We start from the raw sequence: 72,089 nt of genomic DNA, 5'->3' as shown, positions 1-72,089 counted from the left end.
AGTGTATTCTGTCACCTGCTGTGCTCGGGTTGTTATACCAGTGGGATATCTGCTAGCTGTTAGGGCACACATGTCGATGGTTTGGGCTTTGTTCTTCCCCATTCAGCTGACTCTTCAGGATCTACCTTAATCTTTGTAGGAACTCAGCTGAGGCTGACTTCCTTCCAGCCTCTTCAAAGCTGCCATTTGCTTGTGTGATCCCAAGGTATTTGTAACGGCTCTGAACATCTGCTATGATTCCTTCTAGCAGTTCAGTCCCTTCAGTTACGACCATCTTGCCTGTCTTTGATACTATTTGAGTAGATTTATCTAGCCTGAACAGCATTCTGATATCTCTGCTGTGTATCATGGTGACGTGTATCACATGAATCTAAGTCTGGCTGAGTTTTGACGTACAGTTTGATGTCATCCATGTAGAGGAGGTGACTGATGATTGAGCCACTTTGGAGGCAATCTCTGTTACCACCCTTTTTTATGTTCTAAAAAGATGGGCATACAACATACATAAGCAACTGACTTTGAGTTGTTTGAGTTGGCTGTTAAGTCTTAAGGCCGGGACACACCAACCCGACGGCCGACTGTCGGCAGAAAAGCAGTTGGGCTGAGAGTCGGCTCTCGTCTCCCCGAGTTGGTCAAAAAAATACACACCAACCCAACGCCGACTAGAGTGTACGGTCTGCGTATGCGCAAGGCATAATACATCCCCATAACTGCAGGTGGCGTTAATCTCTGATGTCACACAAAAACAAAAGAAAAAAAGAACAACCAGAATGACGGAAATGACCGATCGCTCTAGTCTGGAGTCCTGACCTGAGCCCATTGTTTTCACGTCTGAAAGAAGTCAAGGATCGAAAATAAGGCTAATGGTATGGAGCCAAATCAAGGCCAAAAGTTTTGCTAATTTGGTCATTTTAAAAGTTTTAAAAGTTATTTATCAGGATAAAACTTAAAAACATATTATTATATCATTATTCAACATTTAATCATACTACTACTCCGACAGGTTGTTAAGGGAAAAATGTTAAAAAATTTGGCTCTCATATTAAAAGAGTCACAGAAATTATTTTATGTCTTTGCAATTATTTTTTGTGCGTATTTTATACATTGGTGACACAAAAGGAAGGTGAGAAAAACAAAGTACAGGGTAAACCAAAGAGAAATGTATCAAAAAAACATAATTAATGTTCATTTTTACAATTAAAGGTTTGTAACGAATAACTTTACTCTTTTGCTTTTGCTGCGGGTCGGAGGGCCTGGCTGGTCTTAGACACAAGTAGGGGGGGCTCCATGGAAAAAAGGTTGGGAACCACTGGGTTAGAGAATGGAAAGATAAAGACATGGCTCATAATTTATTTAGCAAAAACAATCAAAAGCTTGTTTTTAAGACATTCAAGGCCTGTTTAAAATAGGTATTAGATGCCATAATAGGTCCCCTTTAAAGTAAGCGTAGAAATCACGGCAATTTGTATTGATTTGCAATTCCTCTATTGTTGTAATTTATTTTCTGATTTGAGGCTGTTCGTGCAAGCCAGGTGCCAGAGATGTTATTCACCAGACTGACGATCGGCTTTTGGAAACATGGGGAGCATTGATGAACACCTTGGCACTGTCGAACCAAGCTGACATTTATTTCACCTGTCAGGGTCTGTCAGTTGGAGCAATCACGCTGTAGGTCAGTCCGATATTTTTTGATGCATGAAGCTTAAATCCTTAATAAAAAGGTGAAAAAATCTATCCACATGACGTGCCAGCTTTGACTGAAACAAAGGCTTTTGAGTCTGGATACAATGAAAAAGGGTTTAGTCAACTATAGTTATGATATATAAGAATGTAATAACGACATGACTGAGTGTAAACATGCATATTTGCTTTTTAATCATACTGAAAATTGTAAACATGTCCTATTCTTAGACAGGGATTGATTAGGGGGCACAGGGGCACGGTGGCGCAGCTGGTAGTGCAGCCGTCTCACAGCAAGAGGGTCCTGGGTTCGCGCCGGGGACGCTGTGGGTGCTGAAGTGCGTGTTAGTTCCCCCATGACTTCAGCGCCCACACCCTGGGTGGGGTTGGTGAAAGGGCCTTTCTGTGGAGTTTGCATGTTCTCCCCGTGTTCCCTTGGGTAGCTAATGTGAGCTACCCTCACAAAAACATGCAACAGTCCTGGGCTACACATGCCCCCTCTGGCCAACCGGGGCACCAGATGGGGTGGGGAGGATCAGGTAGGAGCACTGGGTGATGAAATGGGAAAAAATCAGGGATAAAAAATATTTAAAAAAAAAAGACAGGGATTGATTGCACAGCCTAATAGATAGGAGGTTATTTTTGTATGTGGTCAAATGCCTTTTCCCCCCTTTTTTTTTCCAGATGCTAGCCCTTTCATTGCTGCTTGTCATCATTGATGTACTGTATAACAGCCCATAGGGGGTGAATGGAGAAACACTGCTTTAGAGAAGATCAATTTCCAAGCAATTCTTAAAAATAGAGAGGGACTCTGCTCTAATAACATTTGATGGTTTGTTTCAATATGCTGGAACACAATGACAGTGGCCCAGATTGAGCGCCTTTTGTATGGCACAGTGATGTGCGAGTGGGTTCAGATATGACGTGCCATCGCCCAACGTTTTCAGCCAGCCTGATCGCAAATGGAAGTGCAGATTTTGAAAAACACAAAATATAACCCAACCCGCTATACAAGCCACATTCTTTTTCTTTCAAAAATGAAATAAAGGTAAGCTCTTGATTAATCATTTCCTTAAGGTTATATGAACAACAAACACAAGTCTTGATATGTTTATTTTCCATTACGCATATAGTCTATTGATGTCTGTCCGAGATTTTAAAAGGCCCTCAAGGAAAGAAAAGGTTTCTACAGATACAATAGGGCCTTTGCACTGTAAGTGCTCGGGCCCTAATTATAACTGAATTAATAATAATAAAAAATACGAACACAACCATCTAGGCTACATTAAAGCTTAGAGCATTTGATCTTAAAACAAAAGGAAAAAAATGATCTTGTTTCCCTGCGCCAGGAATAATCATGATCCGTCCGAACTTTCAAACATTGATGATCAGACCAACAAATATCACAATATCATTAGGGCCCGAGCACTGACAGTGCAAAGGCCCTATTGTATCCGTAGGAATTTTTTTCCTCCTTCTTCCAACGAAATGAGGGCCTATTTGCCCCCTAAACGTGCCCCAAAAGTCACCAAATTTTGCACGCAAGTCAGGCCTGGCGAAAAATTTGATATTTAATGGTTTGCATTAATGGGCGTGGCCTATTAATGCAAACCTATTAATGCGTGTTAATGAAAAGTCTCTTGGCGCCATGGCCGAAACTGAACAGGAAGTCGGCCATTTTGAATTAGTCAAAGCTTTTGCATTTTTATGTCATTAAATTTTGTTTAAATACTAGTTTTCAAAATGCAATAATTATTCTAACTGACCTGAGCGAAACCAACCCGTATCATTGTGCATATTTTTGTGTCATTCGTAACTGCAGCTTCGGATCAGCCCGTGCCTCACTGGAATGCCAGTACCAGGCAATGTAGAAATTATATTATAGTAGTGATGCAATGTCCTCCCCCAAAATTCCCCAGCGATTTTCATTTAGAGCTTTTTGTTGCTGCTTCGTCTACATTCTTCTGCCACTGCTCAAATGTTACGGCGTGAGGCCAAGACCCTTATGGTCTTGGTTTTATAACACAACTCCCCATAAGGCAACCCTCAGAGACAATGACTCCTAAGACACTTATTTAAAGGGCTTGGTGAGTTGCAGATGACAGGGTGTGGGCAGTGACAGTTTATCATCTGCAGGCCTTGTCTGTGTTTATGGGCTGTTAGCGCATTTGAACCACGGGGTCAGACCAGCTGCGCAGGCATCTTAACACTCCATAGGCTTACCACAAAATGAACAAAAATAAATGCTAATGAACCTTTTAAGCCCTCTTGTCCATCCGTGAGCAAAGAGCTCTGTGTGTAAAGAGATAATGCAAGAGGACAGGGGTAGAAATGATCTGCCAGCAGGGACAATGGGAACAGGCAGAGGGGCTGTCACTGCTTGGTAAAACCTGGTGATCATCCCCTGTGGTGACAGATGCTGAGGAGGTGATAGCATACTAGTGCAAGTTAAACAAGACAAAGTCTGCTTTTTGTGTTAGCTTGACTGTGTGTGTGGGTGTGTCTAGTTATATTAAACAAACTTCCGCCAAAGTCACAATATGCAGCCACTATTTGAAGTAAGCGCACAGCAACAATAGTCTGAGGTCACATCATTTTCTATAAAAACCCATGTAATACAGAAGGGCTTAAGGAAAGTTGATTTTTCTCCTGCAACTGCTAATGTGACAGACATGATTTAAAACAAACCTATCCGACTGTTACATTATCTCTGCAATTATTTTCTGTCTATCAACTCTATTTGAGCATCCAGATCCAAAACAGAGGAGGCTGAGATTCTTTATCAGCGTTGCAAAGACAGCCACCATGTTTTCTGTCCTCATTACTGCACTCGAGGCAGGGGTATGTCGCACTAAAATAAATTCTGTAATGTCATTGTTTTGTTGACTTGAATAGGATTACCATGGGAACCTAAAAAAAAAAAGGAATTTATACTAATCATCTCCTCTTGTAACATTAATTTCTTTACATTCTCCCTTCGTTGTAATAGAGATTGATTTCATCAACCCCTTGACTTCAGAGTAATACTCACACCTCTTCCAATCAGCAGCACCCCCTCCGCCGTCAGTTCTCTGCCAGCACCTTCATCTCTCCACCTCAATCAGAGAACATGTGGACGGAGGCCCAGTGAATGAGGGCAGGGAGGCAGGCTGAGGATGGAGGTAATTTCTGCTGTCTCACCTCAGCGCTTTCCTCATTCGACTCTGATTAGCTCCAATAATGTATCTCAGACTTTTCAGCTGTTCAAAAAGAAAAGGGGCTGAAAGTAAATGAGTGAGAGGACCAAGAAGGTGAAGAATGTGTCCCCTCCCTCCTAGGTCTTCCAGACCATTAATCTTGCCTTTCATGCTCTCGTCTTGAGAAAGTTATTATTTAGGATTAATTGCATTTGAGGACTCTACATTGTATAGACTGTATTTTAACTTATAAGACTTGTCAAACTCTGGAATTGGACATTAGATGGACTTCTAAGCACAGGCGCCATGTTCGTACAGCTACAATTGAAAAATCTTCATCGCAAATATCTACATAATTACAATGGCATACAAATAATAACAAATACAATGGGAGAATATTTGTTGCAATTTTATTTTTAACCTTATTTGTGCCTAATACTACTTTATTCGAGGACATCCCTACAACCTTAGTACAAGGAAGACATGAAACGTGTTAGTGAATACAAGAACATGTCCATGAGAATATGTGAATGCTAATATGCGGGCAGTATTTAGCACTGTTGCCTCACAGCAAGAAGGTTCCTGATTTGACTCCCGTGCACAGCAGGAGTGTGGTGTTTGCATGTTTTCCTCGTGCTTGCATGGGTTACCCCCAGATACTCCGGCTTCCTCCCATAGTCTAAAAATGCATGTCAAGTTGATTGATGATTCTAAATTTCCCATAGGGGAGTGTGCATGAGGCCCTGTAATAGACTGGTGACCTGTCCATCCAGGCTGGAACCTGCCGTTCACCTGTAATGAGCTGGGATGAGCAGGCTTCAGCAGACACCCATGACCTTGCACAGGATTAAACAAGTATAAAAGATGAATCGATGAATAACAACACTCAGTCCCATATGCATAAATGTCATTATATAGCCAAAAAAAAACTGATGTGAATTACCTTTTTCTGCAATAATTTTTCATAAAATGTGATCTTATATTTATCTTCATTACAATAATAGAAAAAAGTACACAGTGCTTAAGCTGAAAACACGTAGCAAATTAAAATTTCTTGCATTATTATTGAAGATACCCATCAAGCATTCACAGTGTTGTGGAAAAATTTAATTGAACCCATAGATTAATTATTCAACAAAGTCACACCTGGAGTTCAATAAATGAAATGAGTTTGGAGTTGTTTTTGATGAAAGCCTCTCAGGTGTGTCGCTGTTTATATGAAACATACTGGTGTGCATCATGGCATGCAAATAGGACATCTCTAGAGACACAAGTTCAAGAGAAGGTGATCTGCTAAAGCCAGGGAAAGGATACAATCTGTGTTGAGGCAGCCAACAGTGCGCAGCTAGACGGATTCTCTAAATGGAAACAGTTTTGTACTCTGGCGGCTCTTAACAATTGTGGACAGTCAAGGGAACTCTAATGGCCCTTTTGCACTGGTCCCGCTTCACCTCTGTTCTACCCGCCACAGCCCCGTCTTGCCCTTTTGCACTAGGGCTGAGACGGGTAGAGCCGCTCCAAGCCGATACTATTTCTGTAACCACTCGAGCGAGGTTCTATCCGGGCTGAGCCGGGACTATTTCTGAGGTCACCACCCTCCTCGCCACGATTGGTCGGTGATCCAACTCTGAGGTGCAGATGTTCATAAACCTGGTGGCTGAGGAGAGAATTAAAAAAGGGATGTAGACGGGCTGTTTTTTTCTCAGCCGCTCCCGGCTCCAGCTGATTTCTCATCTGCGCCGACACAAACAAAGGTGTTGCGCAATCGAGTACGTCACAGCAGCTTCACCCCAACCCCCCGCACTTCTCCCCTTGCTGTGCAAAAACACACGGGTGGAGCCGCGTCGAGCTGCGCCGAGCCGAGCCGGGCTGAGGCGAAACTAGTGGAAAAGTGGCATAAAGGCGCAATGTAGAATCATCAATGAGGTGAAGAAGAACCCGAAGGCTTGAGGACATTAACCAAACTGGCAAAAATCTCTATTCATTCATCTACCATGTGTTCGTCAGTGCACAAATCAACAAAACACCTTAACAGTCTGTAATGTTTGGTGGGCCGATTAACAAAAGTTGAATTGTTGAAGAGCACTTTGCAGGGGTGAAGTATGGTGGCGTGAGCATCAGCATTTGGACTTGCTTCACTGCCTTAGTGCCTGGACCATTTGTTATCATTAGGGAAAATTAATTCCCAAATTTACCAAATATCCTACAGGATAACGTAAGGATTTTAGTCCACCAGCTGGTGCATAGTGGAATGGTGCCACAGCAAGAAAATTGAAGGTATTGAAATAAATCCACCACAGAATGGTGCCACCTTCTTGAGGAAGTCAGAGTACATATCTTAAACTCAGAGATCCAGTGGGACGACTTCACGACAGCTGTTTACAGCACCAGACACAGAAAGTGTTTGAACTCAAGTAGGTCTGTAGCGAGGAATGTTGAAACAAAACAAATTAAAATAAAAACTTCCTTAATACTTTACAAGTCTGGTCATCAGCTGATAAAAGTGCTTGTTTAAAGTCCTTTATTAAGTTTTTTGTGGCAATATTGGCCTTTATTGAGAAAGTAGGTAAACAGGAAACGGGTAGAGAGAGAGGGGGCAGTATAGAGCAAAAGGCCGGGACTCGAACCTGCGCTGCCTGCACGAGGATTATAGCCTCTACAAATGGTGTCTGCTCAACCCACCGAGCTATCCAGGGCTGTTTAAAGTCATTCCTGACATATAGTTTTTTATCCAGCACTAAAACATGTTAATGAGTGTGTTCAATAAACACCCAAGATATTATAATGTTTATGTTATCAACAACATTAACATACATGGTTATATCTTGACTACATTCTTTGACTAGACCTCTTTCTTTTGGCGCTTTTGCATTAGTATCACCTTAGCTCGGTTCTACCCGTTTTGCGCTTTCGCACTAGGGCTGAGTCGATACTTTTTTCTGTAACCATTTCAGTGAGGTTCTGAAAGCGGGCTGAGCAGGGACTATTTCTGACGTCACCACCGATTGGTCGGGGGGCGGGGACGTCACCACCCTCCGCGCCTCTGATTGGTTGGGGGCGGGGCCGTCAGACGTTTGAATCAGGAAGCGGGAGTCAGCGCGAGGGGACTCGCGGCGATTTTATTATAAAGCGCAAAACGTCTGTTAGGTGATCCAACTCTGAGGTGCAGATGTTCATAAACCTGGTGGCTGTCGAGAAAAAATTAAAGCGATGTAGACGGGCTGTTTTTTTCTAAGCCGCTCCCGGCTCCAGCTGATTTATGATCAGCGCCGACATGAACAAAGGTGTTGCGCAATCGAGTACGTCACAGCAGCTTCACCACAACCTGCCCACTTCTCCCCTGGCAGTGCGAAAACACACGTGTGGAGCCGTGTAAAGCCGCGCCGAGCCGTGCCGGGCTGAGCCGATACTAGTGGAAAAGTGCCATTTGTCCCATGCACATGAATAGAGTCTTTTTTACTTTGGTCGGATTTGATTCCCTTCAAAGGAAATCGATTTTCCAACCAAAGTAAGAGATTCCACTACAATAGGCGGTGGCATTTCTGGATTTTAGGTTGTTATCATTGGGCTTTTCCAGTTAACCTATTACACCACTCACCAAAACAACAGATACATCTTTGGAAAGACTTACTATTTGGGACATTTCCTATTTTCTGTGTACTTCTTCTGTCCCTCTGTATCACTGTTTCATCTTCTTCTAGTACTTGAGGATTGTTTCCGTGTCGGCACACTGACTGTTGGCAAGATTTTTTAAACTGCAGGATAAATGCAGAAAGTGCCTGTATTTATATTATTGTGTCAATAAAGAAAACAAAAAGTAAAATTCAAAACGAATAAAAATAAATGAAGAAATAAAAATTTCTATTTATAGGAAAATCTAAATTAGCCTTACTAAATGCAAAATATAACAGAAGAGATGAAATGACAAATCCAACAATATTGCCAACCATGTCATTAGCACGGCTATTTTGCCTTACAAATATCACAAATTCCTTCTTTTTATCTTTCGTCACTTTGGCTTGACCACTAAATGTCTTTGAGGAAATTGTCGGCATTGGACCTCTTGAACAAAAACATTGTGCATGCAAACATTGCAGCCATTATTGATTACTGCACGACTATGTCGGCACGGAGGACTTTTTCAACAACACACTGATCAACCATCATAATTCATTAAGACAAGATGTTTGTTAACTTAGAAATCAAGATTCAGATCCATATATGCCCTACAAGCTTCTGGTTTCTAAATCTATACATCTTCATCACCAACTCAGCAACGCTCCTGTTATCTCACACAGTTGTTCACATAAACTCCCATAAAAGTAATTATTGCTGATTTGTGCTGCAACACATTACTACACTTTGCTTGTAGTTAATTAATTCAGTCTAAACAGTAGTTGTTATGGTCCAAAAAAAAGGCCACAGCCACAATTTATTTTCCCCTGTTAATATGATAACACTATTATTTCCTGTTTTGTAGAAGATGACAGTGTGTTATTTTACCAACTGTTTCCAAAGTGTAACATAAACCGCCAAAACACCTTCAATAAAGACTAAAAACTCATCATTGCCTCATTTATTTCTTGTTTCCAGACGTCCTATTCATATTAGACTTAAGATATCATGCTACATGTGCCACAAAAAAAAAATAATTTAATAAGAATGTATTTCTAATTTTTTGTTTATTTTTTAACAGTGCAATCGGATTCTTGTAATAGGATTTTCAACCACACTACCATTCACAACCCAATATTAACCTTCACTCTTTTACTGTATTTTATACTTTATGTTTCATTTTCTATTTCTGTTTAGTAGGGTTAGCTTAAAAACAACAACATTGGATTCAATCCAGTAAAATGCTGTGATTTGTGTACCGTTTGACAACAAAATCCACAAGGCAGAACCATTTTATGGCGCTGCTGCCGTGATAGTATCACCAGAGAACATTTGCTTATACTCGACTTCCACTGAAGTGCATCCGATACTGTGTGTTGAAGTTTGATATCAAGTGGTATACATCTAACACAGTTGGAATACGTTAGAGGCAAGTCCAATTTTTGCCAACGCAAACAAATACACCAGACCTCTTAAACTCTGTCCTAAAAAGGAAGTCAATTTTACTCAAGAGTGCTGTGGAGCTTTGGAGTGATCATTGCTGTACACACAGCCCTTACATATTCCCTTCAACAAGCAGCCCTGCAAGAGGAAGACGGACATTCAGGGAAGGAATAAAAAGAGCATTGTTCCTGGGTATGAGGAAGCAATATTTGGACTTGAATTTTAAAAGTGACTCTGGCCCTCCAGCCTGCTATTATCACCTTTAACTTTCTTTGAGTGTCGCTCTCCCTCTCTGCTTTCCTCACTTCCTCTCTCTCTCTCTCTCTATTATAAATTTAATAAGCTCTCAGCGGGGACATTTAAACTGTAATTTGAAAGCTTCTCTGAGCAACTTTGACAGTCTAAAAGTGGCACACTCGGCCACCTGCAGAGCAAAGGCACAGGAAAAAAAAGGCTGGATGTTTGAAACTGTATAGAAAGAGAAATGAGCGACTGAGGGGCGGAGAGCAACAATTAACATTCCCGAGACTGCATATGTAACCAATTATGTGTGAGCATTGCGACAGGGACGCTGTGCAGTGCGGTAATGGAATCCCTGCTGCTTTGTGAACATGTCCCGATCCTCCTCCTGAGCTGAAGGGAAGAGACAGTGCTTGGTGACCACCGGGCGTCCCGCGCACACGGCGGATGTTAGCTGCGTTTGTGCGTTGTAACCCCCTTGCATGTCCACATTCCTGTCAGACAGTTTGCCATGGGGGAGGACTTCAAACTCATTCCTCTTGCAACATTATTAACATTCAGCATGTTGTTTGACTGTTTCATGGCAACATATCTTGTCTTTTCTCATTAGAACTTTTATGTCACACCATCACGTCAAAAAGAAAGAATGTCTTATTTCCTTTTTTAAGGTTTTACAGATAAAATTAAAACATCACCAGGTGTTTATTCAACCTCAGATGAACAACAAAACATCCCATATTAAACCGTGTCACTAATTGAATTGAATTAGGAAAAATTAACCTGACATGCAGCAGCGTTTGGAAACATCTGCACATCTTACTGCTTATGATTCTGTTTTATTACATCTTGCTAAGTAAAACACTAGAAATATTAAAATGGATACTTTGTTTTGTATGCTTGACTTTATGTAACCATCCTATTCCACCCACTCCCAGTTTCAAATGACCAAACACATTTAAAGACAAAAAAGAAGACAAAAAAAATCAGGCTAAGTTACAAATTTCCCTTTAGATATTTTGCTGGTGGAACCTCAAAGGTATAGTGAAGCTGTGGCTCCATGCAACAGGACCGAAAAGCTTGGCAAAAGCAACTGGATATTATAACGCGCATTCAAGATAGTTACACTGCCAGATCTTTGCTGCGCTGCTGGCATCAAATTTCAGCTATTCCTTTGATCAAAGCTAGCGCTGAACGGACGGCATCTGTTTTATTGCACCGTAGGAGTTGTCTTTATTTGTAAAATAAATTGACTTCTTTGTGTGCATATTTCGCTGCCTGACTTTTTTTGTTTTATCTGTGTTCATAATCATAAGGAGACATAAAATGATTCAGTCTCTACAGGAAGAAAAAAACGCTCTGTTGGTCATGACAGTAGTTATATTGTCCGTCCTGATTATACAGTACATGAGAAGAGTTTTTTTACTGCCTTTACCCCACTGTGAGAGATGGTGGGCAAAATCCACAGTGTCTGCTCTGTGCAGAAATCGGTTCCAAAACTAATTAAAGTTACAACATTTGGCACTGGCCGCTGTCTTCCACACATTACACTGGGAAAGGACCGTTTCACATGCAGTATATGCACTGATCAGTATTTAAAAGGACTTAAATCGTCCCTGAAGACACAAAGATATCAGTTGTCCTATAAACTGATGGAGTTAACCTTGCAGGGTCCCTGCGCAGGTCTTCCGCACTGAAAACCCCACTGGCCTACTCTGTTTTTTTTTTTGTTTTTTTTCCCTCATGCTTCAAAATACTGAGAGTTTGCATTATACTTTATTTATTTATTTATTTATTTATTTTATTTTTTACTTCTGCTTGTTTATGTTCACGGCTGTATATGTGTGACGTTCCTCATGGGAATATTCTCAACCAATGATGCTTCTGAGCACGGCCGCCGATAGGGGGGGACAAACGGGTCTGTTGTCCCGGGCCCAGGGTAGGGGGGGGCCCAGAACTGAAGAAAACATTTTTTTTTTTATTATGATTAAATTATGGAATCATTTTTCAAAATATGCCTATTTGTGGAAAATAATGTGTAGTATTTGAGTTACATAAAAGCTTGTTATTTGTTTTCTTCCTAATTGTCCTTGTGGTCAAGAACCCCCAACACAAAAATGGTTTGGCCGCTGATCAAAATTTGATGTTATCATTTAATTCAACCATTAGAATGGTCAAAATGTCCGGTCAGCACAAGTCCGGTGCCCAGAAAAGAGAAGAAGAAAATAGAGAACTCATAGATTCTCTACACAAATATTTTAAAAAGGGGGTGACGGTGAAGCTGGAATTAATAAAGTCAGCGTAGAGCAAGGTAAGAAACAGGGCAGCCAACGTTTACCAACCTTGTAACTTAACCTAACTATCTCTATCTCTAATGTTAACGTCCATTAGCTTGTATAAAAACCTGAAGAGCAGAGGGAGAGGAGAGGAAGAGGGAGAAGAAGAGATCAGGGGGGCCCATCTTAGATTATGTTGTCCCGGGCCCCGGCAGGACTGTCAGCTGCCCTGCTTCTGAGGTTCAGCTCCTCCTCCACAGTCATTGCTCAGCTGCAGTCTACAAAACATCTGTGGAGCAGCACTTCAGAAGGATGAATTATCACATCACAAGTAATGAACTTATAGAATTTACACACAGCGAGATTAGTGCCATACAGTCGTCTCAGTCCACATTATACCGAGAGTTAAAGCTCTCCACTAGGATAAAAACAAACACAAATATTCACATCTGAGCAAGCTCTTTGCAAGAGTGGGTTGAAGTAAACTTCTTTTTAACAATGACAAACCTCAATCATAACCAGGATCAGGGCTTTAAACAGTTGGGTGTAATGAAAAAGCAGAGAGGGAAAAGAAGAGCATTGAGGAATCAACACCACAGATGGGGTTTGATTGACAAGTAAATACAAATCACAGAGATCAATATCAATGTCACAAAGATTAATGAGAAATATATGAAAAAAAAGACTGAAGCTGATGTGCTTTGTGGGTTGAAGATGCCAAGCCAGCTTTAGAGGACAGCAGTGAAACTCAGGGATAGTTCAGAGTTGGCCGATTTATCCATAATGATACTTTTTTTTGCCAAAAAGGAAAGTTTTAATTTGAACATGTGAGCCACAGAGGGCGCTTGCCTCTTGAACCCAAACTCGGATCTACTTACGGCGGTACCTGTAAGATGACGGCTACTGCCTCCGATTTCACTTTTGCAAAAATCTAGAATCAAAATCAAACAAACATAAAAGCAAAAACAACCCTGGAGTTAGATAATGAAGTACACTGTGGGTGCTATGAGGCTGCTATGTTAAGATGGATTTTTGCTAATTAATGGCTTTTTAATTTTTAGTTGAAAACCAGAGGATATTCAGAGGTAATAAGGAATCTCAGCAGTCGGGCCAGGTAGCCATGCTGTTCTCTTTCTCTGAGACAAGGTGTTCCTAATTTTTACCTTCTAAGGAGTATCACTCTTCCCTAAAGATGAGATCTGCACTGTATATCTCCGTGGCAACTAAGCATGGCCAGCTAATGACAAATTCAGACAGCTCGTGCTCTGTTCATCATCCCCTCGTCACCTTTTTCAGCACTGCTTTTTCCTTAATGATGCATAGCTCTGTACTGGAACACCACAAGCATCCTTTCATTTTACTCCAGCAGGACTACTGGCCTAACAGTTACTTAAAATCAAATTTAGAACAGCTTTGTTTAACACCTGCAGTATTTAACTGAGTGGAGTTGTGCTGACAAACATCGGATAAGCTGCTATTCATGAATTTTGCAATGCAGTACTTCAGCCCCCCCATCAGTGTAGATAATGAAACTGGGAGGTATCATAACAGAGTATATAGTCTTTGATTGAAACAAAAAATCCCCCCATTGAGGCAACAATCACAGACAAAAGAGTTAAATTTGAGCTGCAGACGTGATCGCATTTAATTCTTTGGACATTTCAAAGCACTCGACACAAACTACAGATAACATTACATGTTACAAGACACAATCCGTTAGCAAACACATTCATTAAAGTCCCGCATCTCCCCTTCTGACAATTTAGCCCCATATATATTTTTTCTCTCTGCTCTGTTTTGTTGTCCACCAACTCCTGGGTGGCATTTCTGGCTCTTTAGCTGCTAAATGGTCCAGTGTGAGCGCCTTCTAGTTGCAACCTTTGTCTGTCTGCCCTCTGAAGCTGAGCAGGTACCACTGCATGTATAGAGATTTTCATGGTGTTTCTCAGAAAACACCATTTAGAACTGAGGAAGCAACGAAAAGTGTAGAGATGGAAAAGGTAAAAGCAGACTTAATCTAAACAAGGATGAGGGTAAAGTTTGATGCTGAACGTTAGGAACAATGCCCATCACACTTTAAATTGATCTATTGTAGATTAAAACAGCAAAAACTGCAATGTAAACTGTTATGCTTACATAGTTACATCTTTATTTAAAACAAAGCAAAAAGAAACCCCTTTCTCAACAAATGCACTGTAGGTGTAAGCAGGGTCCTATTGATATGCACATGATGTCGCACTACACCACCATGCCAGTTCCATGCTGGAGGCTGCAGCAATACTCTCTTGGTTTCCGTGTCTTGTTTAAAACACAGGATGCTTGTGTAATGTGTTGACCAGCGGTAGTTAGTGCACAAAGAAAACTAGTCACTGATGCCTGGGAAGAGCTCAGTTGGTGTTCCACCACAGAGAGGTGATAATTGAAACACAAGGGGCTGCCACTGGCTGTGGGGACCCATATCACTGTAGAGCTGTGTCACAACAAATTGGCCGTGTGCCCCTTGAAGTCTTTGCTCTCCTTTCTCCTCTCCTCTAATCTTTATTCTCCCTCATGCATCACACTTCCCTATAAAAGCTAATAATGTATGTAGGTACTGTAACTGTAACCCGTATGAGTAACACCATCCATGGTCAGCATAGTCAATAACTGTCAGGATGAATGTTTCATCGCCTACACTTTCTCATATCACATTGGTGCTGCTCACTCATAACTTAAGCAGATTTTTCAGCGCCCCCAGTAGTGCATGTGACAACACTGCCATCTATCGGCGACGCAGAGAACTACACCCGCCACCTCCAGAGCGCTTGTACTCCTGGACACGAAAGGTGATACGTTTTTGTGTTGTTTTTTCATCATTCAAACATCCTTACCTTGCACCTTGAACATATCACTTGTAAAACATGCAGGGCCTGTATTTTCCATGCAGAGTCAATAGCAAATAGGCAGAGTACAGAAGGAAAGAGGATTGTGTATAATTAATTTTTTCCTGTTTCACTTCTCATTATTGTAATTATACAGCCATTGTTTTGTAACGAGGGAAACGTAAAATCTCAATTTAGGCAATGAAATCATCATTTGTAGCAGTAATTGACACTAATAAAACGATTTTTCCTTCTTTCCCCATGGATCACATGCTAATCAAAATGTGAAGTATTAAAGTTGACACTAACGGCCGTGATAAGCGGTTAATGAAAGACGGGAGGCAAGTGGGACAGTAATGACATACTCCAGCTATCTAGTTCCTGTTCGTTAGAGCATACAACTGTACCCTCCTCCAGTCGTGTCTACATCTTCTGACTCAAAGCTTTGACAGCCTTTTCTGTTAAGAGAAACATTTGACAGTGTCCTCAAATAAAGCATTAATATTTCACAGGACCACTAAGCAATTTATAAAGCCTCTTGATAAATGGATCAGTGTTGCGCTATTATCGGGTGGGTGACTTAAGCCCCTAGAAATAGATGGCACTGCCTATAAACCCAGCATTTTGATGACATTTCCCTGTGTTTGGGAGGATGTCTTCACTGCCTCTGACAGTGCTGGTTGGCTGACTCACACAGAGTGGAGCTGATATGACAGACTTTGATCTCCCCCACTCTGTCTCTCTCTTTTGCAATTCCCCCAGTGGACTTTTACATATGTCGACCCACATCCACCCCGAAAAAGCAGAATGAAGATCCATGAAATGAAATGCCAAACACCAGGCGTCTCCTTGTGACATAGCAAATAAAGAGTCTGTTTTGGAGGGAGAACAAAAACGAAAAGGCAAGCCAAACCACTGAACCGCATGAGAAGTGTGCGGCTTCCATTTGTTGCTGATGGCCAAATTAATCTTACTGCAATAAGATCTGGCCAGGCATTAATAGTGGGACTGCTATCCTGCGGGCATTTTTCTTTTTTAGACAGAGAGTGGGGAAGCTTCCATGAAAAGAAAGCAGAAAAATCCAGAAAATAACCCCTTTCTTATAAATAAGCAGCAGAGAGGCTGTAGGGAAGACTGAGGTTGATTTATCTGAAAGCCATGCAGGTAGGACTGCGTCGGAGAGTTGCAAGGGGATCAGTACTGGTGGATATTACCATTAGGACCAAAGCAATCTGGTGTGCATGGGGGAGATGAGGGGAACTAAGAGATAATCATGCTAACACTGACTTCCCTCATTACCTCTGAGGCTGAGCTGCAGCAAAGAGTCCAAGGCACACTCAGAGATGTTGATCATAGAGTCTATCAGGAATCAGGAAGGGCTATTGATGTACGCCTATTGGGATAATTACATATGCACTTTAATAGTGCAATGCTTGGTTTATTTGCATTTTTTAATAAAATATCAAGAGCTGGTGAGGAATGATTGTTTTGCTTAAAAGAGCAAGATAACAAATTAATGAGTAAATTGCATTCATCGGTGCCGCATCAGTTCTTGTTTCTTGACTCCTGCTGAGGAAGCTGAGAAGAGCCTGACTTACTTTCTTCACAGAGTCTTCATCCTGTTACACAGTTCAACCCCACTCAAAGTCGCCTTAATTATCAACACGGCACCGTCAGCGCCCCTGGCCCCAAGAGGCAGTGCAGAGTTACACTGCTACAGATCCGATTTAGATCTCAGATCTGAGATGTTACAGTTTGCCCGAACCCTAATTGACGGCAAACAAAAATAGCACACTTGAACTGCCTCTGATCATCGTCAGTGTGGGGCAACAGCAGATGTAAGGACTGACAAAATTCAGTAAAACTGCTTTTTTTTTTGAGAGTTTTGCTTGTGTAAGTACACTTTTCTCAGTTCGAGAAAGAGCATCCTGATTTACACTAACTGCATTTGTGCCGTCTAAGCTCAACAAGATGTTATTTACAGTATTTCATTCCCCTTTTCAAAGACAGAAAATATTGTGAGTACTATAAAAGGAAATATATGACACCTGACAGGATCTTAGTTCAGCTAACATAAACACTGGCAAAGAATTCCCACCAAATAAAGGTGATTGAGTCTCCACCTGAGGCTGTGCAATGCCCACCAGGCTTTGTGGGAGACGCAGGTAATCATCCTTCTGTCTTCAGTCAGACATCCGCAGGTCAGCGCCTGAAACTATTTTAACACCTGATCCAAGGTTGGCACGATCTTCCAAAATGGGAATGACCCCAACAGGATCACAAATCTGAAAAAAAAAGGGTCACAAACACGGGAAAAATATAAAGATATTTGCATCTATGTCCCCACATACCCAGATACTGATGTTTAAAAAAGGAAAAGAAACCCTATCTCAGAGGTGCACTTATGTTAACTGTGATCAAATGATGGAAAAAAAAAAATGTCCTATAAGTTTTAACATTTTATTGCCAGCAGATATTTGACCAGTCACTTCAAACACTACCCTGTTCCGCCGTGTGAGTGTCTGAGTGCGTTTGGGTACATACCTGTATTGAGTCAGTGCTTGAGTAGGCATGAGTGTTTTACAGCATTACAGTAACGTGCCAACAAGGAATCTAAAAGTTGCCACAGGTGTTTGTATGGTCGGGTCTGAAATTTCTGTGTGTGGGTGTGCGTTATGCAAATACCTACCCGGTAGGAACCTGTACAGGGAGCCAATTGGAGCGAGACAAGGAAGTAAACAGGAATAAAAAACCCATTGTGGTGGGGTAGCACCTGTACTGTTACTGCGTGCATCTGTTGATTCAAAGAATTGGGAAGGAAGAAGCCTCACCTTGTCTAGCTTGAAACACAACCACTCCACGGGACTGGAATCTCCAAACACTTCATCAATCTGCCTGGCCGTGTCGGGATCCACTTGACAATTCTGGCGGGATCCTGTTCTGCTGTCCTGGTAGGCCACCATACTGGTGTTAGTTAAAGCAGGCGTGCTTTGCCAGATGACTAAATGCAAAATATATTCTGGGAATTGCATAAAAAACTGGAACATTTTCAAACTTGGAATTGAAATAAGGTTTTAACTATACTGAAAATGAAAGCAAACAGTGTCCGTAAGACACAGTGTCTATGTGATATTCTACAGATTTAAGGATTTCACATCGCCTCACATAATGACACATAAGTGAGCTTTCACTCTGATTCAGCAGAGGAGCTGTAGTCTCATTTCTGTGACTTCTGTCTTTAGCTGCGATGATGATCGTTGTATTGACATAAACTATTCTCGGCTTTCCTGATAAGATACGTGTTTGGCAACATAAGGCATCAAGGTGAACGTGCAGCTCCAGGCTGCTGAGTAGACTTGGCAGATATTCAACTGAAAGAGCTAATCCTCCCCCGGTATAATGGCATATGGCACCTATACTTCCTGAGAAAGAAACTCGTTTTCATTTAAAGGTTTCTTTGGAAAGACCTACAAGGAGCTGACTTCTCCTGCGTGTGTGTCAAAGATGGACTAATTTGGTACTACAGGATTTACCGTTGAGATAGTGGTATATGAAAAGGCTTGGTGTCATTTTGTTTACAGCCAACCATAAAAGTGTAACCAAGATCAGCCAAGAGAGGGGCAGGTCACTGTGTGGAGAATTTAAAATAGGTTACTCATCATATTGAGGTTTAACAGTTTATGATAATACCCATCAACACTTTGAAAACCCCAACCATTATATTGATGCTTTTGAAAACGCTGGAAAATACCACTCTGCAATATATTACATGCAAACCTTCAATAGTAGAACGCAGAGTGGAGAGTTTTGAGCAGCACAGTTACGGAATAATTAGTGACAGTCGGTCTCGTGTCAAACACAAACCTTTTGTGTAAAAAGTAAAACTGTTAAATATTACCAGTGAGTCATGGGAGCTATAAGTCAGCTATTGTGCTCATGCACCACGTCTGCCATCAAAGCAGTGAAGCTGAAAAAATACGGACAGGCTTTATTTACATGGGATGCAAATGCAGATGTGGTTAATTCTGAAACACGTCTTTATTTACCTGTAACAACTGTATAGGATGGGGGGGAAACAACCTCCAAAATAACTGTAAGTGTGAGGAATGATTGTACTTCAGGGAAAGGGATTTTTTTTTCTTTAGTTCTGCACATAAATATTACTTACCTGTTACTTTCATTATATAAATGACACCGTTTGAACCAAAGTTTCACAACGTGTGTAAACAAGTGTCTGTAGTAACGTGAAACCAGAAAGTACCTTGTGACTTCACAAAACTTCCAAACTATAAAGAATTACTTTGTTCTACAACTTTTTAGTGCAGTATAAAGCTTATTTATTCAACACTATGAATCCTTTATATCTAGTGTATAAACTTAGCCGCGCAATTTAATAAAAGAGCCTTTTTTAAATGGGATTTGGCAACACCTGGGCTCTTATAACAACAGGAGGAGTCTAAAGAAAACATATGCTTATTTGTAGGTTTTTCATTTTATTTTGAGGAGTTTTGTGCTTTAGAGTAAAAATAACGATTCTTTCTCGCCCACTGCAGCAGTAATTGTCATCTTCTGTCTGAAATATTTTGTTGTAGTCCCTGTTTTTTAAGGCCCCCGACATAAAAAGCCAGTCTGCAGATTTGTCATCTCATGTACAGCACAATCTGTTTACATCATAAGCTTTCATCATTATTACGATTATTATTTTTAAATCTATAAAGTTGTAATAACATTGACGTAAATGATGTTACAAAAAATGATTATATGCATGTTTATTTTTTTTTAATGTGCTTTGCCAAGGAGTATAGTTTTAATCCAGTTTAAGGCCAACTCGATCAATACTTTCGCATATAGACTTTCACAGCAAATGTCACAATAAAGGATATTGTGATGCCGTTTTGCATAGTGCAGCTTTCCCGCAACATGGTGTATTTATGAATATTTAAACCTCACCATGTCTTTATTTCATTTATATCCATAACCCCAATTGTGTATTTATAAATATCTATTCCCAATAATGCATTTTTATACCGAACCCTAAGAAACCATGACTAACAATAAAACCTGGAGAGCAAAAAAAATCCATGGACAATTTAAGGTACTGTTTTTGCAAGAGGCTCCAGCTCTTTTTATAAGCATTTCCATTCCATGGTTACATAACATTGTTTCACACACATTATAAGCATTTTATGATTTTAAAAAGTCAGATGTAAACCTGCAACAGTTTTGAAACCCAGAAAGTAATTGAATTTTACCATTTTGAAGACTTTAGTGTGAAGCTGCTATATTATTGTGCTATTACTGTGTAGTAGTAGACTGCTTTGTTCATGAAAAAAATTGTTTCTAAAGCCTTCTGTCTATGTGAGTAGCCTAAATCTGTAAAACAATTACATTTTGAATCCCTCTATAGTGTAACTGACCACTCTCCAGCCTCAGCCCCTGGGCCATGGTACATCAGAGTGTAAAAGCTGAAATATGAGTGTCGCTCCATCCTCCACCCTGGACAACCAGCTGACCACTACCTGGGGCCCTGCCGACTCCTATCCTGATGGTGAGGGTCATGACTCACGTGAACGCAGTCACAATGAACGCTCTCTCCCAGCTGTTACTCGGGGCAATAATAACTTGAATGCATTATCTGAATAATATCCTGAAATGCCTAAAGAAAACAGAAAAAAAGATTCTCTGTTCAGGGATTTTAATTGCTTCCTGTTAAACAGTTCCACTCCAATACGATACAAAGTGAAAATTGTTCAGCTGTGATGGTGAGCTGACAGCTCTGAAACACAAGGAGAGAATTAGTTGTTCCTGTTTAAGAAATGCTTCAACAGCTTTCCAAATGAATTATTGACAAATGCCTTTATGAAGGTTTTTTGGTGTGTATTTTAGATAGATATTAATTGATTTTATCTATTTAAACAACCAAGCATTGATGTTTGTTCCCAGGGCCACTGGTAATGTCCGGTTACACAAGTCGCATGTGGCCCCACGATTCCCAGCCTCAGTTCTGGAGTAAGTACCAGGTGTGGGAATGGCTGCAGCAGATCATGGACATCCACCAGATTGACGCCTCCAGCATTCCCTTCCAAAACTTTGACATGGACGGCCATCAGCTGTGCAGCCTGAGTTACCAGGACTTCATACGCGCTGCTGGCAACGTGGGACCCATTCTCTTCCACAGCATCACAGAGCTCAAGTGGAGCGGTGCGTTTCAGAGTCTCACTGTGAAGTGTAAAGTGCAAAAAGAAAAGAAAAGAAAAGAAAAGATGATGAGTCTCAATAAAGGGGTGATCTGAGTTGTCTGTGGAACAGAGTCTTGATGAAGCGTTAGTGAGAAGAGATCACAGCGCTGGTTCAGGCTGGTGCTCATCGCTGTCTTAGGGGTGAGAGGGTGCTTAATGCTTGCGGCATGATGGATTTCTTTGTCTGCCTTTGCCAGAGTGGTTCTGCTAAAAAAGCCCGAGGGGAGGGGGGTGAAGCTGCAAAGCAAACTGAAAGTGGGCTCTTCTTCTGTATTTTAATCAGAGTTTGCAAAGAAACGGGAGCTATTGAGCCCCAGGCCTCCCCTTCAAACCTTTAACTACTCTTTTTTATGTAATGTGGCTTTCTAAAATAATGTGCTTATATGTTTGTCATGTGGTAAACATAATCACCCCATCATATTTTATCTAACATCATAAGCCAGCACAACAACAGCACTGCCAAGAGATCTGGCAAAACAAGTTTGGCTGCTGGTTTACAAAGAATTTCTAGGTAAACCAACACGTCAAGTCCAAAGAATAAAAGCCCTGTTGTTATTTATCTTGGCTGCAAGTACAGTTTATTGAAATAAGGCACTACATTTAGTTAATTAAAGCCCAACTACTTGTGAGCCACAACAGAGCTTAAGGTGCTCATTATTTAACATAGAAAACAGCAAACAAATACGTTTCAGCTCCCTCATCTTTTTATAATTGGGAGTAAAAAAAAAAAAAGGTATAATTTTTCTCATAAACATATTGCAACAACTCTGTCTTGGCTACTACCTAAAGGCTCAACAAGATTTTTTATTCATTCAGGAAGGATTTGGTTAATTTTTGTTTGGTTGTTCAACCATGATTGCTGTAATGTGACTGTGCTCTTCATAAATATTACACGATGGATTTAATCAATGATGGTAACCCACTTTTGCCTCTCTTTCGCCCACACAGGGCAGTACAACGTGGATATCGGGCATCTGGAACTAAAACCTGAAGGTAAGATTCTTTCACAGTAGTTAAAGAGTTAGGTGTGGATATCAAAGTTGTTGTTCAGGTACCTCCACCTTCCGCTTACGTTTACTTCATTTCTCTTGCAGAATACTGCCCATTTCCAGAAGTCAGCTATCCAGCTGGAGGTGCTAAACATTTATTCACCCATAGGATTATTAGTTATGTTATAAAGCCTGGTTAGAATCAGTTACTCATTTTTATTTATCTATTTTTAGAGCTCTATGACCCCCCCATTCCCACTCTTGGACTTGATGCCTCCCCCACCCCTTCAAGTCCTGGTGAGGACGCAGTTCATACATGTTCAACTGTTTATTTGTTCATGGCCCTGCAGCATAAATACATAAATGAATCAAAACTGCTCACAAACTTTGATTTCTTCCTGTCAGACATCAAGCGGTCTTTAAGTAGAGCTCATCAGGTCAAAAAACACAGTAAGTGATGGAAACACGTTTAAGCGCCACCACATTATCTCTAAATATTCATTGCTCCGCTGCTACCTGCTGTTTATTTTTTATTTTTTCCTAAAGATCCAAGAGGTACGCACTTGTGGGAGTTCATCAGGGACATTCTGCTGAACCCAGAGCGAAACCCGGGACTGATCAAATGGGAGGATCGGACGGAGGGGGTTTTCCGCTTCCTGAAGTCAGAGGCGGTGGCACAGTTGTGGGGAAAGAAGAAGAATAACAGCAGCATGACCTACGAGAAACTAAGTCGTGCTATGAGGTGCATCCCTTCAGCCGTCATTCACGACCCTACACAAATACAAAAACTCAATTCAAAACACACGCACACAAACCTGAAATATTATAAATCCTATAGTTCAAACCCTAGATGTGTGGTTTGTTTCATTAAGACCAGCGGACTTAAATATTTAAGGCACATTAATGAGTACCTAATGATGATTAGTCACAATGAGCTGAACAGAAATGTTCTTTGAACAAGAAAGTCTTCATGACTGTGGGAGTGACAGGAGCTTTACACCCACATAAGCCTCTCTAATGAGCCGCGTTTCGTAGCAGTGCACATGGGGATGGGCATGTGTGCAGGCATTTTCATTGCCATCTCAGGGCACATTTTTCTGTTTACTACAGTGGCAGCAAAGAATTTGCAGCTTGATGGTATCTCCAAGCATATATCAGTGCCACAGTTTACAGATAGCAGAAGAAAATTGAGGAAAGATAGTGAAAGTCACTACAATGAGCTCATAATAAAATCATTTTAATCCTAAAAGAACTCATCTATGCTTTTCTTTTACTTCCTCATTTTTTCTGAGACTGTGGGAGTAATTTTACACAATTTTACACAATTACCATTAAAATGTATCTCCCTTTAGTTGTGTCTCATGAAGCACAAAAGAAGCCCACTCTGTATACGGCCGTAGATTGCGGTATAATGCAGAAATCTCAAGCATTTAAAAACTTCTAAAATTTCTTATGACATTTACATGAACCCTGAGAAAGACAGTAAGAATTGATATTTTGCTCAGGAGCGGTGCCTAGGTAGCTCAGCGGGTTGAACGAGCGCCATTTACGGAGGCTATTGCCTCATGCAGGCAGCGTAGCTTCGAATCTGGGCCTGTCGCTCTCTCCTGCGTGTCTTCCCCTCTCTCTCTACACCCATGACACCCATGTCCTGTCCAACTACTTTGAATGAAGGCCAAAAAAATGTATTCAAAAACAACATAGCAGGAGCATTTCCTCAAACACTTATAATATACTTGCTGATAGAGTGAAATGTGTAAACTGTGGCTGATCTTAGAAGCAGTGAAAGTATGGATCAACTTTTCTCATCCTGGAGAGCAGAAGACCTAATTCCGTTATAAAATCAGGACTGCACCATTACTGGAAATGAAAAGACAGCTAAGCCGGATCAATAAATCATCAACATTGTTCATATGACTCCTTTAAATAGTTGAAGTGTCCGTCTGTAAAACTAAAGTAACTTAGTGCATGACTGAAAATAAGGATAAACTATCAACTATAAAGAAGTAAAAGGACCTAAATTGTCATTTTGTGTTTTTGGCAAAAAAAAAGAAAAATGCAGTTAGCAGATGATGAAAGAAGAAATATGAAACTGTTAGTTAAAGTTTGACAGAAGGCAATTATGTAAATAAAAATTACTCTTTATATTTTATGGAATCAGAAATGACAACAAATCCAGGGAATTAGTTTCAGCCCGTTTATTCATTTCACCTGCCGTTTAAAATGTAAACACGTTTGAAGTTATCGCCACTTAACCTTTTGTCTGTTTCTGTTACAGATACTATTACAAAAGAGAAATCCTAGAGCGGGTAGATGGACGCAGACTCGTTTACAAGTTTGGAAGGAATGCGAGAGGATGGAGGGAGACTGAGAAGTGACAATTTCATTAATTTATATTTTCTAAACTGTTGTGCATAAATGTGATGTTTTAATATGGTTTTCATTCCCCATTTCTGTTATAAATGTGTTTGAACTGTTTACAAGCAGTTACTTTTTCCATCGACTTTTTACTGTACCCTTGTGTTGACTCTGCACTGACATCTTTAAGTTACTGTGGCTTATTAGCAGTCAAACCACAAACGTGTTTGCATGAAATCCAGCTGAAGAAACTAAAAGCTAAGCTGAAACAAGTTAAAGCCTGTTTTCCTACGGAAGCAATTAATTTGTCCAAAGAGCACATGTTGATAAAATGGTCAAAACGTGGAAAACAGATGTGTGTTTAGTGTTTTGACACTGATACTGTGAAGTGTCCTTTGGGATAAATTAATAAAGAGAAAAATCGTAATAATGAAATGGCACAAACACAGTGGAACAGTAAAGGCCTAATATGTACAAGTGATAAACTATTAATACTGAAAAGAAAATGAAAGTCTGGTTTGTCTTATTTCATACTCTGCATTCACTGAGCTGTAAAGAAAGTGTGTAAATCTTTGAAGTTTGATATAAATAAAGTTTGTGATTGTTTTTACTAATTCTCTCACGAGACTCACTTTGAAAAGCGGTGCACTTCTGAAATGGAGATGGAGCGGTTGGTTTCTGTTTTGTCGTGACGGTGTGAAATGCCACACAGTTAATTGCTTGCCACTGCGTGCCTTTGCTGCCAAGCAGGTTCCTGTAGGCAGCAGACAAATGACTGGGCCTTGATGGCCAGCGAGATAAAAGCTGTGTCAATAAAAGGCTCTTTTCTTTGACCTGTGTTCACAAGCAAATTCATGTCTAATCTTCTCTCAGATTTATCTGGCTGTTGCGACCCTTCTTTACATAGTGTGACATTCATTTCCACTGCATTTTGTTATTATCTTCGCTGATGGCTTGAAAATGTACCCAGCGCACCCTTGCATCCCTTTCTGGTATCACTCTGCATTCTCATCCATCAGTGGCATTCACCAATGATGCTATAATGTTGAATAAAATACATTCTATGCACTTTCATTACTCACAATTAAACATAAATATACTATAATAAGACATAATGAAGTTTCTGAAAAATAAACCACATATCTCCTGTTCAGAAACCTGTATATGGAGGGAGGGCTGTTCAATCATTTTGAATAATTTTGACTTGAATTGAAATAATATTTCCTGATTGTTGCATTGTTATGATACTTGAAAAAAGACAGCAGTTCAAACTGAATTGCACCTTCATTACATCTGATTGTTCGGATGCCGTGTTGTTATACGGGGCAGTCACGCTTTGTCATTTCTCTAAGGGCTGTTATACACCAACCCCATATGAAAAATCAAACACTTGCAGTGTCTGCTCACACCACCACCATCTGGGGGGATGTCATAGGACTTGAACGCACCACAAACCTGACATGTCATATTCAATAGACTTCCTCAAGAGGACGGCTTCAAAGTGCCGAAGGAGGCTGTAATCTATACAATATTCAAGACCTTGGAACATAGGTCAAAGTGTATTTGACATGTTAAATGAGTTTGTAGTATTTGCCAAAATTGTTTGGCAAATTATCTGAACACTTAGGTGTATTTATAGAAAAAATGGTTTTAACTGAATCAAGGTTACAATGAATTGACATTCATTTGTTCTTTTAAGTTATATATATCAAAAAATATCACATGATCAGAGAAAGCTAATTCTTTATAAGCTAAATATCCATTCAGAACGATGTCTCCCATTGACAAATACAACATCAGCTTAAGAGTTGAGTTGTAGAAAAACAGTTAAACTATGAAATCAAATCTGGAATGCAAACAACAATGCTGTGACTGGGATAACTTTACTAGCCCCAAGAGGGGGAATTCCACTGCAGCTTTCCACATCTGCACATACCCAAGCAATTTCACCCAATACGTGAACAGGCTAAAAGACAGCAAAATAACTACTGAACAACAAATAATAAGCATCTGAGAACTGTGCCAAAGCAACTGCCATTTGAAATGTAATTCAAACCAAACACAGTTAAGACAGTTTCACACATTTTAAATGCATTTATATCTAAACATAATTTCATTAAAACTCTTTGCTATTGTGCACAATAATTAAAATATTGTAGCAAAAATGTCAAATCTGGCCTTAGTTTCTCTTTGGAATAATCTGGTAGCTGCTGTGAGCTGTTATATGTGGGAGTGTGAGTGTGACTTACAGAAGATAAATGAACAGTTATAAGCAAATGATGCCGACTTATCTAACCTCTGGCAACAAAAGCCTTATTTTCCTAACAGACCACTGCCCAGCGAACACAAAACCCTTGTGTTTGGAAGCCTCGGTGCTTGAGAATGCACAAAGGCTGCTGATACCTGATTTAAATCACAATACTCACATGCATAATGCTTTATGTGTGTGATTTTCTGAGCCCTATGGTTATTTTTCTTTTTTTTACAGGACTGAAGAATCAACCATGAAGTCAGAAAGGGCATTGTAATTAAGACATTTTAGAAAGCACCGTTAAACCAGAACAACATGTATTTACACTGCAAGGCTTGGTTTAGAGCATGGCTGGCAGGCGATGAGGGCATATGTGCAAATATGCCTCCAAACCGGTTTTCATTGCTCTTGGGAAGAGACATTTAATCTACATGTTTCATTTTAGCATAGATTTTTTTTTTAATGACAATACAAATATTATGTACAGTAATAAGAAAAAGCAGACACCTGTTTGGGAAGAGGACAACATCATACTTGCTGCACTGGCTGTTACACAAGAATGCAAAGATCAAATAAGGCCGGCCTTTGTTTCCACCAAAACCAATATGTAATAGCTGCTTATGAGGCCCTTTATCTCTAATTGTCATAAAATTATTTTCAGATTTGAATGAGCCACACACGGGCTATTTTATCATTTAAAAGGGAGCACATTAATTCAATCAGATACATACTGGAGGACAGACAAGGAAGTGATAAAAGATAGCCTAAGCATGGGCATGAAGAAAGCCAGATGGCATTTTGTATGTGTCTGCCTGCTCAGAGGCGCTATTGTGTTCTCTCAACAGATACCCTGTCCCGTCTTATCAAGAACCCCTGTCACTCTCTCTTCACACTCAAATGGACCTGTTAGGCAATCAGCCCAAATTGTGATTTTGGCTGATTAGAGCTGTGTCCCCGCTGCAGTTTCACACTGCCCACAACAGTATAAACACACATTGTGTAATTAAATTCTCCAAATAACTCATTCTGAGACATTGAACAAAAAAAACCCTGGTTTATGGTCGCTTTGCTCTCATAAACTATTGATAAAAAGGGATTTACTTGTAAGCCATTTCTACACTTCTTAATATAACAGAAAAATGAGGAAGTATTTTTGAAAGTGCAATGATTTTTTTTTCTGTTATACTTTTTATCAATGAGTTCCTGCTGATGTTTTTGGAAAGTCCGTTTACTTCCCCATCAACTTTTGATGAGTAATTCACCCTGTATTTCCTTGTTTACACAGACGCCTTTTTAAAGGGGACCTATAATGAAAAACACATTTTTTCTTGCTTTAACATATATAAAGTGGTCTCCCCTCACCCTGCCAACACAGAAAAGATGTAAAGCCACGAAATTCTGCAGGGTCTGTACACCCAGCCCGGATGAATCTTCCAGTGTCATGTGACTTCTACGAGCCGTTCAGAATCTGCGCCTATCGTTACGTAACGATAGGTGCAGATTTCCATAGGTCGTCCTCCGATGCTAAAACCACGCCCACAACCAACTCCGCCGGCTGGAGCGTCCGCCATTGTTTGGAAGCGGTGACTGTTTCCACAGCGAGGGACAGTTTTTGCATTGACATTTACCCTCATAAAAGGATCAGTGCCCACAGTACGGACCCGGCAACTGCACACGAGTCAGCGGTAAGTGACGTTAATTTTTTTATGTTATTTATATTTGTCTACAAGTATGATCTTTGCATGGCCTAAGTATTTAGCTTAGCTTCGGAGCACCGGGGGGGCCACTCACCGGACCGGATCGGTGAGCAGCTCCAGTGCTCCGGTGTTACCTAACGGAGTGTTAGGTAACACCGGAGCTCTATTAGTAATACATTTTTCTTCTGTTTATGGTTTCAGATCTTCCAAGCAATGCACCTGAAGCTGTTCAACGACACCTTCAGAAGACGCACGGTCCTTCCTTGAGCCAGCAATAGTGCATACATGTTATTTATATACAACTTATGTTCTTATTTTTTTAACAATAAAGTTGCCATTTGTGAACCTTCAGTGTTGTGATTTCTTTACAGTTAACATGATTAATTTGTCTTGTTGTAACATAAGAAATGAAATGATGAGGAATCGGAGTAAAATAACTGTGGTGTACCTGTTTAGAATTCAATTAAATCTTCCTGTGTGAATTAGTGTGAAGACGAGGTGACCCGGTCAGTTAACTAAAGGCTGATTTATGGTTCTGCGTTACACCAACGCAGAGCTTACGGCGTAGTGTATGCGTCAATTTAACGCAGAACCGTAATTCAGGCTTAAGATCCGTTTACACCGTGTAACTGCATGCGAGTGTCCGACTATCGCGTCGAGCTGCGTGACATCGGACGCTCTCTGTCCACACTGAAACCGTTAAACTCGCAGCCAGTTAGGACAGTTCAATACAAAAAAAATAAAGCAATGGAATTTATTTTGTCGCCGAAGCTCCCTCGCATGGGACACGCTTTGTGTACGGAGCCGCTGCTCTTCTGCCCGGAGAGGCTTTGTGCCCTCCCCTGCTACACGTCATTCAGGCAGCCAATCAGCACAGAGCCTCATTATCATAGCCTCCCCTCCCCTCAAAATCCGTCATGGAGAAGGAGGTTAGAAGCGGTAAAACTAGAGACATGGCCCACAGCCTGAATTTCTGTTTTATGTAGAAGAAACAAGCTTTAGATTGTTTAGACATTCAAGGCCTGTTTAAAATATACATTAAATGCCATAATAGGTCCCCTTTAAGTAGAAATCAACAAGCAGATATTCCATAATTATGACCTGCAAAATCGGTGTGATTTCCCCTTTGTGCTCTGGTGAAGAGGCTGGGATCTTCGCTGTTCCACTTTTAGGAGATCTATTGAAGCCACTCTCCCAGTTTTTATGTCACAGCCAGAAGTGCTCCAGTTATCTCTGCTTCACTTTTGCCGTTAGTTTCCACACCTTTTTCTACTTTGTGCTAAACCACAGGCATTAATGAGAATGTAACTGAGCTTACTCTCAAGCCCAGATAAACGCAGAGGGTTGTGTCAGGAAGGTCATCTGATGTAAAACATATGCCAAACTAAACACGTGGATCACAAAACCCATGACCCCCGTGCTGGACTGGTCGAGGCCTGGGTTAACTACGACTGCCATCAGCGCTGTTGACCTAAGGGGTGCTAATGGAAACTGGGCGACTCTTGGTCAGAAGGAGTGTCTGTAGGCAGAGAGAAAAGAAAGAGACTTATGCCCCGTTTAAAGATAGCAAAAACGGTGGTGTTTTCATGCGTTTTGGCCGATTGTTTACATAAAAACGAAGCTCAGTCACCAAAACCGATCATTCCTGAAAACTCCGGCCAAAGTGCAGATTTGCAAAAATTCCAACTTCACGTTTGCTTGTAAACAGAGGGAAACAGAGATTAAGGGTGCTTTCACACCTGTGGCCCGTTTGTTTTGTTCCGATTCAGGGGCTGAACCGATACAGTTGTTCCGTTTCTCGTTCGTGGGGTTTGTGTTCACAAGGCAAACGTCTGTACCGTTTCAAAGCTGTTAACAAATTCCATGCGCGAAGCAGCTGCTCTCTGATTGGTCAAATGAACGCGGAAGGAGTTTCCTCTTCCGCACCCCGGGAAAAACAACACGCCCTTTTCAGCGCAGCGCAGACCGCAGCCGCGGCTTTGGCGGATTTATGGTTCTGCGTTACACCAACGCAGAGCCTACGGCATAGAACACGGCGTAGGCTCTGCGTCGATTTAACGCGGAACCATAAATCAGGCTTTACCCATTCATTTATGTGCACTCGGCGCAGAGCGGAGCCCGGCAGCGGACGAGAGGGCGCCTGCTGCAGCCGGGTTTGGGCTGTGCAAACCCTGCCCGAATTGAACATTGTTTAATTTCAAACAAAGTTTAATTTGTGCCGTGCTGGGAAGACATCTCGCATGTCCAATAGGAGAGAAGGTGGTGGAAGCTGGGCCGACTCCTCTCCTTGCGCCGCGGCAGCACACACACAATGAATGGAGTTGTCTCGGTTGCTGTGTGGATTATGTTCTCACTCCAAATAAAAAAAATGAACCGTTTCAGGTCTCGATTGGAATCGGGCCGAGACCACCTCTCCTAGGCGATCTCGGAACGCTTGTTTTGTACCGTTTCAGAGCGCGATTGCTGTGTTCACATATACCAAACGTTCCGATCTTTAGGGGGAAACGTTCCCTGTATCGGAACAACTGCTTGAAACGGTACAGGTGTGAAAGCACCCTTAGGCTTCAGAATGTCACATTATGCGACAGAAACGTCACCATCATCATGTGTGCGACCTGTGTTTACAATTTGTTTGGCCACGTGTCATTTGTTGATGTTTTTTTCCAGGATTCCGATTGGCTCCGATTGACAATATAGTCACTATAAGCTGCGTCTGCATCTGCCAACTTAGCATGTTGACATGCTGATTTTTCTTAATGAAAATCAGTAGGCTTGAGTAATTTTATTTATGTCACGGGTGAGTTTCAAATTGTACTGATTAAATCTTTAGTTTGCGATTTCAGGCTCCACTTCCTCAGTTCATCTATTTTTACTTTGTTACAAAACGGTTAATGTCTGGTAAATGTTCATAAAAATAAACAGAAAAACAATGTTCTTTAGTATTTTGTATAGTGCATTATATTTTATATTATCTATATTTATTATATATAAAATATCAAAGATTAATCGATAATTGAGCACATTTTTAAAAAGTCCCATTCAATTTCTGCTTTGAGGATGTTGACAGCGAGAAAGTTTCCGGTTCGACTCCCTGGCCCGGCGGGGATCTTTCTTTGTGGAGTTTGCATGTTCTCCCAGTGCTTGCGTGGGTTCCCTCCGGGTACTCCGGCTTCCTCCCACAGTCCAAAAACATGCATAGCAGGTTAACTGATGATTATAAATTGCCTGTAGGCGTGAGTGTGTCTGGTTGTCTGTTTATATGTGGCCCTGCGCTAGACTGGCGACCTGTCTAGGGTGCACCCCTGCCTGAAATTAGCTGGGATAGGCTCCAGCAGACCCCGATGACCCTGCAACGGATAAAGCGGGTATAGATAATGGATGGATGGATGTTGATAGAGAAATACATACAAGGTCAGCGGGAGCTGCATTGTGTTTTGCAAACCTTGAGACAGCGTATTACAGAGTGCCAATGAGGAGCTATGGTAGGCCTACTGTATGAGGAAGTCTGGAGTTGCAGACAAGTATGTATGATTTGTGTAGGATATATATAGGAGTTGTTAGATGGTGGTATTGTGTGCTGTAAGAGTGAGGAAGATGTTCTAGGTGCAGCTGGGACTGCAGCAATACCAAGTCCGAGCCCTTTCTTATTTGCTGTGGTGGACAGCCTGACAGATGAGGTAAAACAGGCATCTCCATGGATTATATTTGCAGATGACATTGTGATCTGTAGTAAGAGCAGGGAGCGGATGAAGGAAAATCTAAAGAGATGGAGGTATGCCCTGGAAAAGAGAGGAACGAAGATTATACACAGCAAGACAGCTTAGGCTGTTTGTTACTTTCTTTGCTATACTTATGCTGATTGGTTGTTTGGTCTCCTCTGCATCTGATTAATGTGCCTGTTTGTTCCTACCAGGTTAATAGATACCACCTGATTTGACCATGTGACTGCTTACCTGAGCTGATCATGTGACTTCTCACCTGTGTATAAAGAGCAGCCTGAAGGAGACCTCTCTTTCTTTGCTATCTGCCTTGAGGAAGGCCTACATGGCCGAAACATGTTGGCATTTTAACTTTTTCTAGGCATTTTAACTTTTTCTAAGCCATGATTTAATAAAGGCCTTTTAATTTTTCTAACTTCTTGAGTGCCTCGGTTTTTCCAAATTGTTTTTGAATCTTTTGGATCCCCATGCCGAAGAGCACCTGAAGTATACTTTTCTTACACCCAGCAGCACTCCATGCGTTTGTAGTTGCCTTAAAGACAGAAAGCATGTGTGTGAATGAGATGGTCCCGAGTGGAACAATGAGCCTAGAGGGAGCAGACGGTCAACAGTCCATGGAGAGAGTGGATAAGATGAAGAAGCATTTCCAAACATTTGCAACCTGCTTGCATGTGCTTTCCCCCACCCACTCCAACTAGGTCACAAGCAGGTTGGAATGGGTAATGAAAAATGTCTGGATTGATAGGTGGATAAAACAGTATCAGCAAGAATTAAAGAAAAGGTGCACAAGACGGTGGTGAGACCTGCGATGTTGTAAGGTTTTAGAGACCGTGGCACTTAGGAAAAGACAGGAGGCACAGTTGGAAGTAGCAAAATTTAAAATGTTGAGGTTCTCTTTGGGAGTAACGAGGATGGATAGGATCAGGAATGAGTACATCAGAGGGACAGCGCATGTTAGATGTTCTGGAGAGAGAGTCAGAGATGCCAGACGGAGATGGTTTGGACATGTACAGAGGAAGGATAATGAATATATTTGTAGAAGGATGATTAGGTTTGAACCACAGGGAGGGTGTCCTAGAGGAAGACCAAAAAGGAAACCTGTGGACATAATGAAAGAGGAATTTAATTTAGTTAGTGTGAGAGATAAAGGATAGAGTTAGATGGAGATGGATGACTCACTGCGACAACCTCTGAAGGTAACACCCAAAAGGAAAAGAAGATGAAGAAAATGCATTTTCAAATATTTGTTGAAAATTGCATTATTTAATTTATTTAATTATTTAATTATATATAATTATTTAAGAATGATGTATCATTATTTAATTAATTCCTTTTAAAATTATTATTAGACTATACATTAAGAAAATCTTTTATAAATTTGAATTTGAGGACTTATTAATTAATTTGCAGTTCTGTTTCTTTATATCATTATTTCCAAATAATCAAAATACTTTATTAGACCTGCAACACTTCTGATCCTCCATAAACCTCAGCCAAGATAGTTAAGATAGTCTTTGAGCATATTTGAAATTGATTTTATTATTGAGCACATACATAGAAATGCAGTCCCATTTAGGTATTTCTACATAATTCACTGCAAGTATTACATTTTTAAAGGATTTAAAAAATGCTAGGCCAGTAACATAATAACCAACCAGGATTTTAATAACATATTACAACATTGAAAATGTTATTACGTAATCAATTCAAAAACCTTGTTACATTAGAATGGTTATTACCATTTGTCCACTTGTATGGGTGCATAGGATTTTTTGTGCAGGAGACTCTTAGAGTACACGCTTATTCGAAAACCCCAACAAATAATACAGATAAAAAGTTTTTTGGCAAGTTATTAAATTATTGGCTTTATTACATTTAAAATAACCAAAATTATTACCATACCAAGATCTATGATGGTCATTATTATGTTATTGGTTGCCAGACTGTACAAAGATAAAAATTGTAAAGATAAAACACACTGTGGAGATAAACTATAAGGTGGTGTACATAACCACAGCCACCCAGGTCAAGGTAACGCCCAAAGGTCTTTAAGAGATATCAATCAAATTTAAAAGAAAAAAAGAAATTCCATCCAATTATCTATACCCGCTTTATCCTTTGCAGGTTCACGGGGGTCTGCTGGAGCCTATCCCAGCTATTTTCAGGCGAGAGGCAGGGATTACACCCTGGACAGGTTGCCAGTCCATCGCAGGGCCACATACAAACAACCAGACACACTCACACTCACACCTAAAGGCAATTTAGAATCATCAATTAACCTAATATGCATGTTTTGGACTGTGGGAGGAAACCGGAGTACCCGGAGAAAACCCATGCAAGCACGGGGAGAACATGCAAACTCCACACAGAAAGACCCTGCGGGGCCTGGGAGTCGAACCGGGGACCTTCTTGCTGTGCTGGCAACAGTGCTGCCCTAAAAAAAAGAAATTAAACATACAAAATACAATGCAAGAATGAAATGAAATGAAATACCCGAGAAGGACTGGTGATTTGTCCAGTGTACTGTATGTGACTGGTGTCACAATGGAATATGAATGAATGAATGAATGAATGAATGAATGAATGAATGAATGAATGAATGAATGAATGAATGAATGAATGAATGCAAAATACCAAAGACACCATCATTTCCTCCTTCCTTCCTTATGAGAAAGATACTGTAAATGAGGGAAGACCGCTTTCCTCTCTGGAGTCTGGAGAAGACTAGTATTGTTTTTTTTTAAATTGAAAAGTAGAACAATACAAAAATATAACAACAGACAACAATAATAGTGGCAATTTTACACTTAAAATTCTTTGTAAAAAATAAATAAATAAATAAGTAAATATATATATATATATATTTATATATATATATATATATGTGTGTAATACATATAAAAGTTATAAATACAAAATGTTAATAAATTGAAGTGGGTCCAATAAAGGTTCCATAAAAAGCGTCAGCTTTTGAAGGTCCGACAGGAAGGTTCTTTTTCTTGCCTGCTCAGTGATTTTTAAATAAGTCGCCCATCTACTTTTTTTATGCTAATAAAATATTTTTTTTCACAACCCATAGGTGCTTGTACGTCTGGGAGTATTTTCTGTGCTTTACACGTCTCCCAAGCTCAGTCTTATTTTAAGAAATGACCCTCTCTTTCTAATATACACCGTCCTCAGTTAAGGCTGATTTATGGTTCCGCGTTACAACAACGCAGAAGATACGCAGAAGCTACGCCGTAAGGTACGCAGCGACGCGCGTACACTACGGCGTAACCTCTTCGTCGATTTAACGCGGAACCATAATTCAGGCTTTAGATTTATGATCAGGCGTTGCGGCGGACGCCTCTGCCGCGGAGGACGACAACATGGCGGTCTCCTTGCGTCTGGGTCGTAGGGGAGTCTTATTTGGGCTCAGATTGTCTAGTTTTAACAAACCTTCTTGGCCCACACAGTCCTGCCAGGACCGAGTCAGGCACTTGTTCCAGTCCCCATGGATGCTCGGTGAGTGCTGCCATTGCTGGCATTTGTTGTCGTTATGTAGCTGTTTCGTTCAAAGCGTCCTTTTTCTGCGTCAATGTTTTCTCCTGACATGACAGTTAAAAGTAGTTCACCCAAAGGGATACTATGTCATAATACAGCGTCTGAATGACGATTATCAGGTGGAATGAAGCAGCTGAGAGTGTCATAATCGGCAATGGAGGCAGCACCATTACATACAGCTGTAAATAAGTCCTTGTAGAGGGATGGATTTATCAAAACACACTGTTGTGTTTCAGGCAAGGAAAATTAGATTGTGAAGCACATTTCATGTACAAGACAAGAGGAGACAAGTCTAACAGCAGTGGATTGGAAGTGTTAAAACATCAACGTAAATCATCTTATGGAGGCAAGGCAAGTTTATTTATATAGCACAATTCAACACAAGGTAATTCAAAGTGCTTTACATCAATATTAAAAGCTGCAAGACACAATTAAACAGTAAATAACAAATAAAATGATAAGAAAAGAGGTAAAATAATAAAAAGTTGTAGAGTACAGCAGGTAAGTATTTAATTTAAAGGAGCTGTATGTAAGAGCAATAATAAAACGAATCATAAAATGACCCCGATATGTCAACAGACATTTACAAATCATGTTCATTTCAAATACTTATGTCACTGACAACAGCACTCAAGCCAGGATATTCCAGTTTAAAAAGTGGAGTTGCAGCCCTCAACTGATGTTTATGTTGTCATTTTTTGTTTTGGCCTTGTTACAACCAAAAACGTAATAACGGCCAATAATGTAATAACTGCCAATAACGTAATAATTTTGGCCATTTCAAATGTAATAAAGCCAATAGTGTAATAATGTGCCAATAATGTAATAAAACTTTTGAGCCAATAACGTAATAACTTTTTGCCAATAATGTAATAAGGCATTACATTATTGGCTGGTTATTACGTTATTGGCCTTGGTATTAAAAAAAAACTTTCAAAATGTAATAACTGGTGCCGATAATGTAATAACACATAAATATGATAGCAGCTCTTTTTGCAGTTTTTGGGCAGTTAGTGGATGACATATAGTCGTCATATTTATGCTCAACAATATTTTGAAAGTGACTGCAGTACCAGTTTTGGCCATTTCTTACAGACGGCTCCTTTAAGAGTATGCTTCAGTAAACAGTAATGTTTTTAGCCCTGATTTAAAGGAGCTGACAGTTGGAGCAGACCTCAGGTCTACAGGAAGTTTGTTCCACCGGTGAGGAGCAGAATAACTGAACGCTGCCTCACCTTGCTTGGTTCTGGTTCTTGGGACACACAACAAACCAGATCCAGATGAACCTCAGGGGTCTGGGAGCTTCATAGGGAACTAACAGATCAAGCATGGATTTTGGTCCAAGACCATTCAGTGCTTTGTAGACCAGCAGCAAGATTTTAAACTCTATCCTTTGACTCACTGGAAGCCAGTTCAATGATTTCATGACTGGTGTAGAGGCAGAAACCTAAGGTGCACCTCACGGCATTTCAAACATAGTTGTTTATTGTTCACTGGTTACTGATTTTATAATGCAACATGCCTGATATCCTCTGAGCCACTTGCTACCGTACCGGTCTGCTTATTTAACCTCTGCAGTTGTAAGCTACAGAAACCTGTAACCATGGAAGACAACATTTATGACAAAAAAATAAGCTATTGCTTTTATCCCATTTTTAATCATTGCTCTGCAGATGGGAGCAGTCTTCCCCAAGATCATAAAGCACAAGGAGTCATTTAAAGCAGCACAAACGACTTTCTCTCAAATTAAAGAACAAATTTCAATTTTTTTGAACTCTCATCCTCTTTTGAGACAATTGCATATAACTTTATATAACAATGTCACAATGATTAAACACGCTCACAGAGCTACAGTGGAAGTCATTAAAAAGATGATTAAGAGACTCAAGAAAGCAATGTTAGAAGAGAAAATGATTGAGTAAGAAACCAAATGAGTAATATCGTAGCGATTTAACCTTTACGCCTAAAGGGAGACTCGCTAAGCTTAAATTGACAAAAGTTTCTTTGTGCAGATTTAATGGTACGATGAGCAACACGTTAATTTGAATAACCAAGGCTGCCTTCAAAGTCACCGCCTCTCATCTCATTTGAACACCAGTGTGACACTTAAACCTGTCGTGTTGGAGAACGCTCACCCACACCATCATCCAAATTATGAATAAAGAAATATATTTTAGAAAATAGTGTTTTATCGTTCCAGTAGGGTTTTAGAGGGTTGTGCTATTAATGCCAAGGTAGAATCAGCCTCTTCTGGTAGCACATAGTTGGTGACTTAACTTCTTACTGTGGCATTTAGTTGTTTTTTTTGTTTTCTATTACGTCATTGATGTCATGCGTTTGTAATGTCAACTGGCTTGTCATAACAGGCTGCACAAGCAGGTGTTTCTAAAATTATAGACAGTGATTTTTTTCATACATAAGAAGTACAGTGATTGTTGCCACCTTGACAATGAGCCAGCAGATGAAATAATATTACTGTGAAGCCAAAGCAGTAGAATTCAGCAGAATCAGTCTGGGAAAGTACATAAATGGTGACCATTATTTGGTGTTAACCTTTGCTTTCCTGTTGGATGTTAACCGCTCTCTCTGTAAAAAGGTCAAATAAAACAAGAAATCCTGTATTGAAATCAACTCAGCTTTATTTTTAAAGCACTTTAAAACAACCACAGCTGAAACAAGGTGCTGTACACAAATAAATAAAACGACAATTAACAAGAAATAAATACTAAAATAATTGTTTGTTGTTTTTAAAACAAATTAAAACTTAAAAACAAACCATAAAAACACTAAAACAGGAGCAGAGTCTCAGAGTCTCAGTCGCAGGGTTGAAAGCCAAGGTATAAAAATGGGTTTTAAGACGAGTTTTGAAAATGGACAGTGAGGAGGCTTGTCTAATGTTTAAAGGAAGCTCGTTCCATAATTTTGGAGCGGCAACAGAAAAAGCTCTATCCCCTCTGAGCTTCCGCTTTGACCTCGGTACCTCCAGGAGCAGCAGATCAGCTCACCTGAGGCACCGAGCAGGAGCGTGGGGGGGTGAAGGAGCTCAGAGAGGTAAAGTGGGGCCAGACCATTTTAAGATTTAAAAACAAATAAAATAATCTTAAAATTGACTCTAAAATGCACAGGCAGCCAGTGGAGGAAGGTTAGGATGGGAGTTATGTGCTCCCTCTTACGTACTGCCGTTAAGAGGTTCCCTTCGCCCACTCGTATAGGGGAAGGGATCAATACCAAATCTCAATCACACATTAATGCTCCCATGTAGACATGTTCAAAGATGTTTAAAAATCCCTTTTTTAATCTTGTTAATATTTTACGTAAATTCTACGAGATACTATGAAAAGAATCAAACATTGTAGCTAGGAATTATACTTTTAACTTCTACATTGTCAGAAAAGCAAGGTCAGGCTGCTGTATCCATCCATCTGCAGCATGTAAGCTGCTGGAGAAACTGAGCTTGGCCACACGTGTCGTGCAGTGGGGCTTTAAAGGCAATTTGCGTGCCGTGTTAGAAAAATATGAAAAAGGAGAAGTTGAAAACGGACTAGGTGGAGAGGCCACCTAGTAGTAAACACTACTCCGGACTGGAGCCACTTCCAGGTGTTTCATCACCTTATTCCTGATGTTGAAAAAGATTAAGTGAAGGTTGTATAAAATGGCTTACTTACTCTTCATGGAAAGTGTATTTCGTTTCAAACATTTATGGCTGAATCAATCCAGTATTAGAACCATTCTTTGCGCAACAGAGCAATGTTTGATAGTCGCAGGTTGCAGGCTGGACAGCGCCACCTGCTGGAGGGTGAAGGTAAAGCCAAGCTCCAGCTTTGCAGGTTGGTCCCCGCTCACTAATCAGGAACAAGGCAACTCCTACTTCATGCCATTTAAACACGTTGGGTTTTATTTACTCAGTGCTTTGGGGACGAAAAAAATATAAAAATTTAATTTCTTGAAGATTAGGGTAGCAAAGACATGGAGAATTGGAGAATCTACTTATTTAGAGAGATTTAAATTTTCTCAAGTTAAGCAGTGGTAGTCATTTAAAATAAATGTTTGGTTTTTTTGTCTATGTTTTATATGCTCAGGCTAGTTGAGCCAAACTTAACGATATTAAAAGATAAACAGTGATTGTTAGTCTTAATTTTCCAGGTCTGTTTTTGTTTTGTTAACTTAAAAAAGGCTATTATAACAATGTTCTGGTCGAATTTAAACACACTCTAGTTTTGTTATGTTGCCAAGCATCCAGCAGATGGCAGCAGCACATGGCAAACAGAACCTAACATCACATACGGGTCGAATTTTGTAAGTTTTCCAATGAGATGATGACCAGACTGATTATTGCAAGAGTATTCCAGCTTCTTCACTGGAATGCAGTAGTTTTAACATCATGCATTACACCTCTGTTTCTCATGCCATGAATAACTAAAGTGATTGTAGTAATTGTAAATGAAGTAATTATGTTTTAAAAACCAAACAAACAAGTAACACAGCATTAAGGTTTGTCTTTGTGTCATAGAGTTTGTCTAGTGTTTTCTGAGAAAAAGTGTGCATGTATATGTAGCATCTATTACAAAGAATTAATAACACTTGATGTAAAAAGCAGACAAAGTGGTATTGTTTTTTAAGCAGTGTAATGTGCAAACCTTGAAACTACTTGTTCTTTTATGTCTTATTTGATATGACCCGTGATGCATCTGCATCTTATATTTGTGTGTTGTTCTGGTCACCTTGATAGTTACTCTTCATCTGATTTCTCAAATGTATACATTTCTGATCTCTCTTTAAAATTCCTTTGGCTCCCACTTGACTGGAGGGGGGGGGGTCATGCCATTAAGTACATTTCAGTAAAGTACAACATGTGACATAGCAGCATACTATTTATATTTTTTATTGCAATCTTCCACTTTATTACAATGTCTATGCCAGACATGTTTATTTGATCTTTGTATCAGTGGTTTAGCAACTGGCATACAGGGGCAAAGGATACACAAATGCATCCTCATAGCTCATTGGAAAGACTCCTGTCATCACGTCGGTCTCCCTCAGGTCCTGCTTAGAGTCGAAACCTCTTTCAAGGTGTATTGCTGAGATTAATCTACAGGTCATGGGGTTGAGGATAGTGAGGGACAAGTTAAGCCATAATGAGGAATACATTGACTACTCAGAATCATCCTGTTTTTCAGGACGGGTTGGTCTCTGGCCCCTCAGATCAACTGCTGTTTGTGACATCGGGTTGCTTTCATTTAGGCTTAACTGCCTGCAACAGCATGAAAGCCTCTTGTAGCAACTAGGATGCTGTCAGTTTGGATCACATACACATAAATGACCTGTCGTTGCTATTAATACACTTCATTCAAAGTGGCAGTGTTTCTTCCTGTGGTCTGCAGCTGCAAGATGGACATGTTTATGCCTTGAGCTCTCATTGCAGCCAATCACTGCTGTCTCTGGCCTTGTTGTTCGATTTATTTTGACATCCATGTAAGTTAGTTAAAAGTTGAAAAACCTGGCTCCAAGGCTCTTGATCTAAATGTATATACATGTACATGTTGGCGGTGTCGTTGCCACAGTCTTTATGCAAAATATTCTCTCTTTCTATCCACTAGGTGTCAGCCCACTCAAGGTGCAAATGCCTGCTCTCTCACCAACTATGGAGGAGGGTAACATAGTCAAGTGGTTGAAGAAGGAAGGTAAGGGAAACATGATGGCATAAAGATTCATCACAGTGCTCTACAGGAATTTATTTTTCTTGCTAAAATGCCTAAATTTGGCTGCTCTTTATAATGCTAAATAAATAAAGCAATTAACATCCTCAGCCTGGTGTGTTTGAATCAACTGCTTTGCATTCCTATTTGTCTCTATGATAGACTGGCAGCAGCATTAATTAACTCCATGACACCGTGTTGCTTTTTAAGACAAAGAGTCTCGAGTAGTGGGTCACCTGAAGGTCTCAGTAGGTGACTGGCTTAAGAAGCAAAGCAGTCGCTGTTTATCACTGCTTAGCAACTCTGCTCAGCCAGGTGCTTCAGGCACACTATCATTCATCAGGAGGCAGAATGCTGAATTCTGATTGGCTGCTGTAGTGTGTTGCCATGTGCTTCTGTGGCTGTGGGGTGAGATGTATGTGTACATGATAAACAGGAGGAAGGTGAACAATTCTCATTTCCAAGGCAGCACCTCAAGAATACATTTTTTACACCTTTTCTCTTTTATATTCTACACATCTTTGGGCTGTATATAAATTCAGTTTTCTTCTGGCATTAGTTGATGGTTTATTTACAGTTATTTATTTTTAATTATAGCACGGTCTTATATTTTACCTGTCTTTGAAACCTACCAGAATAATACTCAGTCTACAAGCTTTTTAAAGCAATTGATATGTGACCCGACTGTCACATCTTTACAACTCGCAATCTTTTTTGTTATATATTCACCTCTTCTTTTCACCTCAACATGTACATGTTGGCCATGTGGAGGATTCACCCACACTGTACCTGGTTATGACTCTGCCTGTTAGATGTATTGGCCCCCAAATGCTATTTACATACATAAGGCACTCTGGGTTATAAGGTGCATGATAAACCATATGTAAAGCGAAGCCAACCAGTCAAACTTTATTCCACTCATTCACAATAACTCAGAATATCGTTCAGTTGTAACTGATACAGAAAAATACACTCACATTTTAAATCATTCATCTTCCACAAATAGAAAGTGGCGGAGCTAAGTGTCATACTGTTCTCTGATTGGTTCATCATCGCCAGCGATAACAGACACCTGAAGTTAGTGTGAGGTTGGAAAAACTCCAACATTTGATTTTAATTGGATTATGATATAGATTTAAATATTTTGTGTTTACACGAAAAAACAAACGTTGGCTTGACGTCTAATAGTAAGGTAACATGGACTAGATGTTGGATGATGGTTGCTTGCCAGCGCTACATAATTAGTTATTAGTTGCAACCCGTATCCAACCAAGGACCGACTTGGTTCCGTCGTCCCTGTGTCAGCTGTAAATGTGTGACTCAATCAAGCGGAGCAGCTTTATTGCTCACCAAAGTCGCACTATAACATTTTGACAGATTTTTGAGCCCAGTGTATCACATAAAATTGGTTCGAGGTCAGTAAGCACAACAAAATTCATACATTGAATTTATAATTCATCGTGCGCACCAGATTATATGGCGCACTGCCAATATTTTTTTTTTTTTTTTTCTGAAAAATTAAGGATTTTAAGTGTGCCTTTTATAGTGCGGAAAATACGGTAAGGGCAAATATTCTGTGACTTCATAATGAAACGATTTATTTCTAAAATGTAGCAAGAAAGTCCAACAAATAAAGTATAAACTTTATATAAGTCTTTTTCATCCTCTGCTTTTCAAGAAGGCAATAATGTCCATTTGTTGGTGTTTTTCTCTGGAAACTGATTTTTGCTGCTCAAACAACATGGAGCAGAACCAGTGGTTCCTAATAATTGCTACTGTCTTTCATTGCTAATATACTGTATATAAACTCTTAAATGGGATGTACAAGTGGAAATCTACTTGGAACCCTGAAGGATAAGCAATGATCTCACCCTCCATCAGCCTTGCAGCATCTCACAATCTAACATTGTTTCTCATGAAACATTAATTTTGCTCTCAAGCTAATAAGGAAAGTCTGTCTATTAGCTTTTAATTTGCTGTGTGTGCATTTGCATGCAAAGCCTTTGGAAAGGAGCAGATGACAATACCAACACCAAATGTACAATTTACACTTTACCTGATGTCAAAAAACCCTTTGATAATGAAAATATTGTTCAGTAGGCCACGTGAATGCCAAATAAATGTTATGCCTTTCTTTGCACAGGTGAAGCAGTGGCAGCGGGCGATGCCCTTTGTGAGATTGAGACCGATAAGGCTGTGGTTACCATGGATTCTAATGATGACGGTATCATGGCAAAGATATTGGTGAGTTAACAAAGAAAAAGGAAAAAAAAAAACATGTAAACATCAGGAATACCTCATTTCAGATAATGGTTTTTGCAACATAATCTATAAAACTGGAAGATTGTATGTGTATTTGAATGCTTTGATGGGTATTTGATTTTAAATGTTATTCTCACCATACCAGCAGTAGAATGAGAAATGTGTTATTCTTGCTCTTTCTAAAAGGGCTACACACTAGTAATGGATTTAAAAAAGAATTAAATGAATTAAAATAGAAGAAGAAATTACTAAAGTTAAAATAAAATCACCATCAAGGCAGTCTGTGTAGAAGTTTTGATCTGACCAGTTTGACATGTTTGTATGAAGGTAGCATATTTCAGTTACAGACGTCAGGGTTCCTTCCCTGACCGTCTTAATTGGCTTTGCTCGTTAAATCTGCTTTGCATATAAGAGAGATGAGACAGATTTACGACAGCAGGCTTTAATGACATGTCTTCACTGACAAATATTTCCCACTTTCCATCTATTCAGTGAACTATCTGCTGTTTGAATTTTTAATAGACTGCCAAATACTGAGCGACCATTTGTCCTTCTCCAAGACTCCACCAGATGTTTGAAAAGAAAGATGACGTTTTCTTAACACACTATGGGTTTGAAAACTGCTATGTGGTGACAATATATAAAGTGGGCAGAAATGGGTCTCATCCTTTCCTTAAGCGAAAATAAATTCCCTCTCCAAAACCACGTAATAAACTGAAAAGTTTTGGTTTTGTATTAAGCCTTTTATAAAAAAAAAAAAGAAAAGAAAAAAAAAGTCATGGATAGATCTAAGGGCGCCTTATCCAGTCATACATGTTGTTTGACCATGTATTGCTGCTGACATGCTTGCTGGGTGGATCTAGTTTCAATTAAATAATGTATGTGTATGAATTCTAACTTTATCTGTCATCACAACCAAGTTCAAATGCAGGCTTCGGTGTCATGTAAGAGTATAAAGTGTAATCACTTGTTAATTATGAACCATAGACTTGTATATATCTGTCATGCTGTTCACTTGACTGGCTTCCATTCTTTTGTGTTCTCTTACTCCGTCCTCTCCTCGGCTACTGTGGGGATGATGTAGTTTCCATAGCAACCACCCAAGAATTGGGGGTAGGGGCTTTTGCTGGCAGAGAAAGATGGTTTGCAATAGATAAGACCCTTGTGCGCTCTCTTTCTTGTGATATGGACTCTGTGTGTGTGTGTTCTTAAGAGGGAAATTGTGGAAAAGGAAAAAACCAACAAACAAATATTTGCTGTGTTTTTATAGATTTTTGGCATGGCAAATGGCATCAATTTCCTCTGGCATGTACTTGGGTTGTTGTGGCTCCTCAAGCACTCAATAGATTTCGTACTGGTAGGGAACTATAATTACCTGCCTGTGGCCAAATGACTTGACAGACTGCTGGAGACACTGAACCCCTGCTCCGTATGGGATATTTATGAGGGTTAAGCTCTGCCCCGGCCCTTTCATAATTTGCAGCCGTGATTTTTGGGTGAGAGAACAAGAGAGGTCCTGCTTACATTATGAAATGAGGGTTGGGAGTGGGAATACTCACTCCATTAGCTAGCTAACAAGATTTTGTTTACTCTTTGTGCTTTAAAGAAACATTTGTAGATTTCATAGATTCACATGAATTATCTGTGTTCACATGTATTTATTAATGAGTTGCCCTGAAAATTATGAAAAACATTTTTTTTATTGGACAGGAATTAATTTAAAATAATTTGGCTTTAAATAGTAATTATATTGATGGATGAAATGTTTAATGTACCATGCAGCACCAAACTATTAGTCCCCCCCCACCTCCCTCACCACAGTCATCTTGTCATACTGTCAGCAAAGCAATTAAAGCACACATGAGGAATCACTTTCTACCATTGTATAATTCTTAGTCCTAAAAAGCCAGGAGTATACTTACTATAGACTGGTGGCACAAAGATACATCAGAAAGAAAAATGGGAAATGAATCCAACGGGTGAGAATGAATTTAATTGATTTGTAATTTACAGTTTGTTGCACAAATGTTGATATATTACATGAAACTATTATATTAAAGTGGCAACCGCCCACTGCTAAGAAGAGAGATCAAGTTGCATTGCCATGCTCCATGGATCAGACGAAAAACCTTGTCTTATTTGTATTCATCTAAATCGATCTGTCCTTTTACAAATAAATCCCTTCAGTTTACCAAGCTCATGTGGATGCTGTCAGATACAGATGAGATGCAAAACATAACCTGATGTCCCTAATAGCAGTTGATTGGTTATTATGTTCAAAGAATGTTATTTTTTTGTTCACCTGTTTTATTCAGTAACTTATAAAAGTTTAGGCTTCCTTTAACAGACCTTTCTAGACTCTGGGGAACTTGTTTCTGTGTAACAGTTTTGCATGAGTTGGTTAACTGATGATTTTCTCACCGTGATATTGTAGTGTCAACCTTGCTGAGACTGTCCTTGAAAATTGTTAGTTCAGAGCTGATAGTGTAACAATTATCTGTTAGTTGAAATCTATTATTGCAGGGTTTTTCTTCTTGTTTTTCTTAATGTTCAGATGTACATCATTGACCAGTTTAATCACGAGTGCATTTACTGCTCTGAAGGTTCAGTATTTATCACTTGACACACTCACCGTGAAGCTTTTGCAGTTTAATTTTTTAACAGCAGCAACTCTATGGGCATAAATGAATAATCAACACACAATTTGAATCATTGCAAACACTGCAAAATGGACATTATTCGATTTACATAGGTTTGCATGTAATTTATAACCATTTAATGGCAGTGTTGAGCCCAACATCACTCTGTGTTAGTCATGTTAGTTATGTGCTTCCTGTCACAGTAAAATCATAGGCTCTATATAACCTTTATTTATATATATATATATATATATATACACACACACAACATTCATAACACTTTTTTATATGTATATATATATATATATATATATATATATATATATATACACACACACACACACACACACGTGTGTACACACACAACACCTGGCATGAAAGTGGTAGTTAGAAAAAAAATTTAAATTACACATCCTCTACACCGATGTGAAACCAAGGAGTTGCATCCTGTTTGACTTACCACTGTAGAAATAATATAATGAACTGATGGCTGCTTCCTGCTTCTTGCTTCCCGCCTAGTTCCTGCTTCCTGCCTGGTTCTGTGCGATCGATCACGCTCTGTGTCGACCCACACTAGCTCTGTCACCGACAAACGTTACAAAAGCGGATACTCACTCACCTCAACGGGCCCAGTATTTGGGCCCGCATCAGTAAGTCCCGCTCTCTACTGGATTCAAACCCACCCGATTCGTGACCACATAACGCCGCGGACTCCTCTCGGAGTCCCCGTGCGTAAGTTTCACTTCATTCCTACCTACAGTACACACAAACTACGTCATCCCACAACACAGTTGCTGCCGTAGTTTTGTCTCCACTTCTTAGGTCACCTCATCGGCCTCGTGGCTTCATTTACCTCTCCACACGACTGTGACAGCTGCCTCCACAAGTCCCAGAAGATAAAAGAGCTGGAGCAACGTATATCCAACCTTTACTGGATCAGGAAGGAAGAAACTCTCCTGGACTCAGTGATTGCTCTGGGCACCGGTCCTCCTGCGAACACTGCTGACCTGGATTACACTGTCCCGATGTCTGATGCCGGCTCCCCCGCTGCAGCGGTCGCCCCAGCTGGTCGGACAGCCCCTGCCCCTCTGCCCCACTCTGGCGCTGTTCCCTCGGCTACATCCAGACTAGCCTCCTCATCCACAGTTCCTGTACCGGATCCCCCGACTGGAGACACATGGCTCTTGCAGGGGGCCATGCCAAAATGGGTGAGTGAAAGCCAAAGCTCTGAGGCTACATTCACCCTCAACCCGAACCCGGACTCGGGTCCAACAGCTCCACTCCTATCCAGACGGCATGGTCCACAGTCAAAGGAAAAGGGCAAGGGAAACCTAAACCGCCACCCTCTCCCCCCCGCGAGCTCCCATTGAGGAACAAATTCAATATCCTGGGCCTCCAGGATTTCCCTCAATCTGTCCATCCTCCTCTCCCCAGCCCTGTCACGGCTTCGCTGCCCGCTCCGGGACCCTTGTTGTCCCGGTCCGTGACCACCTCCTCCTCCCGGCGCAAACTTGTGAAGGAGGCCACACTCAAGGCGAGGCGCACCAGTGGTCCAGCCCGCTGTGGAGTGCAGCAGTTGCACCGACAACCCTGTCATGCACCCCCCCAACCGTGAAACAGTGCCTGCCGCCGCGTCCTCTCCCCCTGTTCCCTCCAACCACCACCATAGTAGGGGAATCCATAATCAGAAACACTTTATTTTTCAACGCCTCCACTCACTGCTTCTCAGGAGCCAGAGTCACAGAAATGATCAATAAACTTCCAGGTTTACACCCAACACTTTACACCCCACTCCATTAAACGCATCATATTGCACATTGGGACCAACAATGTGGCCTGGAGTAATCCAGATGCTCTCAAAAGTGACTTTAATAGTTTGTTCACCATCCTGAAAGGCTGTGGGAAGTCACTTTTCATCAGCTGCTCTCTTCCCACCCTGGGCCGCAGTGAACAACGCTTCAGTCGGCTCCTTCACCTCCACTTCTGGCTCCAGGCTGCCTGCGGTATCAACGGCGTCTACTTCATAGACAATTTTAATTTATTATGGAACCGCCCTTCATTTTACCAGCACGACTGACTTCACCCGAGCAAGCTAGGCAGTTGCATGCAAAGAACTTACAGCACACCGTACACATGATTGATTACATTCACACACAGGAAACCCATGCGTGACTGTTTACATGCCACACCCACTCCCCCTTTCCTTCACTGCCTTCTTCTTCTCCTCCCTCCGTCTGTGAATCACTCCCCCTACAGGCCCCTGCTGTGACCACACCCCTTTCCGTCAGCCCCCCACCAGTGCCGACTTCTTCTCCTCCCTCCGTCTGTGAATCACTCCCCCTACAGGCTCCCGCTGTCAGTACACCCCTTGTCGTCGGTGTCCCAATTGAGACTATTGTGACTGTCAGACCTCCCCGTTCCCATGCCACTTTCAAAGCAATAATTGAATATAAAATCAGCCCCTCCTACATTTCTCCACTGTGGCCTGCACACCGATCTCCCTGGTCCACAGAGCCACACCCCCCTCCCTGCACAGTCTGCCACATCAATCCTGTCAATCAGTGTTCTCGCTCTCCTACCCAAAGCAGCTGCATACACACCAATCACGTGTCTCAAAATCTGTCTGCTCAATATCAGATCTCCCACCAATAAGGCCCTTCTCATCCCCAATTGCATCACTGACAAAACTTTGGACATATTCTGCCTCACAGAGACGTGGCAACAGCCTAATGATTTCACCCAGCTAAATGCAACCACCCCACCTGACTTTTCCTATTTTAGTAAACCCCGCGCAACTGGGAGGGAGGGGGGGGCCTGGCTCTCTCACTGTTCCATATCATTCTTCTTTTGAATGCCTAGCCATAAAACTCTGGAGCCAAACCCATCATCATTGTTACCATTTACAGACCACCAAAACCGTCTGCCGTTTGCCGTTTTCCTCACTGAATTTTCATCTCTGAAAACATCTATATGCACAATGCCCCCCACTGTTATCCTCTACGGGGACTTCAATATTCATATTGATTACCCATCCAGTACCTTTGCAAACGACTGACAACACGTCAACCTCCCAACACACAACAAAGCACACATTTTGGACTTAATCTTCTGCACTGACATGACTCCCGCTAACCTCACTATCATTGACCTCCCCATTACAGACCACAAAGCTGTACTCTACAACATCCTCACTCAATTGTACAAAGTCAAAGAACAACGGATCATCTCCTTCAGAAAAATCAAACACATCAACCCCACAGATCTCTCCACTCTTATCAGCTCCTTCCCCAGTCCCCCCTCATCCTCCTCCCCTGCCGATCTGGTGAACCACTACAACAACCGTCTCTCCTCCTCCCTCACTGCCCTGGCCCCACTGAAAACCCATTCAGTTTCATTTACTCACTCCGCTCCCTGGCTCACCTCTGACCTCCACCAGCTCAAAACTACAGGCCGTCGACTGGAGAGACTTTACAAAAAGACCGGACTCATGGTGTACAGCCAAATGTACTCAGACCACCTTCACCACTATAAGAATGCCCTTAATACTGCCAAATCTTCATACTACTCCGGCCTCATCAATTCTGCCTCAGGTAACAACATAGTCCTTTTTTCAACTGTCAACCATCTACTCCAGACTCCAAAAACCCTCCTTCCAGACATCTCCACTGACCAATGCATCGCCTTCCTGGATTTCTTCAGATCCAAAATCATTACCATCCACCAGCAACTGGCCTCAACACACACTCTCACAAATGACCCATCCTGGATAACCACCACCAACCAACCTCTCTCCAGCTCTCTCACCAACTTCACTCTGGTATCAGAGCTCACCATCTCAGAACTCATTCATAAAGCCAAAACCACCACCTGTCAGCTTGATCCCCTCCCCACCCTGCTTGTCAAAGCATGTTTGCCATCCATTTCCCCCATGATCACAGACATAATCAACTCCTCCCTCAGTACTGGAACTGTTCCCCCCACTCTCAAACTAGCTGCCATCACCCCCACCCTGAAAAAACCTGGTGCAGACCCATCTGATCTCAAACACTACAAGCCCATTTCCTACCTCCTCTTTATCTCCAAAACTCTCGAACGGGTCGTCGCCGCACAATTACAGTCCCACCTCAAAATAATCTCTACGAACCCTTCCAATCCGGTTTCCGCCCCAATCGCAGCACTGAAACAGCCCTGGTTAAAATCACTGACGATCTCCTCCGCGCAGCCGACTCTGGCCTACTCACCATCCTCATCCTCCACGACCTCAGTGCAGCTTTCGATACCATTTCTCACCCAATACTCCTGGACCGCCTGGCTGCCATTGGGATCACTGGTGTGTAAAGAACCACAAATCTGGGTGTACAGGTGTCACAATGGATGTCCCCCAGGGGTCAGTATTGGGTCCGCTTCTTTTCACCATCTACCTCCTACCCCTGGGCTCGATCCTCCGTCACCACAGGGTCCATTTCCACTGCTACGCCGATGACACACAGATGGTTAGTTCGAATCCCGCTCTGTCCCAGTTTGCTGTCGTAGTGTCCTTGGGCAAGACACCTTACCCACCTTGCCCCGTGTTAATGTGTTTGAATGTGTATGAATGTTTGGTGGTGGTCGGAGGGGCCGTTTGGTGCGATATGGCGGCCACGCTTCCGTCAGTCTGCCCCAGGGCAGCTGTGGCTACAAACGTAGCTTAACACCACCGGTGAGAATGTGTATGAATGAATAATGATCTAAGTGTAGCACTTTGAGATTCATTGAATGTAAAGTGCATTACAAGTTAAATTAATGTAGTATTATTATTATTATTATTATTATTATTATTATTATTATTTATATCTCCTCCAAACCCACTGCTAATATTGCTCCCACTTCCCTAACCAACTGTCTGGATGACATCAATACCTGGATGAGCAAAGATTTTCTAAAACTCAACGGCAATAAAATTGAGGATCTTCTCATTGGCTCCAAATCCACCCTCACCAAGTCACAACCCTCTCCTGCCCCACCCATCATCATCGACGGCTTCCTGATACCCTTCTCCTCCAAAGTCAAGAGCCTTGACATCATCCTGGACAGCACCCTTTCATTTACACCTCATATTCACAACATCACCCGAACGGCATTTTTCCACCTCTGCAACATCTCCAGACTCCGTCGCGCACTGTCCCAGTCCAGCACTGAAATCCTGGTCCACTCTTTCGTCACATCCCATATTGATTACTGTAACGCCCTCCTCACTGGCCTCCCTACCAAACTCACCGACAGACTGCAACTCGTTCAGAACTCAGCCAAACTAATTACTGCACCAAGTCATCTGACGACAAAATAAATGTGATTCTGTGATAGGTTCCTTTTGATTAAGTTGATCTGCCATATAAACTAGCCCTACTTTTACAGTACATTGGCTGGCTGACAACACTAGAATTTCCCAGTTCCTGCTTGTTTCGTCCCTTAAGGGGCATATTTTCCTCCTTAAATTGCACACAGCCGTCTTGATTGTTATCTAACAACATGTCATCATATATCATCAAATACAAAGTTAGTTGTAAGCACAGTTATTGTGGGAAACATCGCCTCTATTTTCTGCTATAGAATAAACTGGATTCCCCTGAGAGGCCCTTATCCTTACCCTCATCCATTACCTCTTGCTGCCCAAGAGTGGAGCTGTAGAGGTGTTAAACCTGAAAAACAAGATGAACTGAACACATTCAGGAAAAAAATGCATCCGACTTCTTTACTTTCAGGGAAAAGGTGAAAAAAAATCAACTGATTTATTACAATCAGATGTTTACGCTTCATCTTTAAGCTTTGGCTTTACTATGTATGAGATGGTGCTGCTGCTTCAAGATTTTACTTTATCTGTTTAGTACAGAGTAGTACTTTCATAATATTTTAGTTTAAGCACTGCATCGCTCTCGTTTTTTTTCTTTTAATACAGAAAAGTTCAATGAACCTCAAATGTAACATTTTTTTATTTCTTATTGATTTTATCTAGCTTAGTCGTGTTTTTAAATGTTGTCTTTCGTTGCTATATCTTGTCTTCCTTGTTTGCTGTCCGATTTTTTATGTTTTTTTTTTTTTTGTTTTTTTTGTCCGGTTTTATGTTTGGCATTGATTTGCCACAGGGACGAATGGTGGAAATTAGCCTATGGCTATAACCATACATGTTTACACCTGTGTTCATCAACATGTACAGTCCCTGTCATCAAATAAATACATTGAAATGAAATGTCTGTCAAGGGCAGTTGTTAAGTTATTTTTAAAATGACTAGTTAGGTGTTGGATCAACACACCAATACTTTACGCTGAAAGGCTGTTTGCTGATTCCAGCATCTCAGTTAATCTATGACCTTGCTGCTGGACAGAAACGTCCACCCTGAAGTACCACGGAAAAAGCATAACCATGTGGTTCTTTTTTTTTTTTTTTTTTTTTTTTTAGTGAACACGGGTGTAAATATATATATATATAAAAAAGGGAGAAGCTCGCCATGGATTTGAATTACTTAACAAGATAACAAATTAATTGTTGGCAGCATAAGGAAAATGTAAGTGTCAACACGTTTTTCACAAAGGCATCGAAAATGACAGTGACAGGGAGTGTCCTTTTTTAAAGAGTGTCCCTAATAGGTCCATCATCAGGAAATATACACTTTTCTTAGGGATATCGAGTTAATGTATAGACTTAAATACCACCGTCCTTTTGATGATTTTATATTTCTTTTAATCATTTCGCAGAATTTGAACAGTTATTGATCCTTATCTTTGTGATTTGAAGCACATGTTCACTTCTCACTACAACTAGCGCTCTCACCTTCTTTGCAGATTGAGGAGGGCAGCCGTAACATACGCCTGGGCACTCTCATCGCTGTCATGGTTGAGGAAGGTCAGGACTGGAAGCAGGTGGAGATCCCCGCTGCAGATGCTACACCTCCTTCTGGAGTTCCAGCGGCTACAGTTGCAGCCACTCCCTTAGTGACCCCCGCTGCTCCATCTCCTCAGTCAAAACCTGTCACATCAGGGCCGTGAGTAATGCTTTCACTCTTCAAGTTGTTTTTTTTTTCATTTATATTTGACTGACTGCCCTGGTGTGAATGCTGTGCTTCAACTTCTTCTAGTACTTCTGGCATTTTGTAGTGTCCTGGAGTAGCAATGGATGAAGCTGTCAAAAACTCAGATTGAGACCCCACATCTCAGATCAGTTGAAGAAGTGACATCACAGTTGTAGAGCAGGAACAGTAATAACAGAGGATTAACCAGTTCTTCCATTGGGGATCATGAGTAATGCAAGATCATAAGCATATTAAATTAACAAGCTTGAAATCCTGATGAGCGAACAGTGGGAATACTGGGAATGTAGCATGTTTCCCTGAGGCTCAGCAGCTGATGCTATTACAAACTCAAAAGCCTGTGTTCCTGGCTTTGAGACTATATGGGCAAAGACTGGAGGATGAGATTGTAGTTCTTGTTTACACTACTTGCTGTAATCTAGTGCATTTTAATGAGGAGCATCTGTGCGGCCCACTCACTGAACTGTTAACTTTGAGTTTGCAACCATTTAATGTACCAAGATATCTGTTGTAGTAGCAGTGTATATGCCTCTCTCAGCTACTGTCAATACTTCAGGTGGTGCTGAATTTATTTATTTTATGCACAAATAACAGTTTATCTGCTTGTCCTCCACTTAACAAAGCAGATCAGAATCTGGTTACTTCTCACTTCCACCTACAGTACACGCATTGTTCAGAGGTTGTATGTGTCAAACAACCATGAGGAAGTGGTCAGAAGTAGCTTTAAAAAGAAAATCATCAGAGCCACATGGACACCTGGCATTAAAGTGGTGGTTAGAAAAAATCATTTAAATTACACATCCTCTACACCCATGTGAAACCAAGGAGTTGCATCCTGTCAAGAACTATTGAAAATTTAAAAAAAAAACTCCCTTCTGGAAGGAGACACCATCTATTAAGAGCATCCAGAAGTATTTTCAAGTCAAGCTAATGGAGAACAAGGAGCTGGTCATGAAAAAGCTCTAAAGCAAACTCAGACAGAATAACATGTGGGATCTGCGGCCGGGAATAAAAAAAAGATCGCTGGGGGATCAGACTGATGGAAGTCTGAAAGGAGTCAGTAATAAAGAGTGCTGGCTCTTGGAGATTAATTGTGTAATATTGAATTGAACATCTGGGGCCTCATGTACAAACAGTGTGTGGATTTCAACGTGAATCCGTGCATGTTCTTCCGTGCAACATTGGCCGCGTTCAGACTGCAGGCAAATCTGATATATATCTGATTCCTTCTCATATCCGATTTTCAGGGCTGACTGTCCACACTGTTTTTAGCAAGTGTCCATATCGGATATGGCTCTGTTCAGACTGGGCCACATCATTGACTGATCTGACGGGTTGCCGTAGCAACGACGTCGGAGCGGAGGCGTCACCCAGCGCGTGTATTGTGTGAAGTCATGTATTTCTTTTATATATATAAAATATCCCAAAATATCTGTACCGTTTCTGATTGGGTCGGCACTGCGCATCATTTTTAGACACAACAATGAACGCATACCGCAAAAGTTGTGTCTCGGTGGAGGGACCCGGCGTCCAAAATGAGAAACAGAGAAAGGTGTTCAGAACAAAACCACCAGCAAACTAACAAACCAACCAACAAAGCTCAGAGTTAACAAAACGAACCAGCAATTAATAACTGGCAGCCCCGCTCCATAACCTCTCCTCCTAGGAGGAGAGGGGCTGACGGGCTGCAGGTTCAGGCTCACAGCGCGACTGAAGGCTGATTTATGGTTCCGCGTTACACCGACCCAGAGCCTACGGCGTAGGGTACGCGGCGACCCGCACCTACGTGGAAATGCGGTCTTTTTTTCTGCTATTAAAACATGATTTGTAATGTGAATTTGCAACACTCAAACTACAAATAATAGTTTTTGACGTGACATCAGAGATTGTACATGCTCTCTGTGAAAGGATGAGTAGCTCCACAACTGGAAATGGGCGGGTGGTTTGGAGCGTCTGGGACAGTCATATCCGATCTGAGTGTTTGGAGCTGTTCAGACTGACACGCATCTGCCCAAATGAGATATGGATCGGATATGAAACTACCTCCCGGAGGTGGTTTCCATCTGGTTTGCAAAAATCGGATATCATGCGGTTTGGGACTGTTCAGAGTTCAGACTTCAAAAGAGTCATCCAGTTTCAATCTGGATGGGCTAAAAATCGGATATTTGCCTGCAGTCTGAACGCGGCCATTCAGATGTTCAAAACTGTGAGTCTGCCCCAATCCAAGCACGATTCTTTGAACATCCCAATCGACGTGGAATTGACTGTATATGCGGGAGCACAGCACTCCGCCCCGTCTCCTCCCTCAAGTAGAACAATTTGAATATGATAATGAAGATAAATATCATTAAAAAGGCTGGGAAAAAACATTTATTTGGGGGCATTTCTTCCGATTTAAGCTGCATTGCATTATGGGTATTGTTGTTCTTTGCATTGTGTTGCGTTCCGTGGAGAGTTGTGGTCTTATTATGTTTGTATGGGATTGTGAATGTTAATGTGACACACCAGTGAGTGTCGCCAACGGACAAAACCTCAGAGATGTGCGTATGCCAGCCTTGATGTGTGCGTGAAGGACCGCAACTTTCCACATTCAAATCATTTTTTGAACATCCTACCGTGAGCGTAGAAAGTGGCATACGCATGTTTTTTTTTGTGCGCCACACTCTTTGTACATGAGGCCCCTGATCTTTCCAGTAAAAAAGTCTAAAATCGAGCTGCATTTTCTCTTCATATTTTAGGTTACGTCTGAGTCCAGCAGCAAGACACATTCTGGACACCCATGGCATTGACCCCAAAACAGCGACACCCACAGGACCAAGAGGACTCATCACTAAGGAGTGAGTTGTTGAACGATTCATTTTTAACACATACTGCATAACCGTTGTGACTAGTGCATTCAAGATCTGAGCTGCCCTCTAAACATGCATAGAGACACACACATGATTTAAAGGAAATGTACAGTAAATGTCAAAAACAAAGTAAACCCAAATTTCAATTTCAAAGTTTTATTTACCTCATCAGGATACCATAAAAAATAATCTAGTCCTTACTGGTTAGAGTCTCATATGAGCAGCATAATACTGGGTTTTCCTTTGATAAATGGAAAACTAAAATACAGAAGTAAAGTGTGGAAAATTGTAGTCCACGACATGATTCAAAACCTTGCTTCAGATGAGCAAAGCTTCTGTTTTTACAGATCTGTTCATATTTGCTGAAATTCTGCTCAGTGAGTCAGTGGCAGCATATGACTGGTACTGGACTATTAATTGATTTATTTAGCTTTTCCAGCTGCAGTTTTCATATTTTTGCATAGTTAATGTTACATTTATGAATTCAATTAACATAATGATATTATATTACATGTGATGTTTTTATTTGCTTAATTTGAAGACATGATAAGAACCAGTTTTATGAATATTATATCCTCAAACAAAAACATTAGGATGTACTTTTATTTTTAACTTGATTTGATTAAGCACAGAAATTGAAAGCTTTATGGTTGGGCCCAGCGAGATGTTGTAGGAAAACAAAAGGGAATTATTTGGCTTGTTTATAATGGAAAGATATTGTATTGTGTTAAAAATAATTTAAATGTTCAGTAGTATGTACACCTTCTAATTACACAGTGACTTAGAGAGCAAAGTACCTCACTATTATGTGAGAGTTTGCTTTTTTGTTCTGTCAAGCTCATACCTCATCTCTACATCAAGTTTCATGAAATCTGCCTCATTGTTGGTTTTTTCAGACAATACGTAACGCACCCAATCCCATAATTAACACCAACTTGAATTGAAGAGCAGTTTTCAAGAGGTTGTTTTACGGTCTTTCATTTCCTTACATAGGAAATGGTTAAGCAGGTGTGGCAGAATGTTTTTTGTTTTTTTTTGTTAATTTTGTTGTCATTGACTGTGCACTGGTGCTTGAGTGAGAGAGAGTCAGCCAATAACAACACTTGAACAACAACACGCAAAATGTTTCATCAGTTCAATGACAATGGTTTACATTATCAGTCTTTTGCATTCTGTTAAGTTATGAGGTCACACACACAGGTACACACACAGGCACACACAGCTCCGCTGCCTACCTACTGTCACTCGGGATCTGATTGAATGCTCTTGTTACGTACCTTACAGCCTGCTGGGGAATCTCATTAAGGAACTTCTGTTACTATAGCAACCCAGTTTCTAAGACCCAGTGGTGACCATAGAAACACAGACTGTGTGTGTGTGGGTGTGTTAGAAAAACATACACTAAGCTTCTTAAATCAAACATCGTATCAACTAATTAATTATGCCCAGGGATTAAGGAACGCCTGCTCTTAATGTGTGCCTTTTTAGAAATTCGAGTGGACTTATAGTGTCATAAGATTGAAAATGTACTCTCTACTTATGAATGCCATTCATATGTGCTTTTACTTCTGTAAGTAATGTGGATGCTGATTTAACATTGTGTCAGTCAGTGGTCCACTGCTGTGTATGAACCTCTGTTATAGACAAAATGACAAAGGAAAGACCAAAGTTGTTTTTCAAATAGCAAGGAACATTATTCAAGAGGTGTCTTCTCCAGAAGGAGCTTTCTTGTTTGCTCTTTCAAATATGTGTTTTGTGTGGCACAAAAAAGAATAAATCTTGTAATTAGTTAAGAATCATAAACAGGAACATGCCGTGTGCTTAATGAGGGTCAATGTGATTTCTGGGAGTTTCAGTTGACATTTAAATTAAATAGTAATTAAGCCGTTTTAATTAGCTCTCTCCGAGTTCTCTGTAAACCCTTTCCTATACTCAAAATATACATGAAAATCTTCCCAGCAAATTCATTTTCTGACACTTTGACTCACCAACTCTAGAACTACATTACATAAAAATTAAAAAAGGGAACTAACATATATTTTCAGACTACCGGTAGTTGATTTTACACTTTACCAGCTACATAACTTGCTGGTGGTAAATCAGCAGGTGGCCCTTGATTGCTATGTGGGAACGACTCAAATACAAAGATACTCACCGACTCGTGAGTAGAGATTTTCATCTACTTTTGAGCCATTTCTCACCTATAAGGCAAAAGGGAATGTGTGTTTATCCACTTAGTCTCACACAGTCTCTGGTTAACTTGCAAATGACTCGCCAAACCATCGCTGATGGTTTACGGATATTTAAAAACCCAAATATCAGGAGGCATCGGTGTAATGCCAATTCAATCCAAAGGGAGAACAAGGCATCGGATGGGGTCCTCATCAGGAAGGGAATTCCTAATGAAAAATTTAGTTTTGCGCATGGTTGTACCTCATTTCACATGTGTTTTGTTGCCATAGCTCGGTTTTAGAGGTCAGTTGGGACCGAGTTGCTGTCAGATCACGTAGAGTGTGACCTTTCATTGACAATTAGTCGGGTAATGTGACAGCAAAATGACTTCAGACTCCCGATCACAAAACGGCGAGACAAGTCATCTCAGCAGTCTCTGAAAGTCACCTTGTGTGAATGTGGCTGAAGGAAGTAAGACTCCAAACAAAAAGAGGATGAAGGGGGATTTCTTTTTTCTTTGCCATTTCAGTTTTATTATGTGCAAGGTGGGAAAATTATGTTGTGCAAATTTGTGCACAACTTAATGTGCCCTGACAGCAGCAGATTCCAAAACTTTTGATGGGGAAAAAGCATTTGGACTTTCAGTCTTATGGTTTATAATGTAATTATGGAAGTTAAACACCTTTCTAAAAGAATGACTTTTTTTTTTTAAAATAAGAATAAGAGAAAGCCTCACTGCCCTCAAGCCTTTCTATATGTTATCAGACAAAAGTGTGTGGGAGTATACAAATGGTTGCATCAGACAATCGGCGCTGTTTCCACTCTTTACTCGCCAAATATGAAGACCAGAAAATCAGTAAATGAGACCATATTTGAAAAAAGATAATTCTCTAAGGAATTCTTCTTACTGTGTCATATTTGTTTTTACTGTAAGAGAGCAATTTCTGCAGTGTGCTTTTTGCATCATGTCATGCCTCCTCTGCACTCGACTTAAGTGGGTCTCTGGAGTATTTCAGGTTGGTGAATACGTCTCCTGTGGAGAATCCCCTGCCATCTTATTTTGACTGTGAACTAGCAACTGCTCATGTTCATCTTTGAAAACTGCTAGGAATACCGCTAAGGTCATCCTGTTACCATAGCTGGAAAGGAGGTTTATACGGGTGGTCTGTAACCAAATTGAAGCAAAAGAGTTCAGAGTAAAGCATACATATTACTTTATCAGATGCTAAAACTGTACCTGTACTCTCTTTTTTTTTGTTTGTGTATTTGTTTGTTTGTGCAACAATAGTTTAGGCCAGCATGTGAGTATGACCAAATGGTATGATCCAAAAAAGAAGTGTGGATAGTTTTTGGTAGAAATAGTTTTAATGGAAAAAGGCAATCCAGAAACGTTCCCTTTCTTTGTTCTTTGGCAGATCAGATAAGCCTGAAACCAGGGTAAAACACCCACTTATGTAAGACGTCCCACTCGCTCCTCTAGTTGGGCCCCTTTTATATCGGGCATAAAAAACAGAGGTCACGCAACCCAGGGAGGACATCCTCACATTACATAATTTACCATGTTTTTTTTTGTTTTGTTTATACATGCACATTTAATTTTCTCTTTTTTTCTCTCACTTTTGAAATACAAGTGCAAATCAAAGTGCTTTGCAAAACCTCAAAGTATTTGGCTGCACACAGAATCATTGCGTTGCTTTATTTTTTTTAAATAACATTAATTTGTCATTAAATCTGTTGATCTCACTGATGCATAGCAGTGTTGGCTTATCATTTCACTTTTCATTACTACAACATTATTTTTCTGAGTTTGATTCTTCAAAGTGATGGTGGACAGCAAAGTTTGTGCCTATGTGCAGCTGTCTCTGTCAGAATTGGTGCATGTAAGCGCTGCTTGAGCCCCTTTTTAATATTCTAGTCACCTTCACCTACTCTTTCAGAAGTTCATTTGCCCTGGCTGTCAGTAGGAATGCAACTGGTCGATTTTAAGATCTTTAGCCAGCCAGCTACACAAAAGTTATGGCTGATGTCAAGAACACACGCGTGGACTTGCATTCATTTCAAGAGATGAAGTTTTTCGTTGTTTACAAGTGGGATGTTTGATGGTGAAATCGGTCTGTAATTAAAGACTCAGTGTAGTTTACTCATGTTAGTTGGGGGATTTTCAAGTTGCCTCAGTGCCTCCACAAATGAATACTGTAGACTGTAAGAAAGGGGAAAAACTAGTGGGGCGAAGACAATTTAAAAAGAAAAATGGGGATAGGAGTCACAGCTCAGTGAAAGATGAGGATACCCCAGATGTGGGGCTCAGACTCTCCCTATTTGTATGTTAATGTCAGACGTAGCAGGTCTAGACAAAATACTGGGTGGATGTGGATAGATGGGTGACGGTGCACTGAGCTGGAAGCGAAGTGCTTCAACAGCCGAAAGCTGCTTCTCACAGCTCTTTTACTACCAAGACCAAAATTAATGAGTAGAAACTAAGGTCAGTTACTATGCAAAGTCATTTCCAGCCTCTTTTCTCTTTTTATTTCCCATGTCTCTCGGTGCTCAGTGTAGCACACTACCCAACTTCTACCAGATCATAGACTGTTTTCAGAACCAGATTCAGATCCGATCTCTCCAGATGTATTTGGACTGTCATCTGTCATGTGTTGCTTTACTTAATTTCATTTTTTATTTTTATTTTACCAGAGATGCATTGAATCTTTTAAAGATGTCACCTGCTCGAAAAGCAACACCATCTGTGGTCGCATCAGCTGCCCCGAGTCCTGTCACCACCCCAACAGCTCCCACTCCAACCCCAGGCAGCAGACCCAACATACCTCCTCTGTCTGTACCAGGGAAACCAGGAGCACCGGTCAGCATTTCAGTTATTTGATTCTTTATTTATCCCAAGTGGGTTTTTTGTGGTGTTTTTTTTGTTAAACTGTTTTGTTAAACTGTTTGTTAAACTGCAATCTCATCATTGGCATTTTGCAGAGCAATTACCAGTTGCAGCCATGATATTAATCATTTTCCCTCCCTTTCACCTTTCCCAATTTGCCTCTCTGTAAACTTGCTGTACTGCTTGTTTAATTATTTTGCCTCTAATTTGCTTGATTTGTTCTCCTCCTCAGGGAACTTTCACGGAGATGCCAGCTTCAAATGTCCGCCGTGTGATTGCTCAAAGACTGACCCAATCAAAGACCACCATACCACATGCTTATGCCTCCGTTGACTGTGATGTTGCTGCTGTCATGCAGCTGCGCAAAGATCTGGCCAAAGGTAAATATAAACCTGAGACGTTCATTATGTAGCACAGTTTGTTGTCAGTTGGTTGTCCTGATCCTCAGTGAAAACCTCAGAGATCAGGAAGGCAGGATTTCCATGAAGATGGAGATTTCCAGCGGTTCACCTGATTGTTCAGTTGTGTATTCAGAGTCTCTTTTAGTGTCCGACCGATCAGCCTTTTTTTCGATTATTTCGATCACCGATTAGGGGGAAATCAAAAAGACCGATAGCCGATATCAGCCGATACGATTATTACCCTTTTTTTTTACCTTTTTGGGAGAAAACAAATTTCAATACAAGAATTCATTTAAATGAATGGTGAGCAATTTATTGCTTTAACTAGAACATTCTTAATACAAAAAGAGAATGCAGTATTTCAGTAAATGATCACATTAGATGCAATCCCCACCTCCCCCATCCCTCTTCTTTACACCAGCATTCCTCAATAATGATAAATAAAAACAAAGCTGCATGGGAGAACTTAAATAAGAGGAATCTTCATACTGTAACTCAAACTGTGTAAAGTGTAAACAATAAGTCAAAGAACACCACAAGTCAAACCCTCAGGTTCATAATATTATTGTTTATTTATTTATTGTGGAGTAAATGTCCAAAAATGCATGTTCTGGTCCTGGTTTTACCAGGTTTTACCTGGTTTTACCAGGATGAGCTGCTCTGAGCAGGAGGGGCCACTTAGAGCACCTTTTATATTAAATTGTAGGTGCAGGAACTGCAATGTTTCATCCTTTCATTTATTGTTAGAAATATGACGCCATGTCGTCTTGTTTGACTTTGTTTTGATGATAGTGATTGATTTCATGTGGCCACATTTAAGCAACACTAGGTGACGTTTCTCAGCCCTGGAAGAAAAAGCCTGAATTATGGTTCCGCGTTAAATCGACGTAGAACCTACGCCGTACCATACGGCGTAGCCTACGGCGTAGGGTACGCGGCGACGCGCGCTTACGCCGTAGCTCTGCTTTGGTGTAACGCGGAACCATAAATCAGCCTAAATGCTGGGCTGCGCGTGTCACACTGAGCGGCTCCTCAGTTCTCAGGAGCCGTGCGAGGAGAAAACATCCCCTCCCGTCTTTACTAAACCGGTTTGCTTTGAAAAGAGTCGCTTAACAACCGCGCGGATGAACTCATGGCGCAAACTTTAATAAAATTATGAATATCGAATTTGATAATCGGCCACGGCCGATTATCGGTCGCCCACTAGTCTCTTTCACAAGTTGTCTCTGGAAATTCAAAGCTAGACACCCATATTTCCCTTACATAGATGGAGGCTTTTTTCCATAGTCCAGAGGTACTGAAGGTAATTATCAGTACTTATAGATTTTTAGCACCTTAGTTTAGATTTTTATCTATCAAACATCATTAATCTCTCCAACAGACAGTAATGTTTGTGCAGGTCCCTGTTCTCAGTGTTGTTCAGTTAGTTGGGGCATGACATAGAGAGACGGAAAAACAGTTGAGATGGCCTACATCAAAATAAGAACAATGCCAAGTTCCCTCTTACCTGTGACACAATCTAACGATCAAGTAGGAAGGAAGTTGTTCTCTTTTAAAGGCAAAAAAAAAACCAACATCCAATTAATCATCTACGCCTTCTGTCCGCTGCACATGTGTGAACTAATAGAGATTTAAATATGATGCCTTATTAGCAAAGCCAGTATCATAGCCATTAAGATAACCACTGTCTGAATGACTGGATGTGGAACGGGTGAGTGAAAGTTCAGCACAGAGGTGTCACAATGTGCACTTTAAAATGGCATGCTAGCATTGTGGAAAAACAAAAAAACAGCAGTCACATCAGCACTGTTGTCACACAGCTGTTTATGGACAACTTTGCATCCCCATTAATGCACAATTATGGCACCTGAATAGTAGATCAGCATCTACAGAAAGTGATATGACATTGTACGTGCACAACAAATTAAAGCTGCAAACAAGTCAGCAAGGTCGCAACAAATTTCCGGAACACTGATGTCCACAGAGAGCCTCGTGCAGACCACGTGTGATGATTACATCATACACAGCCAGTGCAACTTCATTTGTGCACAAAGTATAACAGCCCACGTACATGGATCTGCTACCTGGCTTATCAGATTACCACATAGGTGGCATAAAAGGCAGCACCAGAAACCAGCAGAGCCAGCTTCCGTGATCATATGATGGGAAATCTTCACAAGTATATTGTATTACTCGTTTACTTTATGTAGACATTCTTTTGTTTCAGCTTGTAAGAAGAATGTTCCTTTTTCACAGTTAGAGTGGGCTATCAATCAGTTTAGCTTATTTTTTGGAAAAAAACATTTTTGAAAATAAAACTTTTTACTTTTATAAGAGTTAGTTTAGTTTCTCTTTAGTTTACGCACCGTGTGATACACAAAACATTAAAGGCTATTGCAAAAAAGAGTATGTAGGTGAAAGAAGTGTTTACGAAAGTGAAATGTTATAAAGTGTTATAAACCTCCCCTGCAGATGCTATACTGGTGGAGTTATTCTACCATGACTTGAATAGTAAATAAAATGTTAGACTAAACATTTGAATCTGCTCCTCTTTTACTTTCTGAGCCTCCTCAACAGCAGTTGTGTAACAGAAAAACCGAAATATGTAACAGCACCACTTCTTTCTTTGTGTGGTCTAAAACATAGAGTTCAACACACTATTACATAATTGACTTTTTTTTTTTTTAACTCATCTTTGCCTCTCTGTCAAACAGTAACTCTCACTGGTTGCTGTCTCTGATGGGGAAAATGGCACGGCCATTCCAGACCTATTAGCAAGCCTGTGTGTGCCGAGGGATTCGCTCGGCGGTTGTTTTTGCGGCCCCTCATTGTTCAGGAGCAGTGCGATTTCACGGTTAGCTCATTAAGCATCCCTCTCGCAGCATTCATAACTCTCTGGTAGTGCACTATTGGACACCAGTAAAAGTTGGCAGGCAAGCGCCAGTTCAAACTGGCCTGACCCACTGGTACGGCAGATTTAGTGGAAACCAGAGAGGCCCATTCTGATACAGACAGGACAAGTCCAATAAAAACCTATTCTCTTGTCATGTTTACTAGCATTTGTTGCCAAAAGTTTTAAATAGAGACTAATGTATGCACTTTTTTCTTTAAACTCAAATGCCCCCATCAATAGTGTACTCGGTAAATAAATGTATTTTGACATCTTATCTCTTTTCCTTAATCATTGAAAAAAAGTACAGTTAAAGGTGTCCATTCATGTAAGAGCTTGAACTACTTTTTTCTTTTGTCTTTTCAGAACAGATCAAAGTGTCTGTGAATGATTTCATCATCAAGGCAGCTGCTGTTACACTTAAAGTAAGTATTAGAAGTATTTATATTTGCTGCTCTGATCTTCTTTTTCCTTGAACCTGAATCATTTTAACCAACATCTACTTGATGCGATTATATTATAAATTGTCCAGAAAAATTGCTAAACCTGAACCAGAATAAATTATTTGAAATGAAAGCAGAAGCTTCAGCCTTCAGATTTATTCTCCAGAGGATGAAAGATGGAAGGTTTTAGCTGACAGCATTAAGTTTTTAAGTTTTCCTGGGACCCCCCCCCCAAAAAAAAATCACTCCTTTTACTTTTTAGACATTTAATTTTACCTACTGTGTAATATTCTTAAAATTAACGTTCAATTTTTCTATTTATATCATCATGAAAGGCGCTGTTGTTGAGCCGGAGGAATGTGGAGAAGTAAAAAACTTTAAAAATGCATGCTGTTCTGCAGTAATTTAGTTATCCACTCAGAAATGTCCGAGAAGCATTTCATGACCATTATGTCATTTCGCTTCATCAATTTTATATCTCACCATTAAATATGAAATTGTTTGTTTGTTGTTCGGTTGTTGTTTTTTTCAGTCATAATTATTTGCAGAAATGTAGGTCCAAGCAGCCATTTAGAAACCTGGCTATTTGCTGCATGTGTTGCAATAAATGTGAAGAATGTGGAACTTACAGGAGCATTTCCTGCTTAATGTGTGCATAAAGTGCAAACCAGGTTCAGCTAATTTCTCTGTATGGCTACACTCTAGTTTTACTAGCAGAACAGGGTCTTACATGGCCAAAATACCACACTTTGGTTGAACTATACTTTAACTAAGATCTGTAATTTGGTTGCCTAACACGATGTGATTAGAAAACCTGCACTTTCACCCAAGTTGACCCAAATACATCCGTTCACCACCTTTTTTAAAAACGATAATAATAAAGAACATATTTGAAACTTTCTTATTGATCATACTTAGGTAATTATTATTTTTTTTTGCTGTGGAAAAAGTAAACAAAGATTTAAATAAAGAGGTTTATCATGATTCCATCACAGCAGAGGTCCTAGTTATTAAAGGCACAGAAGCTAAATCTATTAAAGTCACAGTAACTAAACTGTTATACCGGTAATCAACTTATGCGCTTGCAAAAAAGAAAAAAGTAATGCAGGTGTTGGCTCTCTGGTATTTGATCACACTTTAATGTGTTTCTCCTCACGGATAAGCTATGTTAAAGTGCCGTGTAAGCACAGACCCATTCATTTTAGACGGGGCCTGCTCTGACCTCTCATCTCTGTCACAGGAAATACCAGAAGTGAATGTGACTTGGTCTGGTGATGGACCCCATGCGCTCGATTCAGTCCATATTTCAATTGCCGTGGCAACTGACAAAGGCCTCATCACTCCAATCATTAAAGATGCTGCAAACAAAGGCGTGCACGAGATCTCGGCTAATGCTAAGGTAAGTGACAACAGATATATGAAGAATTACAGAGAAGAAATAAAATGGCACTTTGATGTTACTTTTTTTTTTGGCCTTGAATATAAAAACTTAAAGCTGCTTAGGCATTCATAGTACAATTTTGATGAGAATGTGGAGTTTGTGGTTGTTTTGTATGTAGGAACAGGTGTGGTTGTAGATTTAGGATATTATGCAACGATGGTCAACTACTGCTGGTGCACATATTGAACGGCTGTGCCCAGTGACTTTCTTAGAAACACAAATATGACTCAGTATCGGATACACATCTACAGACAAACGTGATAAGAGTTTAACAGTTTATTACGCAGATCAGATATATAACTCAAGGGAAGATAATAAACCAACCTTGCACCTTTTATTGACCCGTTGTAAAAATAATTTTATGTTTGATGGTGCAATCTAACTGCAGCAGTATATTTGATTCCAACACTCTGTTCACTATCAAAACAAACAGTTGATTCATGGTTACTTGGAACATAATCAGTTCTATCAAACTGCTTTTTAACCGAATGACATATTATGACCCGTTTAAGAGCGGCTTGTCTTCCACCGTGTCGTAAAGCAGTGAGTTGCCCTGCGTTTGCCTGAATAATGATCGCAAATAATCCTCATACATGCAAGTTTGCCTTCCTTGGAGGTCGTTTATGACCAAGCTGTAAGAAAATAAAATCCCCACCATCAGCCGGTGTAGTGACATCGTGACCTCATTTATATGGGCCTTGGGCGGTATCCTTACAATATCAGCTACAGAAGCCTTCAGTATGTACGAGACTCAAAGTCACGAGTGTGAGCCTTGCTTGGGGCATCTCTTTTCTTTCTCCCGGCAAAATAACTCTGTAAATGCATGAACTGAGCTTTAATCAAGCATCATTGTGTTAGCAGATCAACGGAGAGGGTGCACTTCTGTCAATAGCATAATCTGATGTTCGATTGAATCCTTCAGACAGGCTCAATATCTTAGAGTCAGAAAAACTCCCACTGTGGTTGTAGTTGTCAAATTGGCAGTTGAAAGGTCTTTCAGGGTATATGGGGTCATGAGCTTTTCCCTTTTGGACTTCTTTCAGCGTAAAGGATATATTTTTTTCTATGAAGGACACAATTCTTCTGTTTGGGAATTTTTACTGATTCAACTGTCACCTGTTTGTGACAACAGTGCGCTGGATCTGGTGTTCAAATAACTTTAAATTTACGCTATTTAAAGCTATTTTTTCTTGTTAGAAATGTTAATTTTTTTAAATGTGTGATTGGTAACATGCACTCAAATGCAAACAACTCCTCTGTTCATTTAAGCCTTTTAAATGCTCTTTGCCACCCACATGTAGTCATTATAATTTTCCACTCTTTATTATCTTCCAATTATATTGAAATGGCCATTGATTTGATTGAGAGAAGCGAGATGGAGGGACTGTGGGCTTCTAAGAGCTCTTGATGTGACTCATTCTGAACTTTGTGTTCTGTACCCGCTTTAATATTTAGGTACATTTGCATTAGAATTAAAATATATGTTTTGTAAACGTGTGAAAGCCACTCGGCAGTGTCAGTCTCACTCTGAGCGCTGGCTTGGATAAAGACACATTTCAATGTGCATTTTGTTTTAAAAAAAAAAGAAATCCTGGTTGTCCCTTCATCACAGTATACAGTATAATCGAATACAAATGTGTATTTTCAGAGGATAAAATATTGATTCTTGATAATAAATGTTTGCTTGTTGTATCACAGTAATCATTCTTGGTGAGGAGTGGTTTTCATGATTCTTGATCAGCGTTGATAATTGTTCCTTTTTCTCCCTCTTTCTGTCTACTTGTGCACAAAAACAATGCCCGACCTGTTCTTTGTTCCCATCTGACAGTTTCACTGTTTCTCTGTGCTCATCCCCGTCACTCTGCTGACTGAACTAGCGTGTTTGGGTTTTCTGGTTAGATGTCTGATCTTCCTCTCTGGGTGTTGTCAATTCCCTTTCTTAATTTTAGCAATGCACACCCTGATGGTTTCCAATACTATCAGCATTTTCTGTGAGGCATGTAATCCTTTTCTTGAACAGATTTTTTTTTTTAAACTGGTCCCTGTAGCGTTTGAGCAAAAAGCTTGAATTTTAAATGGTGACTTGCAGACTTTTTAATTTTGAGAGAACTTATGGGGTTTGTCTGAGAAACTGTCGTGTGAGTTGGCAGCTATAGAATGGACATGAGGTCCTTCATTTATTGATTATTAGTACTTAAGTAAAAACATAAAGCATTGTAAGTCCTGCACAGCTGTTGACTTAAAATCTTTAGATATGAGTCCAGTTGAGTGTTGAATGGAATAAATCAGGGGGTCATTACAGGTTTCTGATGCTTTATCAAATGAGAGGCTGTGGGTTGTATCTCATTTGGATGTTGCGTCTGTCTGACGTCAATCAGCACGTGTTCATTGTTAATCAGCAGCATCTTGTTTCATTAAGTTCTTGAACTTTATCTGAAATGAAGCTTAAATGACCTGAACTGTTTTCACAGGTACTGGCCCAGAAAGCTCGAGATGGGAAACTTCTACCTGAGGAGTACCAGGGAGGCTCATTCACGTAAACCTAAAACACACACACACACACACACACACACACACACCCGGGTTCAGAAAATGCATGTGGAAATGGATAACATAACAATGTTAGCATTATTTACGAGTAATTTTCTTTTAAATCCTTCAAATAAATGTGTAGATTAAACTTTGATGTCAGCAACTACCCTGGTTTTTCTCACAAGTCATCACTGTGAAACATAAGATTCATAAATAGCCACCATAAATGTGAGCCGTTTAGGCTTTATCCCAGTTTCCCAGATATTTATCATTTATCGTGTCATTTTCTATGTCAGTCACTACCAATTAATTTCTGTGGAAATGTAGCTCCCGTTGCCCTCCTGGGAATATATGTGCACATCCTCATCTTTTTTTCCTTTTATTTATCCCCCTGAGTTACAATTCTCAGTAAAACTGCTCTCTGGCCAGACTTCTGTAACCTGTAAAAGTTATGGGGAGATTCGTAGAGGCTGATGCTGCCGTGCTCATGAAGGCTGCTCAGTGTTTTATTTTGTAAAGTTATGTTCACAGAAATCATGTCCCACTCACTTTTCTTCAGTGACTATGAGTAATAGCACAGTTTTCTCGAACCACCACTACGTCTGCTTAGTTCAGTCTGACTGGCTTGACTAATAATGCCATATCTGTCCTGTCTCTTCTCTTTTCCGACATTTCACCTGGTGATAGAATATCTAACTTAGGGATGTTTGGAATCAGTGGCTTCAGTGCGGTGATCAACCCTCCTCAGGCGTGCATCCTGGCTGTCGGGACCTCCCGGGCCGAGCTGAAGCTGGGAGAGGACGAGCAGACCCTGCGCACGCAGCAGCTGATGACAGTAACGTTGTCCAGTGACGGACGGCTGGTGGATGATGAACTCGCCTCTCGATTTCTTGATAAATTCCGTGCCAACTTAGAAAAACCACAGCGCATGGCCCTCGCCTGAAGAACTAAAAAAGCTTTACGGAAGTATCTTAAAAAAATGGAAAAAGAAAAACACCTACATGACAAAGCGTGGCCCGTGTTTTTGTTTTTTTTTACAAGCAAGCAACTCTTAGTTGGTTAGTATGAATTCCCTTCTGTGAGGCTTACAGGGTAGCGTTGTACATAATGTAAACTTGTGTTTGAGGATTCTATGAAGTTGAATTCAACTTCAGCGAGAGAATTGGAGGACGCTGACAGAAGTTGTACAGCAAAGTGTGTCCACGATCCTGTAAAATGAGTAGTTTGTCGCAATAGTGTTGCATTTAAAATGCATAGTCCTTTTTAAGTCCCATTCTATCATTTCGCAGTCATTACTGGTGAATGTGTACTTGAAAAGAAAGTTACCCAACAAGAGTGGCAAAGCCGTCTGAGCACTATTGTTCAATCCATATGAACCAACACCTGTTGTTTCTGAATGAAGTTGTTCATGTTCATTGTTTAATTTATTTGAAACAGAATTCAGCAGAAACAAGTCCATATGTAAGCAAAACAAATGCATTTGTTGGTGTTTTCAGATGCCAATAAAACGCATGTTAACCCCTCAGATCTGTGTGCGTTTCATTAAAGCATGTTTACTCCAGATTTCACATCACCGAGGAATTCACAGCACAGTCGTTGCCACCCATCCATCTACTGCTGCTTATCTGGTTGTGGATCGGCCGTCCCCTCCAGCTCTTCCGGGTGAATACTGAGGGCGTCCCAAGGCAGCCGAGAGATTTAATTCCTTCAGCGTGTCCTCAGTCTTCCAAGCTTTCTCCTCCATTCTCACCCTGTGTTTGAACAACCTTTATTTGATGTGGAGGAGCAGCAGGTCTTCCCCAAGTCCAGCCGTCTCCCACAGGAAACTCATAATAGAGAGCCTCGCCTTCTGGATCAGCTCTCTTCACCACGACAGAACAGGCCAGACTCTGCATTGCGGCCAGATGTTACTGCAGTAACATCTGGCAGCATTGGTGCCAGTTTCCATGCTTTTGAAATCCAGATACTCAATAATTATTTCATAGAAGCCAATTATGAGGATTTACCAGGTTGAATGGACAGGTGAGACTCTGCTGACAGATGTTTACCTTGGCTGTAAGCGTGGACAGATGCCAACAGCTGTTTACATAGGCATCAGCACCAGTTAGGGCACAATATGTCCTAGATCCGAGTGTCTATTTTCACAGTAGGAGAGAATAAACCGGCTCTAATTCTGAACATTTCTTTACTTTTACTGTTTTTGTATGAGAGCAGTGATAGAAAAGCTGTTTCATCAGCAAAAAATAACTTTAGTACTTTAAGGCAATGGTTTATCTAGAGTTAATTCATAAAATAAATAACTTGAGGCAAATTGTGGGTATTGCAGATATTAGTGGTACAAGTGTTGCATTCATCTTTAATGTGATTATAGCCAGAACAGTGGTGGAAAGGTAGTGCACGACTGCAACTCCAAATAGCCTTCCCTTACAATCTTTGCTTTTTATGCAGCTCTTCACACACTTAACCACTTTTCAGTGACTGTGGACTGAGGACATTTTGTTCTGTGTGGTTGCTGTGGGATTGGACTGAGGTTCAGCCTTGAATTGGACAAAGAGGAGAAAAAAACCCAAGGGTACATAAGAAGGAGAGGGGTTCAGGCAGTTGGCAGAGGCTGGCTGTTTTCTACATTATATCTACTGGTATCTACACAGTTACCAGGGTAAAAAAATAGACTATTAAAAAGTTAGCAGGGGAAATAATTGCTCATTAAAAAGTGTACCTATGTTTTCAAA

At 40.6% G+C, this 72,089-nt stretch overlaps 2 protein-coding genes across 2 annotated transcripts; both read left to right on the top strand.

Annotated features, from left to right (window-relative positions):
* Window positions 1-18,040: 18,040 nt before the first annotated feature.
* On the top strand, window positions 18,041-25,484 carry ehf (ets homologous factor). The gene is made up of 9 exons (XM_061721508.1): window positions 18,041-18,239; window positions 20,696-20,836; window positions 21,232-21,489; window positions 22,476-22,520; window positions 22,622-22,660; window positions 22,751-22,813; window positions 22,922-22,966; window positions 23,063-23,258; window positions 24,795-25,484. Exons 2-9 carry the CDS (start codon window positions 20,761-20,763, stop codon window positions 24,892-24,894), a joined length of 822 nt encoding a protein of 273 aa, XP_061577492.1. The 5' UTR covers window positions 18,041-18,239; window positions 20,696-20,760; the 3' UTR covers window positions 24,895-25,484.
* Window positions 25,485-35,885: 10,401 nt separating this feature from the next.
* Window positions 35,886-70,882, top strand: pdhx (pyruvate dehydrogenase complex component X). Its single transcript, XM_061721506.1, has 11 exons — window positions 35,886-36,045; window positions 41,682-41,765; window positions 43,924-44,024; window positions 53,501-53,700; window positions 56,484-56,582; window positions 61,458-61,623; window positions 61,883-62,030; window positions 65,308-65,366; window positions 66,625-66,783; window positions 69,297-69,361; window positions 70,045-70,882. Exons 1-11 carry the CDS (start codon window positions 35,910-35,912, stop codon window positions 70,298-70,300), a joined length of 1,473 nt encoding a protein of 490 aa, XP_061577490.1. The 5' UTR covers window positions 35,886-35,909; the 3' UTR covers window positions 70,301-70,882.
* Window positions 70,883-72,089: the final 1,207 nt, after the last annotated feature.

Source organism: Cololabis saira, chromosome 5 (assembly GCF_033807715.1).
Source record: "Cololabis saira isolate AMF1-May2022 chromosome 5, fColSai1.1, whole genome shotgun sequence".
NCBI classification, from domain to species: domain Eukaryota; kingdom Metazoa; phylum Chordata; class Actinopteri; order Beloniformes; family Belonidae; genus Cololabis; species Cololabis saira.
The sequence above is the reverse complement of the archived record's forward strand: the minus strand, read 5'-3'. Positions and strand labels throughout refer to the sequence as shown.

Bases quoted from the DNA above. Each gene is read 5' to 3' on its own strand.
- pdhx (XM_061721506.1), top strand. From the start codon at position 35,910: ATGGCGGTCTCCTTGCGTCTGGGTCGTAGGGGAGTCTTATTTGGGCTC. The intron at 56,583-61,457 runs GTGAGTTGTTGA...TTATTTTACCAG, and splicing joins AGAGGACTCATCACTAAGGA to AGATGCATTGAATCTTTTAA. The intron at 66,784-69,296 runs GTAAGTGACAAC...CTGTTTTCACAG, and splicing joins AGATCTCGGCTAATGCTAAG to GTACTGGCCCAGAAAGCTCG.
- ehf (XM_061721508.1), top strand. From the start codon at position 20,761: ATGAGTGTCGCTCCATCCTCCACCCTGGACAACCAGCTGACCACTACC. The intron at 22,661-22,750 runs GTGCTAAACATT...ATCTATTTTTAG, and splicing joins AGTCAGCTATCCAGCTGGAG to AGCTCTATGACCCCCCCATT. The intron at 23,259-24,794 runs GTGCATCCCTTC...TTTCTGTTACAG, and splicing joins AAACTAAGTCGTGCTATGAG to ATACTATTACAAAAGAGAAA.